This window comes from Salvelinus fontinalis, chromosome 12 (genome assembly GCF_029448725.1).
Source record: "Salvelinus fontinalis isolate EN_2023a chromosome 12, ASM2944872v1, whole genome shotgun sequence".
Lineage (NCBI taxonomy): Eukaryota > Metazoa > Chordata > Actinopteri > Salmoniformes > Salmonidae > Salvelinus > Salvelinus fontinalis.
Window position 1 is genome coordinate 26248498 of NC_074676.1, and position 72089 is coordinate 26320586.

General features: G+C 41.4%; 2 protein-coding genes across 8 annotated transcripts in view; both read left to right on the forward strand.

Moving 5' to 3' along the window:
* The first annotated feature begins 239 nt into the window (after nt 1-239).
* On the forward strand, nt 240-29418 carry st8sia2 (ST8 alpha-N-acetyl-neuraminide alpha-2,8-sialyltransferase 2). The gene is made up of 5 exons (XM_055940204.1): nt 240-649; nt 11766-11909; nt 12005-12262; nt 24504-24797; nt 25766-29418. Exons 1-5 carry the CDS (start codon nt 552-554, stop codon nt 26049-26051), a joined length of 1080 nt encoding a protein of 359 aa, XP_055796179.1. The 5' UTR covers nt 240-551; the 3' UTR covers nt 26052-29418.
* Nucleotides 29419-49475: 20057 nt separating this feature from the next.
* The window catches only part of chd2 (chromodomain helicase DNA binding protein 2), a 48258-nt gene continuing 25644 nt past the window's right edge, over nt 49476-72089 (forward strand). The window contains exons 1-9 of one of the 7 annotated variants that reach the window (XR_008761575.1): nt 49478-49846; nt 51106-51346; nt 52912-53648; nt 55750-55939; nt 56160-65470; nt 66995-67058; nt 67224-67283; nt 68602-68662; nt 71562-71887. The gene's annotated coding sequence lies outside the window, so the exon portion shown is untranslated. The other 6 variants (XR_008761576.1, XM_055940206.1, XM_055940205.1 and 3 more) reach the window with 6 other exon arrangements.

Below are 72089 nucleotides of genomic sequence, written 5' to 3' on the forward strand. Positions count from 1 at the left end.
TGAATGGTTGAATATAGAAGGTGAATATTAATTTGGTGACATATGTTAGCCTACTATTGCCTGATGGTCCTTTGAACCTGGCTATCAAAGTCATGCAGCAATAGTGAGTTCCAATTCAATGATGATCAGACAAAGGTAATGGATAGCATCCAATAGCAGCCTAGCCTAAAGCCTCAAAGAGCAGCCATAGGCTACCCTACTGTAGAAAGCCATAAAGTGCCTGTACCTTTAAGGTTTGTGGTATTTTCCATATTGTTCGTATCTCAATCGCAATGTAGTTTCAAGCACAATCTTTCAAAGTTTGACTGGGGAATTGAAGTGAGGATGAAAACAGTGCCGCTTGGAAAAAGGAAGAGAAAAAAATACCTTATAAAAATATATCAACCTGGGATTTGTTCCGAGACAAATTGTCTTCGTTCAAGATTAGCATTGAAGAATATTGGTGGAGATAATTGAGTAAAATCTATCAATTTCAGCGATTAAAAGGATAATGTATTCAATCGATTTAGATTTTTGTCGCTTGGATTAGTTCTGCAGCCTTCTCCTGAGTCATGCAGTTAGAATTCCGAACATTGATATTTGGAATTGTAACACTGCTGGTCATATTTCTGATCATTGCTGATATTGCTGAAGTCCAGGAAGAAATTGGGTAAGTATAGCGGTGTTTCTGATTCGTTTTGTTCATGATTTCTGTTGCACTATACACGTGTTATATAGATGTGAAAATGCATTATTCAAAGAAATTGAATCTTATGTTCATGTGCAAATTATGTTCGATGCTGCGTTATCTTCACTCATTCATCAGAACTTCAGAAGACATTGAGTGCTCCTCCAACGTTAACATTTCTCCAGTAGGCTGTAGGCTGTTAGGATACATTTGCAGAGTTTCATTCCAAAACGCTATACATTTTCTGAAATGTTAGTAAATTAGCTTTTATTGTTTAAAGATATTATGAAAGAGATGAGTGTGTTTTTTCACTATCTAATCATGGTATGGGGTTGTTCAATGACAGACGTATTTGTTTAAAATCTATTGCTTGATGGTTTATTTTGCAAAATGCTACATATCAGTTTAACGCTCAAATAAATTAGTAGTACTGCTAGGTTTTAATTTTTTTATGAAGAAATGTACCAAATGATCATTTGTGACGTCAATATTATTATTATTTTTTGTAATAATACAGTAATATGAGATCTGTATGTAAAACATTTACATTTGACATTTTAGTAATTTAGCAGATGCTCTTATCCAGAACGTCTTACTGTAAATGGATTCATCTTAAAATAGATAGGTGAGAAAACCACATAAAGTATCACAGTCAAATATACAGGATACAAACATTCTATTTAAAATCAAATCAAATTGTATTTGTCACATGCGCCGAATACAACAGGTAGACCTTACAGTGAAATGCTTACTTACAAGCCCTTAACCAACAATGCAGTTTTAAGAAAATACCCCCCAAAAAGTAAGAGATAAGGAAAAAAAAGAATTAAGGAGCAGCAGTAAATAACAATAGCGGGGCTATATACAGCGGGTACCGGTTCAGTGTCAATGTGCCAATGTGCAGGGGCATCGGTGTCGAGGTAATTGAGGTAATTATGCACATGCAGGTAGGGTTAATAAAGTGGCTATGCATAAATAATAACAGAGTAGCAGCAGCGTGGGGGGGGGGAAATAGTCTGGGTAGCCATTTGATTAGCTGTCCAGGAGTCTTTTGGTTTGGGAGTAGAAGCTGTTTAGAAGCCTCTTGAACCTAGACTTGGCGCTCCGGTGCCGCTTGCCGTGCAGTAGCAGAGAGAACAGTCTATGACTTGGGTTACTGGAGGCTTTGACAATTTTTAGGGCCTTCCTCTGACATCGCCTGGTATAGAAATCCTGGATGGCAGGAAGCTTGGCCCTGGTGATGTACTTGGCCGTGCGCACTACCCTCTGTAGTGCCTTGTGGTCGGAGGCCGAGCAGTTGCCATACCAGGTGTTACATCTTCTCCTGCCACGCCCTCTACTGCTCATCCTGTGTCTCCTTGACTTGCCGCCACTCCCCCAGTGCTCTCTCCCTCTCTCTCTGTGTGAGATTGTGCCTGTTTTCCTTGCCTGACATGGGTTTCCTCTCAGCTGCAGTTCTGCCTGCTCTGACTCTGGTTCCTGTCTCCAGTCCCACGTCTCCTCATCCTGCTACTCTGCCCTGGATTCCCCACTCTACTCTACTGCTCCCTTGGATTCCCCACATGACCTGCTTACCCTGTCCCAACCCCTCTAGCTCCAGCCTCAGCCTCCACATCTGGTTTCCTGCAACCCGTCCGAGCTTCCCCTGCCTGCACTCCATCTTCCCCCTGTGTTTCAATAAATACATTGGTTACTTCATCCCAGTCTCCTCGTCTGAGTCTGCTCTTTGGTTTCCCTGTTCCACTCCGTGTAACACCAGGCAGTGATGCAACCCGTCAGGATGCTCTCGATGGTGCAGCTGTAAAACCTTTTGAGGTCTTGAGGATCTATGCCAAATCTTTTCAGTCTCCTGAGGGGGAATAGGTTTTGTCGTCTTTACGACTGTCTTGGTGTGCTTGGACCATGGTAGCTAAACAATGGATATATATCCTTTTGCAACAACAAAAAATACAATTATACACATTTAAAATCTATGAATAAAAAATCTGAGAACAGTAATATTTTACACACACATGACGGTACCCATAAGCAATAATGTCTGATGAAAAAACACAAATTTGAAGAATTGGGGATATAACGTTTTGGAAATAAACTCTTCATTTGGGTCCATTTCAATGTTACAAACCGCTGTCCATTTGTTGATGCGTTCTACTCCTATTTCTTTACTGTACATCTTGCATTTTTAATCGAACCTTTCACTTTAGCTTTCCCTTTGTGATATCCCAGTATAATAGCCTAATGCAATTGACGACAGATGTTTAACAGACGCTCTATACCTGGATCTACAAAGACCAATTTGTCTGCAGTGTAGCCTCCATGCATTATAGAGTAGGCTCCAGTATCTTGAAGGACTACCTTCAGATCCTGTGTGTGTGTGTGTGTGTGTGTGTGTGTGTGTGTGTGTGTGTGTGTGTGTGTGTGTGTGTGTGTGTGTGTGTGTGTGTGTGTGTGTGTGTGTGTGTGTGTGTGTGTGTGTGTGTGCATGGGTGTGTGCATGGGTGTGTGCGTGTGTAATCTTGGCACTTTACTTATGGGGTGCATGGATGGAATAATTGCTACAAAACTAGGGGAGTCATAACACATGGGATCAAAAGTAGGCTACCTAGTATGGAGAGAATGGACTGGTAATCAGATAGTTTCAGGTGTAACTCTACACTGTTAACTCTCTTCACTGCATAATACTGAACTCTCTAACAGCTGTGTCAACTGGGTTTTGCTCTAATTCTATTGCGCTTTCATAATAAAAACCGTGTATAGTCACTATTTTAGAAGACATATTATCACAATAGACCAGACCATTTTATCAAAAGGAACCAGCCCATTGGAAGCCCATTTTGCTTTCCACATCAAACCTTGAATCAATTGCATCATCAGGCTGAGTTGAGGCTTGAGGTTGACCGATTAATCGGAATGGCAGATTAATTTGAGCCGATTACAAGTTTTCATAACAATCGGAAATCTGTATTTTTGGACGCCGATTTTGCCGATTTTTTAAAATATTTTTTTTACACACACCTTTATTTAACTAGGCAAGTCAGTTAAGAACGCATTCTTATTTTCAATGATGGCCTAGGAACGGTGGGTTAGCTGCCTTGTTCAGGGGCAGAACAACAGATTTTTACCTTGTCAGCTCAGGGATTCAATCTTGCAACCTTACGGTTAACTAGTCCAACGCTCTAACCACCTGCCTCACGAGGAGCTTGCCTGTTACGCGAATGCAGTAAGAAGCCAAGGTAAGTTGCTAGCTAGCGTTAAACTTATCTTATAAAAAACAATCAATCAATCAATCATAATCACTAGTTATAACTACACATGGTTGATGATATTACTAGTTTATCTAGCATGTCCTGCGTTGCATATAATCGATGCAGTGCGCATTCACGAAAAAGGACTGTCCTTGCTCCAACGTGTACCTAACCATAAACATCAATGCCTTTCTTAAAATCAATACACAGAAGTATATACACTGCTCAAAAAAATAAAGGGAACACTTAAACAACACAATGTAACTCCAAGTCAATCACACTTCTGTGAAATCAAACTGTCCACTTAGGAAGCAACACTGATTGACAAAAAATGTCACATGCTGTTGTGCAAATGGAATAGACAAAAGGTGGAAATTATAGGCAATTAGTAAGACACCCCCAAAAAAGGAATGGTTCTGCAGGTGGTGACCACACACCACTTCTCAGTTCCTATGCTTCCTGGCTGATGTTTTGGTCACTTTTGAATGCTGGCGGTGCTTTCACTCTAGTGGTAGCATGAGACGGAGTCTACAACCCACACAAGTGGCTCAGGTAGTGCAGTTCATCCAGGATGGCACATCAATGCGAGTTGTGGCAAAAAGGTTTGTTGTGTCTGTCAGCGTAGTGTCCAGAGCATGGAGGCGCTACCAGGAGACAGGCCAGTACATCAGGAGACGTGGAGGAGGCCGTAGGAGGGCAACAACCCAGCAGCAGGACCGCTACCTCCGCCTTTGTGCAAGGATGTGCACTGCTAGAGCCCTGCAAAATGACCTCCAGCAGGCCACAAATGTGCATGTGTCTGCTCAAACGGTCAGAAACAGACTCCATGAGGGTGGTATGAGGGCCCGACGTCCACAGGTGGGGGTTGTGCTTACAGCCCAACACCGTGCAGGACGTTTGGCATTTGCCAGAGAACACCAAGATTGGCAAATTCGCCACTGGCGCCCTGTGCTCTTCACAGATAAAAGCAGGTTCACACTGAGCACATGAGCACATGTGACAGACGTGACAGAGTCTGGAGACGCCGTGGAGAACGTTCTGCTGCCTGCAACATCCTCCAGCATGACCGGTTTGGCGGTGGGTCAGTCATGGTGTGGGGTGGCATTTCTTTGTGGGGCCGCACAGCCCTCCATGTGCTCGCCAGAGGTAGCCTGACTGCCATTAGGTACCGAGATGAGATCCTCAGACCCCTTGTGAGACCATATGCTGACACATGCACATTTGTGGCCTGCTGGAGGTCATTTTGCAAGGCTTTGGCAGTGCACCTCCTTGCACAAAGGCGGAGGTAGCGGTCCTGCTGCTGGGTTGTTGCCCTCCTACGGCCTCCTCCACGTCTCCTGATGTACTGGCCTGTCTCCTGGTAGCGCCTCCATGCTCTGGACACTACGCTGACAGACACAACAAACCTTTTTGCCACAGCTCGCGTTGATGTGCCATCCTGGATGAACTGCACTACCTGAGCCACTTGTGTGGGTTGTAGACTCCGTCTCATGCTACCACTAGAGTGAAAGCACCGCCAGCATTCAAAAGTGACCAAAACATCAGCCAGGAAGCATAGGAACTGAGAAGTGGTGTGTGGTCACCACCTGCAGAACCATTCCTTTTTTGGGGGTGTCTTACTAATTGCCTATAATTTCCACCTTTTGTCTATTCCATTTGCACAACAGCATGTGAAATTTATTGTCAATCAGTGTTGATTCCTAAGTGGACAGTTTGATTTCACAGAAGTGTGATTGACTTGGAGTTACATTGTGTTGTTTAAGTGTTCCCTTTATTTTTTTGAGCAGTGTATTTTTAAACCTGCATATTTAGCTAAAAGAAATCCAGGTTAGCAGGCAATATTAACCAGGTGAAATTGTGTCACTTCTCTTGCGTTCATTGCACGCAGAGTCAGTGTATATGCAACAGTTTGGGCCGCCTGGCTCATTGCGAACTAATTTGCCAGAATTTTACGTAATAATGACATAACATTGAAGTTTGTGCAATGTAACAGGAATATTTACACTTATGGATGCCACCCGTTAGATAAAATACGTAACGTTTCCTTATTTCACTGAATGAATAAACGTTTTGTTTTCGAGGTGATAGTTTCCGGATTCGAGCATATTAATGACCTAAGGCTCGTATTTCTGTGTGTTATTATGTTATAATTAAGTCTATGATTTGATAGAGCAGTCTGACTGAGCGATGGTAGGCACCAGCAGGCTCGTAAGCATTCATTCAAACAGCACTTTCGTGCGTTTTGTCAGCAGCTCTTCGCAATGCTTCAAGCATATCAACTCCCGAGATTAGGCTGGTGTAACCGATGTGAAATGGCTAGCTAGTTAGCGGGGTGCGCGCTAATAGCGTTTCAAACGTCACTCGCTCTGAGACTTGGAGTAGTTGTTCCACTTGCTCTGCATGGGTAACGCTGCTTCAAGGGTGGCTGTTGTCGTTGTGTTCCTGGTTCGAGCCCAGGTAGCGGCGAGGAGAGGGATGGAAGCTATACTGTTACACTGGCAATACTAAAGTGCCTATAAGAACATCCAATAGTCAAAGGTATATGAAATACAAATCGTATAGAGAGAAATGGTCCTATAATTCCTATAATAACTACAACCTAAAACTTCTTACCTGGGAATATTGAAGACTCATGTTAAAAGGAACCACCAGCTTTCATATGTTCTCTTGTTTTGAGCAAAGGAACTTAAATGTTAGCTTTCTTACATGGCACTTATTGCACTTTTACTTTCTTCTCCAACACTTTGTTTTTGCATTATTTAAACCAAATTGAACATGTTTCATTATTTATTTGAGGCTAAATTGATTTTATTGATGTATTATATTAAGTTAAAATAAGTGTTCATTCAGTATTGTTTTAATTGTCATTATTACAAACAAATTTTAAAAATCGGTCGATTAATCGGTATCGGCTTTTGTGGTCCTCCAATAATCGGTATCGGTATCGGCGTTGAAAAATCATAATCGGTCAGCCTCTAGTTGACGCACCCCAGGGCTTCTTGACAAATGGCATGCGCTTGGTGTTTTTTTCCAACACTTCAGTGTATCCTGTGTGCACTCCAGCTCCAGTGATGTTATGGTATAGAGGGCTGTTTGGTGGGTGGATGTGTGGATAGAATATTACTGTTTGATTTGTTACTGAGAGCAACAGACTGGAGACAAAATGAACAGTTCCCTTTCAAATCAAATCAATTTGTATTTGTCACATGTGCCGAATACAACAGGTGTAGACCTTAACGTGAAATGCTTAACCAACAATGCAGTTCAAGAAATAGAGTTATATTTACTAAATAAACTAAAGTAAAAAAAAAAAAAAAGTAACACAATAAAATGACAATAACGAGGCTATATACAGGGAGCACCGGCACCGAGTCAATGTGCAGGGTCACAGGCCAGTCGAGGCAGTTTGTACATGCAGGTAGGGGCAAAACGACCGTGCATAGACAATAAACAGCCAGTAGCAGCAGTGTGAAAACAATGGGTGGGGGGGATGTCAATGTAAATAGTCCGGGTGGCCATTTGATTAATTGTTCAGCAGTCCTATGGCTTAGTGGTAGAAACTGTTAACCTCTCTGGGATATTCGGGATGCTAGCGTCCCACCTCAACAACAGCCAGTGAAATTGCAGGGCGCCAAATTCAAAACAACAGAAATCTCATAATTAAAATTCCACAAACATACAAGTATTTGACACCATTTTAAAGATAACCTTGTTGTAAATCCAGCCACATTGTCCGATTTCAACAAAAAGGCTTTACGACGAAAGCACACCATCTGATTATGTTAGGTCAGTACCTAGTCACAGAAAAACACAGCCATTTTTCCAGCCAAAGAGAGGAGTCACAAAAAGCAGAAATAGAGATAAAATTAATCACTAACCTTTGATGATCATCATCAGATGACACTCATAGGACTCCTTGTTACACAATACATGTATGTTGTGTTCGATAAAGTTCATATTTATATCAAAAATCTCAGTTTACATTGGCGCGTTATGTTCACTAGTTCCAAAACATCCGGTGATTTTGCAGAGAGCCACATCAATTTACAGAAATACTCATAATAAACATTGCTAAAAGATACAAGTGTTATGCATGGAATTTTAGATCCACTTCTTCTTAATGCAACCGCTGTGTTAGATTTCAAAAAAGCTTTACCGAAAAAGCACACCATGCAATAATCTGAGTACAGCGCTCAGACAACAAAACAAGCCATACAGATATCTGCCATGTTGTGGAGTCAACAGAAGTCAGAAATAGCATTATAAATATTCACTTACCTTTGATGATCTTCATCAGAATGCACTCCCAGGAATCCCAGTTCCACAATAAATGTTTGATTTATTCGATAAAGTTCATAATTTATGTCCAAATACCTCCTTTTTGTTTGCGCGTTTAGTACACAATCCAAACTCACGAGGCGCGGGCAAGTCCAGGCGAAATTTCAGACGAAAGGTCATATTATAGTTTGTAGAAACATGTCAAACGAAGTATAGAATCAATCTTTAGGATGTTTTTAACATAAATCTTCAATAATGTTTCAACCGGAGAATTCCTTTGTCTGTAGAAGTGTGATGGAACGCAGCTAACTCTCACGTGAGCATGCGTGATCAGCTCATGCCAAACCCCTGACTCAATCAGCTCCCATTCCCTCGTCCTTCACAGTAGAAGCATCAAACAAGGTTCTAAAGACTGTTTACATCTAGTGGAAGCCTTAGGAAGTGCAATCGGACCAAATTTACACTGGATAGGCAAAGAGTTGAAAAACTACAAACCTCAGATTTCCCACTTCCTGGTCGGATTTTTTGTCAGGTTTTTGCCTGCCAAATGAGTTCTGTTATACTCACAGACATCATTCAAACAGTTTTAGAAACTTCAGAGTGTTTTCTATCCAAATTATATGCATATTCTAGCTTTTAGGACTGAGTAGCAGGCAGTTTACTCTGGGCACCTTTTTATCCAAGCTACTCAATACTGCCCCCCTGTCCCAAAGAAGTTAAGGAGCCTTTTGGTCATAGACTTGGCACTCCGGTACCGCTTGCCGTGTGGTAGCAGAGAGAACTGTCTATGACTTAGGTGACTGGGGTCTTTGACAATATTTTGGACCTTCCTCTGACACCACCTAGTGGATGGCAGGAAGTTTAGCCCCAGTGATGTACTGGACCATACGCACTACCCTCTGTAGTGTCTTACGGCCGGATGCCGAGCGAGGCAGTGATGCAAACGGTCAGGATGCTCTCGATGGTGCAGATGTAGAACTTTTTGAGGATCTGGGGACCCATGCCAAATCTTTTCAGTCTCCTGAGGGGAAAAGGTGTTGTGGTGCCCTCTTCACAACTGTCTTGGTGTGTTTGCACCATGATAGTTAGTTGGTGATGTGGACACCAAGGAACTTGAAAGTCTTGACCCACTCCACTACAGCCCCGTCGACGTTAATGGGGCCCTGTTCAGCCCGTCTTTTCCTGTAGTCCACAATCATCTCCTTTGTCTTACCTCACTGCCAGGTCTCAGACCTCCTCCCTATAGGCTGTCTCGAAGTTGTTGGTGATCAGGCCTACCACTGTTGTGTTATCAGCAAATTTAATGATTGCGTTTGAGCCGTGTTTGGCCATGCAGTCATGGGTGAACAGGGAGTATAGGAGTGGACTAAGCACGCACCCCTGAGGGGCCCCAGTGTTGAGGATCAGCATGGCAGATGTGATGTTGCCTACCCTTTCCACCTAGGGGCGGCCCGTCAGGATGTCCAGGATCCAGTTTCAGAGGGAGGTGGTTAGTCCCAGGGTCCTTAGCTTAGTGATGAGCTTTGTGGGCACTATGGTGTTGAATGCTGAGCTGTAGTCAATGAACAGCATTGTCACATAGGTGTTCCTTTTGTCCAGATGGGATGGGGCAGTGTGGAGTGTGATTGAGATTGCATCATTTGTGGTTCTGTTGGGGCGGTATGCCAATTGGAGTGGGTCTAGGGTTTCCAGGATGATGGTGTTGCTGTAAGCCATGACTAGCCTTTCAATGCCTTTTGTGGCTACCGATGTGAGTGCTACGGGGCGGTAATCATTTAGGCAGATTACCTTTGCTTTCTTGGGCACAGACATAACTGAGCCCTGCATCAGAAGACTCTTCTATCTTACACAAACACAACTCTTGAAGCTTGGAAGATACAGTTCTGCCTTCTGATAGAACAAGAATCAAGCTTCTTGTGGCTGTAAATGTTAAGTAGCTGGAACAGTTGGTACTGTAGCACTTTATTTTACAGTACAGAGATGACCAGGTATTTATTACAAAATTATGGTGGTAATATCACAATAATAATCATGTGTATGTGTTAATTACAGAGTAATAACCTATTAATTACAACTGTTTGTTTCATGAAGTAGCTTTCCTATATTGGTATATCTCTCCACTCCAAGAACAATGGAGTAGTTGTGTTGCTCCCCAGATAGTACAGCTAGGCCTGTCACCTTCATTTGAGCAGACTGAATGCTCCTGGCTCCTTGTCTGCTGCTTGTCATATTAGTGATTCTCCTTGCCTCTGTAATAACTGACTCAAGATACAATTGTACATACTTAATTGAGACACACTCCATTTGCAACGTCCTTTTGGACATAATGGAGCCGTAGTATTATGGTACTGTGTGCTTGCTCTAATTTAATTTCTGGAGCTTTATGGTTTTATAAACCCCATGAGAGTTGGGACTTTGAAGCAGATATGTTAATCGTCTTTTCTTTAACACATTGATGTTGCTGTCATAAAAGGCAATAATGATCTATGTCTTGAGCAGTAGTCCATGCTGCTCATAGTGTACAGATTGTATATCATTCAGGGTTGATCTATACAAGATATATAGAGGATGTTTAAGCAATGTTGACCAACTACACCTCTTTATCCAGACTCACAAGCACCGGTAACAGTCAGATTGGTAGATCAGTTGGCATGTCCTGTTTTTCCCCTCAGGTGTATACATAAGATACCTGAGACATTGAGGTACATAGCTCTACCAGGGATCATATGACACATTTTGCTCACATGCTTCTTTAACGACATGAATGGCCTTCAGCACTCATGTATCAGTGTTACACCAACAACAGTTCTGTTTCACAGTCTGACTGCGTTTTGATGCGTGCTCTTCTCTTTCACATTCATGTCAATGTGATGAGCCTACTGCTCATCTGAATACACATTAAGAGCATAGCCATGGATATTCTGACAGCCTGAATTATATGTGATGCCTGGAATTTGATTAAACCACCTCTTGCCCCTCACACTTCATGTTCTGCACGATTCCATTCATCTGAAAATAATATGATGAATTATTCTGATAGTGGGTAAAATAACTTTTCGTTGGTCTAGGAATATTGGAGGTTCCAGAACATTGTACTTGCACAGCGTCATCCCCAAACCCAACAGGTTTGTCAGGCTGACCTGCTCCTCCTATTGCCTTCTGGTTTTATAATACTCATCAATTCTGTTATTCTAGCCCTTTATTTGCTTCCCCTTTTGAGCTATTATGCTTGAAGACTTGTAAAATAATTAACAGACTTAATACACATGAACATATCAAGCAGTGGATTACAGAATTGTGTGTATCTAATTTAAATGATTTATAAATCACCCAATTGATGTACAATTGATGTGCAAGTGATAGACACATAGAACTTCCCTGGGGTTTGAAATTAAGTATCACATTTATGAAGACATGCAATTGACTGGCTTTCATTATACATTGGGTGGCTTTACACACATGACATCGTTGTTCATTCACACTGCTTTTTCAAGTGATGATATGCGTTTTTATATCACATGTATCAAAGTCATGTTGCATTCATTTCTAATGGATGCCTCGCTGTCCTGTTGTAGAAATGTAGCAGTGAAAGCCAATCCTACACCTTTAGTCAATGAAGGGGAGGACAAGAGTCCTGCTTCTCCTTCAGGCTCGAAAAAGGCCACCAGGCTCTCTTCAGATAACTGGACCTTCAACAGAACCCTCTCCAGCCTCATCAGGTAGGAATACAATCCTCTTCTGCATTGGTCTCTATTAGGTCTCACACTCCCATAAGCTGGGTATTCCTTCATGGATGACCTTCTTCCTTCAATAGGAAGAACATCCTGAGGTTCTTTGACCCAGAGAGGGACATCTCTATTCTGAAGGGCACATTGAAACCTGGAGATGTCATCCACTACGTCTTTGACCGTCAGAGCACTACCAACATCTCAGAGAACCTGTACCGGTTGCTACCCACTGCATCCCCCATGAAGAACCAGCACCACAGACGCTGTGCCATCGTAGGGAACTCTGGGATCCTACTCAATAGCAGCTGTGGGCCAGAGATAGACTCCCATGACTTTGTTATCAGGTGAGGTTCCCATAACAGCTATTTCATAAATTGAATTGATACAGGTGATTTTCAGTAGTGCGTTAAGGCATCTCCATTTAATTAAGCAATCTTCTTGTATAAAAGGGAATTATGGGTTAATTTATTGCTGCATTTGCAGTGAAATATTCAGGATAGTAATGAGTCTCTCTCTATAAAAGCACTATTCATCTTTATACTCATCTAACTGTTATGTAAGCACAGTCCCTTGGATTGAACAAATACTTCACCTTGAGGAATCAATGCCACTGAGCTAGAATACGCATTGTCCACACCGTTGGAATACCCGATACTTTTTTGACCTTCATGTTTGTTTGATGATTTGCAGACTTTTAGAAATGAGCAGCAATACTTAGAGCAATTAAATTCCTTCTGGGTAAATGTGACATTTTAAAAAGCTACTGCTGTCTACCCAAAATTTAATGAGGTGCTTTAGAGAAGCACTGCCGTTAGTTCCTAGGACTGCTACACTCATGTACCATGGGAGAATGTCTGTCTGAAACCATCCGTCAGTGCTGCTCTGTGCGAGTGTGTCAGCAAATGGCTTTCTGTGAGTAGGTTATTTATTGCTACTCACCGGTTTGTCTGTCAGTAACAACAAAGTACAACTATGCATTGTAATGTTACAGGGGGAAGAAATCCAGTTTGCCTTGCTGTGTTGCCAGTATGGCAAGGCATTGTGATTATGATGAAGAGAGAGGTATCTGAACTAATTAATAGGAATTGGGAAATATGTGAAACCATATCAATAGTACATGGATTGTTTGGATGGAAAATCATAGCATATCTCTGATCTTTTGATTCCTGTACAATAATTGTGACTCATTACATTGGGGTGGGATTTTCCCCCATTCTCCTTGTGTGACTTCAGCTGCAACCCCTGCTGTTATTACAGGGCCTTAGTGTCATTGATCTACCATCGTCTGGATATGCAGAGCCATCAGCAGTGGTGCGTGGGTAATATCACTGGTGAAGCGAGCCAGAAAAAAGCCATATTACAACCTATGTGATGTGATAATTGCTTTGTTTGCTTGATAACCAGTTCATATGCCTTGCCACCATGATTTATAGGCCCAAGGCAGAGACCATAAGAAGACACAGTGGCAGAATAAATTCAACCACCTTTGTTTCATCACAAAACCGGAGAGCAACCTCTGTCCGGTGAAGTGCATAAAGCTTATTGCATGTAACAAACAGTTACATTACCTACAGCGTGGTCAAGTAACTTAATGTTTCCGCAATTTTTGAACCACGAAACAACTATTGATTTAGAACCACAGAGAGTTACAGCAAGTCATAAAGAAAACAGGATCTGCTTCACTATTCCAGTACCATTTCAACATCACCAAATCACCTCTGCTTAGTCTAATACAGTACCAACTAAAATATACCAAAAACAATTGAAAAAAAGGGATTTTTTGATAATTGCTTTGTTTGCTTGATAACCAGTTCATGTGCCTTGCCACCATGATCAACAAAAGCTAAATATGATGTGACTGTCCATGGTTCTGATATCTGTGTGTGTGTGCGCATTCGTGCAAGTAGATAAAACATGTTGACTTGCCCTACTTGTAGAGAAATGCCAATGCTATCCCCCTTTCTTTCATGTTGAAGAAACGTTATACAGTACTGTCATACAGTACACACTTTCATTTTTTGTTGTCTTAGACTACCTGGCTAAAAAGCTTGCTCGCTAGCCTAACTTCCTTTCATGGGCAATGTTAGCTAGTTAATATTAGCTTTCTACATTTAGCTACATATTGAACTTCCACCCTCTCAGGCCAGGGGCTCAATATATGAATTTATGGTTGGATCAGAATCGCCATTATAATCATTGCCCAGTATGCAGAATTAAGTGAAACCACAAGTCCAAATCCCTATCAAGTAAAATAAAATAAAAATGTATTTGTCACGTGCCAAATACAACAGGTGTAGACCTTACAGTGAAATGCTTACTTACAAGCCCTTAACCAACAATGCAGTTTTAAGAAAAATAAGTGTTGAGTAAAAAATAGATAAGTAATAAAAAAAATAAAGGTTACAAATAATTAAAGAGCAGCAGTAAAATAACAATAGCAAGGCTATATACAGGTGGTACCTGTACAGAGTCGATGTGCGGGGGAACCGGTTAGTCGAGGTAATTAATAAACAGAGAGTTACAGCAGCGTAAAAGTGGGTCTGGGAAGCCATTTGAATAGTTGTTTAGGAGTCTTATGGCTTGGGGGTAGAAGCTGTTAAGAAGCCTTTTGGACCTGGACTTGGCGCTCCGGTACCACTTGCCGTGCAGTAGCAGAGAGAACAGTCTATGACTAGTGTTGCTGGAGTCTTTGACAATTTTTAGAGCCTTCCTCTGACACCGCCTGGTATAGAGGTCCTGGATGGCAGGAAGCTTTGCCCCGGTGATGTACTTGGCCGTACGCACAACCCTCTGTAGTGCCTTGCAGTCGGAGGCCGAGCAGTTGCCATACCAGGCAGTGATGCAACCCGTCAGGATGCTCTCGATGGTGCAGCTATAGAACTTGCTGAGGATCTGAGGACCCATGCCAAATCTTTTCAGTCTCCTGAGTTCACGACTGTCTTGGTGTGTTTGGACCATGATAGTTTGTTGGTGATGTGAACACCAAGGAACTTGAAGCTCTCAAACTGCTCCACTACCGCCCCGTCGATGAGAATGGGGGCGTGCTCGGTCCTCCTTTTCCTGTAGTCCACAATCATCTTCTTTGTCTTGATCACGTTGAGGGAGAGGTTGTTGTCCTGGCACCACACAGCCCGGTCTCTGACCTCCTCCCTATAGGCTGTCTCATCGTTTTTGGTGATCAGGCCTACCACTGTTGTGTCATCAGCAAACTTAATGATGGTATTGCGGTCATGCCTGGCCATGCAGTAATTAGTGAACAGGGAATACAGGAGGGGCACCCATGTTGAGGATCAGCGTGGCGGATGTGTTGTTACCTACCCTTACCACCTGGGTTCGGCCCGTCAGGAAGTCCAGGATCCAGTTGCAGAGGGAGGTGTTTAGTCCCTGGGTCCTTAGCTTAGTGATGAGCTTTGTGGGCACTACGGTGTTGAACGCTGAGCTGTAGTCAATTGTCGTGTCTTTGGCTATGCCGGATGACATGCTATTCTATAAAATAATTTCTCTGTAATTAATATTACCTAATTAAGCTAATCAGGTAGATAATTAACTAGAAAGTCGGGGCACCACGAAATAATGTTTATAGAGCTGTTATCTTCCGAATAAGCTCTTAAAGACCTGGTAATCTTTTACATCAATAGCAGTCAATATTTAATCGTCACCTTGTTTAGTCTCATCTGAAAGTTGTAAATTCTTGGTTATCTTCACGAACCCTGACTAATAAGTTGAATCAGCAATACACAATTTGGTTGAATTATTTATTTACTAAATAATCACACAGAATGGATCATACATTGATTACAAATTATGTCATAAAAAAAACGTCCCCTGGTGGACAGAACAGATACGACAGCTGGTTACACAAAGAGAGGGGGTTGGGTTTGAGTGAAAGAGCGGGAAGACTGAGTAACAAAGGGAGAAGCTATGCTATCGTAAATACAGAATCTTATGCATTCTAAATAACCGCCTATTTGAAAAAGGAGAATGCAATAAATATTTACTCTGAGCAGCGCTTCGGTAGATGGGAGGCCGGGTTGTCCAGCATGGATCTCTGGTCCTCTGAAGACTGTCTAGTGGTGAACTGGAGCATGGTAGAATGGATACTCTGTCCGTCCTCTCCTAGCCCACGTTTTGCGACTGCTGTTAACTCAACGGCTAGGAGGTATCACTTCTGGACTGAATAAGTGTTCAAAGTTCATACCAAGTTGCCATACTTTTAAGCTCATGCTATATTCTGGCTGGTATAGTCGAAATTCATCCTTCCAGGGTGTAGGTCGTCACCTTCACATTGAAATTCGATGCTAATTCGATGCTTCCTTAGGTTGTCTAAGGTTGGCTTAGTTCTGTAGGTGGTCTTTGTCCTTTCAACGTGGGGACCTCAAGTCCACACGTCCTTGGAACAGCTTATTATCTGAGCCCTTTTAAACGTAGGACTGTCGCCCTAACGTCCTCGGAACACAAGGTTACATTTTCGTCAAGGGCTTTATATAGGAGGGGATAGAAGGGCGTGTTTCATAGTTTATAACCAATGTCTCTTCAAATGGGCGGGGCCACTGAGTGAGCAGAGCTATAACCTTATGAAAAACCAATTCTCTCATTTGGAAGCTAAAATTACATTTCATTTTTTCACAAATATTTTCATATTTAAACATTTAAATTGCCCAACAATTCCATGTGAATTTGATAACTATAATGTGTAGACTTTCCAAGATACAGTTTATGTCATCCTATCATTAGTAAGAATGTCTCAGACGCTAACTGATCTGGCATCATATTCATTAAGTACCAACGCATATTTTCAACTGGTTGCATTACCGAAATGTGGTTCCTTTCCCCCCAACCTTGTGATGTTCCCAGACTCTATATGTTTAACAAAGGCTTTTCAAGAATCCTTCAAGAGAGAGGAAAGGGAGAAAGGTATTTATGGGGGGGTCAAAACCTCACCCACAAGCCAACATCATGACACAATGAATAGCATTCTCACATTGGTGTTCCTTTTGTCTTGGTGGAAAGGGCAGTATGGAGTGCAATAGAGATTGCATCATCATTGGAGTGGGTCTCGGGTTTCCGGGATAATGGTGTTGTGAGCTATGACCAGCCTTTCGGTAGTCAATTTTCGGTAGTCATTTAGGCAGGTTACCTTAGTGTTCTTGGGCACAGGGACTATGGTGGTCTGCCTGAAACATGTTGGTATTACAGACTCAGTCAGGGACAGGTTGAAAATGTCAGTGAAGACACTTGCCAGTTGGTCAGCGCATGCTCAGAGTACACGTCCTGGTAATCCGTCTGGCCCTGCGGCCTTGTGAATGTTGATCTGTTTTAAGGTCTTACTCACATCGGCTACAGAGAGCGTTGTCACACAGTTGTCAGGAACAGCTGATGCTCTCATGCATGTTTCAGTGTTACTGGCCTGAAGCAAGCATAGAAGTAATTTAGCCTGTCTGGTAGGCTCGTGTCATTGGGCAGCTTGCGGATGTTGCCTGTAATCCATGGCTTCTGGTTGGGGTATGTACATACATCACTGTGGGGATGACGTCATCGATGCACTTATTGATGAAACCGGTGACTGATGTGGTGTACTCCTCAATCCCATCACAAGAATCCCAGAACATATTCCAGTCTGTGCTAGCACAACAGTCCTGTAGTTTAGCATCTGCTTCATCTGACCACTTTTTTGTTGAGGATGTCACTGGTGCTTCCTGATTTAGTTTTTGCTTGGAATCAGGAGGATAGAATTATGGTCAGATTTGCCAAATGGAGGGCGAGGGAGAGCGTCTCTGTGTGTGGAGTAAAGGTTGTTTGGAGTTTTTTTTCCTCTGGTTGCACATTTAACATGCTGGTAGAAATGATGTAAAATGGATTTAAGCTTCTCTGCATTAAGGTCCCCGGCCACTAGGAGCGCCGCCTCTGGATAAGCGTTTTCCTGTTTGTTGTGGTAAATAGACAGCTACGAAGAATATAGATAAAAACTCTCTTGGTAAATAGTGTGGTCTACAGCTTATCATGAGATACTCTACCTCAGGCGAGCAAAACCTCGAAACTTCCTTAGATTTCATGCACCAGCTGTTGTTTACAAATATACACACACCGCCTTGTCCGGCGTCTGAAGTAAATCCTTTTCGTCCGACTCATTAAAGAAAAAATCTGCTTCCAATACGAGGTAAGCAATCGCTGTCCTGATATCTAGAAGCTATTTTCGGTCATAAGAGACGGTGGCAGAAACATTTGACACACAATAGCGCAATTGGTTAGGGGACCGTAAAACGGCAGCCGTCTCCTCCGGCAGCATTGACGTATCTCCATCCATGGCTAATTTAGGAAAGGGCCCATTTTAGCTAGCTAGCTAACCACCAGAGAACAACAACAGAACGAGATGCTCAACACAACGAGTTTCTGTCAGTGAAATATGCTCTCAATGTAATGTGATTGGAGTGAAGCCAAATCCAAACTGGCTTCCCGTGACACTTGTTTTTGGTGCGCCAGGACCATTCACAGTTGAGCTCACTCAGTTCAGCTTAATGCTGATTGGCTATTATTTTTTTGTTTAATTATCAAGGGAGGCCAAATGCTAGCTGGCTTCCCTTGCATTCAATACTATGGATGGCAAACATGTCATACTCTTTTGGACCAGACAGCATGTCAGCCTCTTGCGAAATGAAGATAATTGTTGAAACACAGAGAGACAAAAGATAAATAATTGTATGTTTTTTTCTTGGTAAATTTTTTGGGGAAGCCTAGCTTCCCTTGGCAACCATGAAGGCACGTCACTGAAAGCCATATGCCTCTGGGTCGTTCCACCAATTAGGTGCCTTTTGAGAAGTGTAACTTGTTCAAAAAAGTTCTGTCATAAAGAGAACTTGTTCACCTTAATAAAAAACAAGTTTTCCCATCTCAAGAAGTTGAATTAAAAAAAATATGGCTATAGTAAGCACCTATTAAGTGCCAAATAAAGTAACACGGTTGACTGTAATAGGGTTGACGATTTCATCTTAAATCAGCCATAAATTTCCATTGACAAGGGGAATGGAAGCTTGTTGTGTGCAACAAGGAGTGGAAATTGAATACAAGGTTCACAGAAAAGTACATTTCTAGCCTGTATATCTCTAACAGGGTTGATGTGGGATGCTCTACCCGCTTAGTTTTCACCAAAATACAACAGAAAATGTTTTTTAAAAACATTTGCTTTTACACTATGATTTGACTATTATAGGTTCAATGTTTCTTTTGAATAAAATATTTCAAAAGGAATAGTTTCACCATATTAAAACGTTCAGTTCGCGTAACAGGGTTGACCTTTAAATGAGGGACAGACGTAAATTAATCACTAATCACATTAAATAAATAATACTCTTCAGAACTGACTTTGTCAAAGAAACAAAATAACTAGGGCTTTACAATGATGGTGCAACTTTTTTGTATTAAGTGAGTGGAAATGTTCCTAGGAGTGACAGAGTTGATGGAGGGACATGTCAAAATGCTGAATTTTGGCACTTTAGCAAACCTTTAGTTGTATAAAAATAAATCAGATGTATTGAATTCTCCATGTGATCTATATTAAAGGGCACTTCAATTAATATAACAGGCTTTTAAAATTCTGTATTGGTTCACAATTTCTACTTAAAATATCAAAGGGACGCAAAAGGCACTAATTTCGTGGAACGACCTATACAGTGCCTTATTCAGACCCCTTGACTTTTTCCTAATTTTTTTAGGTTAAAGCCTTATCCATAAAATGGATTAAATAGTTTTTTCCCTCATCAATCTACACACAATACCCCATAATGACAAAGCAAAAACTGTTTATTTTTGATAATTTATTACAAATACGAAACTGACCCTTCACGGAGTACTTTGTTGAAGCACCTTTGGCAGCGATTACAGCCTTGAGTTTTCTTGGGTATGTTGCACAAGCTTGACACACCTGTATTTGGGGAGTTTCTCCCATTCTTCTCTGCAGATTATCTCAAGCTTTGTCAGGTTGGATGGGGGGCGTTGCTGCACAGCTATTTTCAGGTTTCTCCAGAGATGTTCGATCGGGTCAAGTCCGGGCTCTGGCTGGGCCACACAAGGACATTCAGAGACTTGTTCTTAGTGTTCTTGTCCTATTGGAAGGTGAATCTTCACCGTAGTCTGCAGTCCTGAGCACTCTGGAGCAGGTTTTCATTAAGGATCTCTCAGTACTTTTCTCTGTTCATCTTTGCTTCAATCCTGACAAATCTTGTAGTCCCTGCCGCTGAAAAACATCTCCACAGCATGATGCTGCCACCACCATGCTTCACAGAGGAATGGTGCCAGGTTTCCTCCCGATGTGATGCTTGGCATTCAGGCCAAAGAGTTCAATTTTGGTTTCATCAGACCAGAGAATATTGTTTCTCATGGTCTGTGAGTCTTCAGGTGCCTTTTGGCAAACTCCAAGCGGGCTGTCATGTGCCTTTTAGTGAGGAGTGGCTTCCACCTGGCCACTCTACCATAAAGGCCTGATTGGTGGAGTGCTCCAGAGATGGTTGTCCTTCTGGAAGGTTCTCCCATCTTCACAGAGGAACTCTAGAGCTCTGTCAGAGTGACCATCGGGTTCTTAGTCACCTCCCTGACAAAGGCCCTTCTCCCCCTATTGCTTAGTTTGGCCTGGCGGCCAGCTCTAGACAGGGTCTTGGTGGTTCCAAACATCTTCCATTTAAGAAGGCCACTGTTTTCTTGGGGACCTTCAATGCTGCAGAAATGTTTTGGTACCCTTCCCCAGATCTGTGCCTCAACACAATCCTGTCTCGGGAACTCTACGGACAATTCCTTCGACCTCATGGCTTGGTTTTTGATCTGACATGGGGACCTTATATACAGTGGGCCAAAAAAGTATTTAGTCAGCCACCAATTGTGCAAGTTCTCACACTTAAAAAGATGAGAGAGGCCTGTAATTTTCATCATAGGTACACTTCAACTATGACAGACAAAATGAGAAAAAAAATCCAGAAAATCACATTGATTTTTAATGAATTTATTTGCAAATTATGGTGGAAAATAAGTATTTGGTCACCTACAAACAAGCAAGATTTCTGGCTCTCACAGACCTGTAACTTATTCTTTAAGAGGCTCCTCTGTCCTCCACTCGTTACCTGTATTAATGGCACCTGTTTGAACTTGTTATCAGTATAAAATACACCTGTCCACAACCTCAAACGGTCACACTCCAAACTCCACTATGTCCAAGACCAAAGAGCTGTCAAAGGACACCAGAAACAAAATTGTAGACCTGCACCAGGCTGGGAAGACTGAATCTGCAATAGGTAAGCAGCCTGGTTTGAAGAAATCAACTGTGGGAGCAATTATTAGGAAATGGAAGACATACAAGACCACTGATAATCTCCCTCGATCTGGGGCTCCACGCAAGATCTCACCCCGTGGGGTCAAAATGATCACAAGAACGGTGAGCAAAAATCCCAGAACCACACGGGGGGACCTAGTGAATGACCTGCAGAGAGCTGGGGCCAAAGTAACAAAGCCTACCATCAGTAACACACTACGCCGCCAGGGACTCAAATCCTGCAGTGCAGACGTGTCCCCCTGCTTAAGTCAGTACATGTCCAGGCCCGTCTGAAGTTTGCTAGAGAGAATTTGGATGATCCAGAAGAAGATTGGGAGAATGTCATATGGTCAGATGAAACCAAAATATAACTTTTTGGTAAAAACTCAAGTCGCCGTGTTTGGAGGACAAAGAATGCTGAGTTGCATCCAAAGAACACCATACCTATTGTGAAGCATGGGGGTGAAAACATCATGCTTTGGGGCTGTTTTTCTGCAAAGGGACCAGGACGACTGATCCGTGTAAAGGAAAGAATGAATGGGGCCATGTATTGTGAGATTTTGAGTGAAAACCTCCTTCCATCAGCAAGGGCATTGAAGATTAAACGTGGCTGGGTCTTTCAGCATGACAATGATCCCAAACACACCGCCCGGGCAGCAAAGGAGTGGCTTCGTAAGAAGCATTTCAAGATCCTGGAGTGGCCTAGCCAGTCTCCAGATCTCAACCCCATAGAAAATCTTTGGAGGGAGTTGAAAGTCCGTGTTGCCCAGCAACAGCCCCAAAACATCACTGCTCTAGAGGAGATCTGCATGGAGGAATGGGCCAAAATACCAGCAACAGTGTGTGAAAACCTTGTGAAGACTTACAGAAAACGTTTGACCTCTGTCATTGCCAACAAAGGGTATACAACAAAGTATTGAGATAAACTTTTGTTATTGACCAAATACTTATTTTCCACCATAATTTGCAAATAAATTCATAAAAAATCCTACAATGTGATTTTCTGGATTATTTTTTCTAATTTTGTCTGTCATAGTTGAAGTGTACCTATGATGAAAATTACAGGCCTCTCTCATCTTTTTAAGTGGGAGAACTTGCACAATTGGTGGCTGACTAAATACTTTTTTGCCCCACTGTAGACAGGTGTGTGTCGTTCTAGATCATGTCCAATCAATTGAATTTATTGCCGGTGGACTCGAATCAAGTTGTAGAAACATTTCAAGGATGATCGCTGGAAACAGGATGCAAACTAAACACCTTCTTTGCCCGTTTTGAGGATAATACAGTGGCACCGATGTGGCCCGCTACCAATTACTGCGGCTCTCCTTCTCCGTGGCCGACGTAAGTAAGACATTTAAACATGTTAACCCTCCCATGACTGCGTGGCCATGCCCGCCTCCAACTCAATCATGAAGTTTGCAGACGTCACAACAGTAGTGGGCTTGATTACCCACAACGACGAGACAGCCTACAGGGAGGAGGTGAGGGCACTCGGAGTGTGGTGTCAGGAAAACAACCTCTCACTCCATGTCAACAAAACAAAGGAGATGATCGTGGACTTCAGGAAACAGCAGAGGGAGCACCCCCCTATCCACATCAACGGGACAGCAGTGGAGAAGGTGGAAAGTTTTAAGTTCCTCGGCATACACATCACGGACAAACTGAAATGGTCCACCCATACAGACAGTGTAGTGAAGAAAGTGCAACAGCGCTTCGTCAACCTCAGGAGGCTGAAGAAATTTGTCTTGGCCCCTAAAACCCTGACAAACATTTTACAGATGCAAAATTGAGATCATCCTGTTGGGCTGTATCACCGCTTGGTACGGAAACTGCACCGCCCACAACTGGAGGCAAACTACCTGCCCTCCAGGACACCTACAGCACCTGATGTCACAGGAAGGCCAAAAAGATCATCAAGGATATCAACCACCCGAGCCACAGCCTGTTCACCCCGCTACCATCCAGAAGGCGAGGTCAGTACAGGTGCATCAAAGCTGGGACCGAGAGACTGAAAAACAGCTTCAATCTTAAACAGCCATCACTGACACAGAGAGACTGCTGCCTACATACAGACTCGAAATCCTTGGCCACTTTAATAAATGGATCACTAGTCACTTTTATAATTCCACTTTAATAATGTTTACATATCCTGCATTACTCATCTCATTCGTATATACTGTATTCTGTACCATCTATTGCATCTTGCCTATGCTGCTCGGTCATCGCTCATCCATATATTTATATGTATATGTTCTTATTCCATCCCTTTACTTACATATATTTGTGTGTATTAGGTAGTTGTTTTGGAATTGTTAGATTACTTGTTAGATATTAATGCACTGTCGGAACTAGAAGCACAAGCATTTCGCTACACTCGCATTAACATCTGCTAACCACGTTTATGTGACCAATACAATTTATTTGATTTGATTTGACCTGAGCTCAATTTCGAGTCTCATAGCAAAGGGTCTGAATTCTTATGTAAATAAGGTATTTCTGTTTCGTGATTTTTATACATTTGCAAACATTTCTAAAAACCTGTTTTCGCTTTGTCACTATGTCTAGATTTCTGAGTAAATAAAAAAAAAAAATCTATTTTAGAATAAGTAATGTAAAAAATGTAAAAAAAAATATGGAAAAAGTCAAGGGGTCTGAATACTTCCCGAAGGCACTGTATATGGTGGAAGAGTAAATCCCAAAACCCCTTGCTTCAGGAGTGTCAGATCAACAGGGAAATTGCGAGACAGGTCAGAATGAGTTGGCAGAGAAAGACATGGTTTAGCAAGGGCAGTTAGCTGGGAGGGAGTGATGAGGGATTTGTTGAGGTATTCAGGCAGGGAGATAATCCCTCTACTCACAGCAGTGCTCAGCTCCACCCACCTCTGGCTCTCACACAGTAGCCTCACATTCTACTTTCATAGATATAGGACACTTTTTTTCTTCATTTTAGGTCATTATCTCTCTGAGCATTGGCACTGTTTAGTAATCACTTTTACTGAGGTCAGTCAAGTAACTTTCTGTGAACTCCTTACCAAAACACAGCAGCATGACACATGGAATACATTAATTAAGGTTTTCAACCCTGAGCTAGGTGTGTTTGGTATGGGATTATTCTTAGCTGACTGATTATGTGCCTAATTCAGGTTGAACAATGTCTGAGCATCCTAAATGATTGTATGTGGTGTTTGGAGCTTCTGGAGGACAGTAGGATATTGACCTCAATACTTCTGGCAGACTAATCAAAAGGATGAAGGGATAGCATAATAATTTATATGCTTGGCTCTTTGCAGATGTAACCTGGCGCCAGTGGAGGAGTATGCTGGGGATGTGGGGCGGCGCACCAACCTGGTGACCATGAACCCGTCGGTGGTGCAGCGGGCCTTCCATGACCTGGCCAGTGAGCAGTGGAGGGAGCGCTTCCTGCAGCGGCTCCGGGGCCTCAGCGGCAGCGTGCTGTGGATCCCAGCCTTCATGGCCAAGGGAGGAGAGGAGAGGGTGGAGTGGGCCATCCGTCTCATCCTGCTGCACACGGTGGATGTGCACACCGCCTTCCCCTCACTGCGCCTTCTCCATGCTGTCAGAGGGTAAGACAAGGAGGGAACACGTGTGCCCTTTGTGACACTGCAGCATGTAGTCTGTCTGTACACCTGTGAACTCCTCAACCCAGGGCCTGGTAGCCACTAATCTAGCAGCAGTTCACAGGTCCCCTGCTATTTTTCAACACAGCATTACAGCTACTCTAAAGGCCGTTGGTGGCCAACTTACTGCTGCTTACTGCTGCTGGCCTCTCTGTCTGCCGTTGGATTTGCAGAAGGAGGACAGTTAGACAGGGACAGCAGGACTGGTATTTTCTGTAGTATAGTTAGGCAAAAAGCCTGGAATCTTCTCTGAAAGGGCAATAAATGTTTTGAAATGCAGGGAAAACGCTAATGAAATGAAGTGCATGTCTATGACATTTTAGCTATACTGGTTTTTGATAAATGCTCAGTATGCCAAACTGAATACTTTCCCCTGGGCTTCTGCTTCTCTGACTACTAGATGCCCTTTAAATAGATCATCCTTTGGCTTCCCCATTGACCTACTAATCCAGAGAGTCTACTGCTAGGAGAGTATCTATAGGTCCTGGTGGGCCAGACTATGAGTGAGAGGACCAGATGGACCTTGCTTTGTTACTGCGGGCCCCAGATCCCTCTGTCTTATCACAATTCAGCTCCTCTACTCGAGTCGACTGGCTCCTAAGCATGTATCCACCCAGAGATCTGAGTGAAAGCCACTACATAGGGAGGGAATGGCGCTTATTGTTGGGGCTTATTCAATAGGGCTGTGTTTACAAGTGTATGCTAGTTTAATAGATTCTATAGAAAAATGTTCAGATATTAAGGAAAACATTGAACACTCACTGATAAATAGCTCTAGCCTAAAACAAACATTCTTAAGATTTGTATAGATTCTTCTTAAGACATCTGAGATTTCTTTCTCAGATGTCAGGTCTCTTGGGTGCCATGAAAGACCATTTGATTGTTTACTCTCCCTCTTCATTCTTCCTCGTCAGGTATTGGCTGACTAACAATGTCCAGATCAAGAGACCCACTACTGGTCTGTTGATGTACACCATGGCCACTCGCTTCTGTGAGGAGATCCATCTGTACGGCTTCTGGCCTTTCCCTCGGGATTCACAGGGGAAACCAGTCAAGTACCATTACTATGACACTCTGACCTACGAGTACACATCCCATGCCAGTCCACACACTATGCCTTTGGAGTTCAGGACACTGAGTTCACTCCACAGACAGGGGGCGCTGCGACTCAACACTGGCTCTTGTGATGCAGGAATGTAATCTAAAAAAGCAGCATGGAATGTACACTGAGTATACCAAACATTTGGAACACCTTCCTAATATTGAGTCGCCCCCCCACACACACACTTCTGCCCTCAGAACTGCCTAAATTCGTCCGGGCATGGATTCTACAAGGTGTCAAAAGCATTCCACAGGGATGCTGGCCCATGTTGACTCCAATGTTTCCTACAAAGTTGGCTGGATGTCCTTTGGGTGGTGGACCATTCTTGATACACAAGGGAAACTGTTGAGTGTGGAAAACCCAGCAGGGTTGCAGTTCTTGACATAAACCGGTGCCTACTACCATACCCTGTTCAAAGGCCTTCTCTGACTGGCACACATACACAATCCGTGGCTCAATTGTCTCAAGGCTTATAAATCCTTCTTTAACCTGTGTCCTCCCCTTCATCTATACTTATTGAAGTGGATTTACCAAGTGACATCAATAAGGGATCATAGCTTTCACCTGGATTCACCTGGTCAGTCTGTCATGGAAAGAGCAGGTGTTCTTAATGTTTTGTATACTCAGTGTATATCACCATCAAAATGACCTATACACTTTTGGGAAAAGACCTCTCAAAGGAAATAGTTTCATTTTATGAAACTGTTACAGGACACTTTTATGAAGCTATGAATTGAGTTCAATGACAGTATGTAGGATACTGCATGTCTAATTTGGGCTCATATTGTTGCCCTACAAGAGACATGAGCAGTGAATAATTTTGAAAACATGTTTACAGTACCCTGTGAAAATGATCTAAAACAGAAACTTGTTGCTTTGTTCATTTTTAAATCAAACTAATTGGTGTTGGTAGGCAAATTGCTTCTTTGTCAATGAGAAGACTGAAAATGTTATTGCATTTACATGGCATATGTGTCATCTAAAATGAATGTAATTACAAAGTTTATAAATACTTCCTCCAAGGGCATTGTGAATGTGAATTGAACTACTAAGTTATCAATAATTCATCCTGACATTTGGTCATTATTCCTTTGAATTATACGATAAATCTACTTCATCAGTACTGTTGGAGACATCATGTTATATCATATCATATTAGACAGATTGAAGGCAGGAACACCAGTTTGCAGGGCACTGGTTGAACCACAAGATGGAAGCACTTCTTCATAGGGGAGCTATATGTAATATTATTGCATTGTAATACATTTAAAAAATCCTTAATATATCTACAGTAATAGTGAAACGATAGTCTTTAACAATATTTCCCCAAAATGTTTTATTGGGCTCACACAAAATTGCATTCTAATGGTGCAGGCTTCTTATTGATTAGCAAAAGACGGACCGTCTCTTGTTGTCAAATTGACTGGGGCCAGCAAATCTCTTGTCAATTCAACAACAGACCAGTGAATTTGACAAGAGATTTGCTGGCCCCAGTCAATTTGACAAGAGACAGTTCATTGTTGAGTTGTTACATGTAGTACCTTTAATTAGTGAACATGGGTTCAACTACATGCTAATTTTCATATTTGTGATGGTTTGTGAGCTCTCACTTTAAATTCGGAATTTGATCATTGAAGTAGTAGGTGTAGGCCTAGTTTCTTATCTTGCCTTAACTTCCTCATCAGGGAAACTGTGTTTGTGTTACAAGGACTGACAGAATTGCATTTCTTTCCTTCTGTTCTGTTTGGAGGTTGGTGTATAATGAGTCTTTGAATATAGTGTGTTCACTTATGAATGTTTTAATTTAATTTGATTTGGAGATAAGAGGTAACTGCACACAGAAATCCCTGGATAAAGCATGAATGGCTGAAAATACAGAACATTTGTAATCAAAACAAAAACAAGATAGTTTCAGCACCTTCACAGCTTATTAAATTGATCCTACAGATGATCTACAGAGGCCACAGCAAGTGTTGTAGACAACTACCAGTTGCTTTGTGAGAGGACCCCCTTCAAGCCACAGGACTCGTCATCCAGGGCAGACATTGGCTATTATTAGTTTACCTTGGGTGCTCAGTCAAAGGCAGTGTAACGTAGTAATGTTGAAAAGAGGCACTCAACTGGTATGGAAAAAGTTTGAGATAATACAGTCCAACAGGGAACACACCCAGCTGTTTACACTGGAACAGCCAACATCTTCAACATTTTTCCCTGAGGTTTTGACAATGACTTTTTTGGAATGTGCCTCTTAAGACCATTTCCAAATATAGGTGTGTTTAAGACCTTGGGTTGACATTGGCTAATGCTTTGCTGTTATTCAGAAGGTTGTGGTTGTTTTACTAAATGCCCCACTCATCAATAAGTAGGAATCTGTTCCTGTGAAAATGTTTTATGTTGTCAACTGGACATCATAATTGTCAGACAACTTGTTATCAACAAATAATGTGAACATTGTTTCTTAACAAAACTGGGGCTTGAGATGGAATGTGTAAATATTTTGCAGTCTGTTTATATGCACCTCTAGCTCAAGGGAGCTGTGTTAAAGAAAGTTATATTTAACTCTAAAAGTCGTTTCAAAGGTTTGGCAAGATGTTCAGCACTGTAGAAAATGTTTACTTCCACAGTGGGAACATGCCTCTGTTAATAGAAGTTAGTAGAAGTATTTAAAATATTCGTAGTATGGCCTACTCCAGGCGCAGCCTCTCAGCCTCTCACACTCGTGATCTGTCTGCCAAAAAAAGTGTTGTTTTGATATGATCCTTCTGTAGAATTACATGTTGCTCTTATTACACTGACAATTAAGTTAAACATAGATATAGTCTTACTATAGATGTCAGAGGGCCATCCAGAGTAATAGACGCATTTATTCCTAAAATAACTGCTGTATTTTGCAAAAGTAGAAACGGTCTGTGACCAATACAACTAAATGAATTACCCCTAAAACGGCCTTGGGATCACAACTTGTTGGACATACTGAAGAGCTGTTCACATATCCTTCTGTCAAAATGTGATCATTATGATCTTTCTTTTATATTCTATTTTAAGGTTTTCCCTTCTGAAGTCTATATATGTCCTCTGAAACACAGTCAACTTTTTTGTTCAAATTTCTTTGATGCACATTATTGTGTTGGATCTGAAAGTGCTTTTTGTTTTGGAAGGACACCATACTAAAATTCCCTTTGTAAAGCTGTTGAAATAGGCTCATTTCGTCAGGAAGGGTTCTTTCTAATAAAGTTAATCTATAGTATCACAGGAATGGTTTAAATGTTACAGAAAGGAGGAAAAGTTAACGGAAAGGTGTATAACATGGTGACTCCAAGAGAGGGAGGGTAATGGTGACCTCCAAGAGAGGGAGAGTCCCAAGAGAGGGAGGGTATTGTTGATATACAACCCTGACTTCATATGGAACTCCATAAGCCAAAGGCTTAGCAAAGATTTGTACAGACCAAGTACACATTTGTCACATTTCAGTACAATTATTCAATAAAATTAATGACATGTTTCAGCAGACAGACCAAGACAGGAGATGTTGATGGTAGGGGACAATCATTAAATTTGGTTAATGTTTTATATAAATGGAAATCCATGGAGCCAGCCAGTGGGTTGATAACAACTACATTTTCTGTGCCAGAAAAACCAAGCGTAGACATGCTTTCAATCTTTTATAAAAGACGCGTTAAACATTGGTTTTCTTACTTAAGCTTTTTTGGCTTAGAGTTGGGATGAGGGTAATTAGTGAAGGTCTACATATAGCATAGCAGATTTCATTTCATTTACAAGAGGAAAAGCTGCATAAACCAGATGATTAATTTCAAATAAAAGTTCTAATGAACATTGTTACAAGACATAAGCCCAAAAATAAATTACTTGTACATTCAAACACTGCACTGAAGATCAGAAACATTCACACTATTATCCTTTTGGAAAGGATATTGTAGAAGAGATAAATTGCTGAGGAGAGGGACGATGAAGGTGGAAATGTTCTAGCAACAAAATATCTAAAACAAATACATCAAGAATATGATCAAAGGAACAAGACACCAAATGTGCATTACTGAAAACTGAAGCTAACTTAATCACACACAAAATATCTAAATAAAAATACTCTGATGACTGAAATATGAAATAGACTACATTTTTATATATTAGCATACAATGGGAAACTTGAATCTTACTGTCAATCTTCAACAGTAATGTATTTTAACTGCAGGCTAAAATATATCAATCTAGATGTAAAATAAGTAAACAGCTTTAAATCATAATGCGCCGTCTGTCAATGTGGCATAGGAAGAATGAACAGAAAGTGGTAAGTTCCTTAATGGTGTTACTTTTGACCATATAACAGTGAATAGAATCAATAGATTGTATTCTGAAAATATAACATGTGCTTTTTATTCATAATAGAAAATGAACTTGTAATGATTGTATGCAAAATGCTTCAGCTATCCACTATGGGTTAGTACACATTCCCTTGTGAAAAAAGGTAGGAAAGTTTATTATTTGCATACAGGTGTATGACTTATCAGGCAGCTCAAATGGAATTCATTTGAGTTGCCTGAAAACCCCTACATTTATTGTAGTTGATAGTCTAGGGTTCTCTCAGATAACAAAACTGGTTAACCAGACAAGGTCACCTGAGTTCATGGGTAACTTGTGTTCAACAATGGGTTTTAGGTTTGGGCTAGTGTACATTTACTGAGGTATGGTCCAATTAAAAAGCACTGTAAATGCAAAATTACCCTTTATCCATTCCTTGGGGGCTGAAACATGTCTTGCAAGGTCGTATTGATAAAAAAAGATGAGCTACTGTATGTGTGTGTGTATACACACATACATACATACAGTGGGTAGAACAAGTATTTGATACACTGCCGATTTTGCAGGTTTTCCTACTTACAAAGCATGTAGAGGTCTGTAATTTTTATCATAGGTACCCTTCAACTGTGAGAGACGGAATCTAAAACAAAAATCCAGAAAATCACATTGTATGATTTTTAAGTAATTAATTTGCATTTTATTGCATGACATAAGTATTTGATCACCTACCAACCAGTAAGAAGTCCGGCTTTCACAGACCTGTTAGTTTTTCTTTAAGAAGTCCTCCTGTTCTCCACTCATTACCTGTATTAACTGCACCTGTTTGAACTCGTTACCTGTATAAAAGACACCTGTCCACACACTCAATCAAACAGACTCCAACCTCTCCACAGTGGCCAAGACCAGAGAGCTGTGTAAGGACATCAGGGATAAAATTGTAGACCTGCACAAGGCTGGGATGGGCTACAGGACAATAGGCAAGCAGCTTGGTGAGAAGGCAACAACTGTTGGTGCAATTATTAGAAAATGGAAGAAGTTCAAGATGACGGTCAATCACCCTCGGTCTGGGGCTCCAAGCAAGATCTCACCTCGTGGGGCATCAATGATCATGAGGAAGGTGAGGGATCAGCCCAGAATTACACGGCAGGGCCTGGTCAATGACCTGAAGAGAGCTGGGACCACAGTCTCAAAGAAAACCATTAGTAACACACTACGCCGTCATGGATTAAAATCCTGCAGCGCACGCAAGGTCCCCCTGCTCAAGCCAGCGCATGTCCATGCCCGTCTGAAGTTTGCCAATGACCATCTGGATGATCCAGAGGAGGAATGGGAGAAGGTCATGTGGTCTAATGAGACAAAAATAGAGCTTTTTGGTCTAAACTCCACTCGCCGTGTTTGGAGGAAGGAAGAAGGATAAAAACAACCCCAAGAACACCATCCCAACCGTGAAGCATGGAGGTGGAAACATCATTCTTTGGGGATGCTTTTCTGCAAAGGGGACAGGACAACTGCACTGTATTGAGGGGAGGATGGATGGGGGGGGGCCATGTATTCGCAAGATCTTGGCCAACAACCTCCTTCCCTCAGTAAGAGCATTGAAGATGGGTCGTGGCAGGGTCTTCCAGCATGACAACGACCTGAAACACACAGCCAGGGCAACTAAGGAGTGGCTCCGTAAGAAGCATCTCAAGGTCCTGGAGTGTCCTAGCCAGTCTCCAGACCTGAACCCAATAGAAAATCTTTGGAGGGAGCTGAAAGTCCGTATTGCCCAGCGACAGCCCCGAAACCTGAAGGATCTGGAGAAGGTCTGTATGGAGTGGGCCAAAATCCCTGCTGCAGTGTGTGCAAACCTGGTCAAGAACTACAGGAAACGTATGATCTCTGTAATTGCAAACAAAGGTTTCTGTACCAAATATTAAGTTCTGCTTTTCTGATGTATCAAATACTTATGTCATGCAATAAAATGCAAATGAATTACTTAAAAATCATACAATGTCATTTTCTGGATTTTTGTTTTAGATTCCGTCTCTCACAGTTGAAGTGTACCTATGATAAAAATTATAGACCTCTACATGCTTTGTAAGTAGGAAAACCTGCAAAATTGGCAGTGTATCAAATACTTGTTCTCCCACTGTATATACACACACACGAATATATATGTTGTTGTTTTTTTACAATCCAGTTTTTGAGAAGCATTCATTTATTTTAAATACCCTGCAAAGTTTATTCTATGACCCGGTTTTCCACTTTACTTTTATGCACTTAAAACCTTAACCAACCCCCAGTTAGATAGCAGCAAAATGGGAGACTCTCAAACACACACAGTAAAACATATGCACCCAAACCAACCACGAGACAGAGGACAGAAAGCCTCAGACAATATACAGTGTATGCATATTTTAGTGCTTAGCGTAATATTTGGAATAGCCAAATAGTTGACAATTAAAATAATCTTTGCACCAAATTAGTAAATAAGTATTCTTCAGTGTGCAAACCATACATATTAAACTAATAATCTGAGGAATGCCTCTAATATTACAGTGAATAATATACCATAACCATTAGAGGACAGCCAGAGGATTGCCTTTACGCAGAAGCCATCAAATGTTCTCTATGTATTTAGTTTTAGCTTAAAGAAGATATGCATTTACTGAGCTAGCTGGGGGCAGTATCCCTCTGAAGATGAGGCTTCTGCATTAGAAGTGTATGATGTGTACAAAATGATTGTAAATACAGCTTGTTCACAATCAGAATACATTCTAGAAAACAAGACCACCGAGGTACCCTCTTCTGCAAATATTGGGTGAGATGGGTAACTTGACAGAAGTTACCAAACACTGAATACATCAGGAAACAGCTTTAGGAAAGATATCCTTGGGTTGTGTTTCCACTGGAGAAAATTGTGAGTTCAAAATCCAACATCCTCTGTTAAATGCTGGCATTCACCTGAAAAACAATTGAAAATACAGAATAAGGCTACATATAGAGTATCAGTCAAAAGTTTGGACACACCTACTCATTCAAGGGTTTTTCTTTATTTTTATTATTTTCTGCATTGTAGAATATTTCAAGAACTTTGACAGTGCAGTCGTAAAAACCATCAAGCGCTTTGATGAAACTGGCTGAGGACTGCCACAGGAAAGGAAGACCCAGAGTTACTGCAGAGGATAAGTTCATTACAGTTACCAGCCTCAGAAATTGCAGCCCCAAAAAATGCTTCACAGCGTTCAAGTAACAGACACTTCAACATCAACTGTTTAGAGGAGACTGCGTGCATCAGGCCTTCATGGTTGAATTGCTGCAAAGAAACCACCACTAAAGGACAGCAATAAGAAGAAGAGACTTGCTTTGGCCAAGAAACACGAGTAATGGACATTAGACCAGTGGAAATCTGTCCTTTGGTCTAATGAGTCCAATTTGAGATTTTTGTTCCAACCGCAGTGTCTTTGTGAGACGCAGAGTAGGATGATCTCCGCATGTGCTATTCCCACCGTGAAGCATAGAGGAGGAGGTGAGATGGTGCTTTTCTGGTAACACTGTCAGTGATTTATTTTGAATTCAAGGCACACTTGACCAGCATGGCTACCACAGCATTCTGCAGCGATACACCATCCCATCTGGTTTGCGCTTAGTGGGACTATCATTTGTTTTTCAACAGGACAATGACCCAACACACCTCCAGGCTGTGTAAGGGCTATTTGACAAAGAAGGAGAGTGATGGAGTGCTGCATCAGATGACCTAGCCTCCACAATCACCTGACCTCAACACTTTTTTGGTTACTACACGATACTATATGTGTCATTTCATAGTTTTGATGTCTTCACTATTATTCTACAATGTAGAAAATAGTAAAAATAAAGACAAAACCTTGAATGAGTAGGTGTGTCCACATTTGTGACTGGTACTGTATAGTTTCTTGTGAAATGATTCCAAGTTGTGAATACTGTACAATCGGACAGACCTGGCTTCCTATTCAATCAACATGAGCTATCAGGAGACTGAATATATTTGGCATGGGTTCCCAGATCCTCAAAAAGTTCTACAGCTGCACCATCAAGAGCATCCTGACCGGTTGCATCACCGCCTGGTATGGCAACTGCTCGGTATCCGACAGTAAGGCGCTACAGAGGGTAGTGCGTATGTCCCAGGACATCACTGGGGCAAGCTTCCTGCCATCCAGGACCTATATACTAAATATGCAGTGTCAGAGGAAGTCCCAAAAAATTGTCAAAGACTCCAGTCACCTAAGTCATAGACCGTTCTCTCTGCTACCGCACGGCAAGCGGTACCGGAGCACCAAGTCCAGGTCCAAAAGGCTCCTACACAGCTTCTACCCCCAACCAGTCTTTTAATCAAATGGCCACTCGGACTATCTACATTGTTTTTACACTTCTGCTACTCGCTGTTTATTATCTATGCATAGTCACTTCACCCCTACCTACATGTACAAATTACCTTGACTAACCTGTACCCCCACACATTGACTCGGTACCGGTACCCCCTGTATATCGCCTCATTACTGTTATTTTATTGTGTTACTTTATATTTTATTTTTTACATTAGTTCATTTTATAAATATTTTATTAACTCTCTTGAACTGCATTGCTGGTTAAAGGCTTGTAAGTAAGCATTTCAAGGTAAGATTTACACCTGTTGTATTCGGCGCATGTGACAATATAAATTTTATTTGAAACCCCACATCTTACAGAAGAACAATGTTGAGAAATACTACCTAATGATTTACTACTGATCTGTTTGCATTTGTAAGTCTACTGTCCACTGGGTGTGGGAGGAAATAGCCTTGCTGAGCTGAGTTTGACTTACGAATACGAATACTGTAGAATATAAGGTAAACAGGAGGCCATATCTTTCTCACAGGAAATTGGGACTGTGTCAAAGAACAATTGAAAGGACGGATGGGAGAAGCCAAATATCAACACTTGAAATTTTGCTACACATGAAAGCATATGTGACGTAAAGCTGTGCAGAGACCAGAAGCACTTTATTTTACAGTACTTGTTTCCATTTTCCCTGGTATTTTAGTAGCAATGGATACATTCTTGAAGGCTACTTCAAAATTTTTAACACCAGTAACATTGGAACTAGGCTACCTGGTACCAAATGTTACATGGTGGTGTTTGTTTTATGGAATCACAATGAAACATATGTTATCTATGTTATTACTATGTAATTAACATTTTCGCATGTCATTTCTTAGATAATAGTTATTAATTACTTTACCGTGAAATAAAGTGCAACCATAGGTTCAGTTAACTCCAAGAACTTCCCGAACCATGTGAGATGGATGATATTGAATGTATTGGGTTGAGCTCAAACAGTGCCCACTTTCATGGTTATTGTTATTTAGTGTTTATTAAGCAGACAGTCTCCAATCTAAATATCCTACTTTCAAACATTTCCCAAATTTGCAATTATGGCAAGGGAAATGTGTGTGGCAGCTCCACACAGAAAACCTTTCATGATTAAACATCTAAGGGAAGAACATTATTGTTACCTTGTAAAATGTTTAATTTTGCTTAAGCACTGGCAATGAAAGCAGTGGAGATTAAACAAAAAAGCCAATATGACGCATTTCCGTATGCTCTAATTTTGTCCTTATGGTTTTAAACGGAGATAGTATGAAGAAGGGCTCAGGGCACATGCGTTTTGCATTACGAACTGAACATATCACAGAGAAAGTTACCCATTCACGGATGTGACAAAAACATATCTATAACATTCATCTAATGAGTTAATCAATGACACTGAAATATTTTGAAGACTTCGGAAACAGGAGTAATCAGTGAGCTATAAATAAAGGTAAAAAATAGAAAGCATCCTCATAAACAGGAATGTCTGAAAAGAAAAGGCTGAACGGCTGTGCCACTCTTGTGGATTTGGGAAAGGTTTTGGTGCTCCCTCACTTCAAGTTCGGACCGCCTTGAGAGTAGGCCTACCTGTACTTGACATCAAAGAGGGTGGAGTCCTCTTCATCATCATTCTCCTCATTCAAAGGAGCCATCTCTACTCGCTCTGCTGGTGTCGTGATTATGTCATACTTTCGTGTTTTCCTGATTCTCCGTCCAGATCTATGACAAAACAGAGAAGGGTTGTGATAATGACATTTCAAGAGGGCTGCATTTACACAGGCAGCCCAATTCTGATATTTTGCCTAATTATTGGAAAAATTGCTGATCTGATTAGTTAAAAGACCAATTAGTGAAAAAAAAGATCAGAATTGGGCTGCCTGTGGAAACGCAGCTGAGGTGTGCAGTAGTTTCTCACTTGGAACAAAGTAGAATCTGATATGGCTGCTTTGCCATATGGACAGGATTAAAGTAGTCTATTGTGGTTGCAGTTTAGCGTTTTTCGTCATTAATCTTGTTCTGTAGGCAGCTCTGCAGAGTGGTCACTAGCTGGTACAGCCACAAAGACATAAAATCTGATTTTAAACCTAACCACACTACTAACCCTAATGCCCAACCTTAAATTAACACCAAAAAGCTTGTTTTCATGAATTTTTACAATATAGCCCATTTTGACTTTGCAGCTGGCCCATCTAGAGAAATCGCTCCTTTGTGCCTCTAGGGTAAGATTCATGACAGTAAATGTCAACCTGCATTGTGGTTAAGGCCTACTGCCCACCTGGTGTGGGGAATGATTATGTCATCGCTGATGTAGCCTAATGTAGCGGTGTTTAACATATTTAGATATTAAATTACTGACACAATATGATAGTTGCTGCAATATAATGAACACCAAGACCCATCCCCTGTTTGCCAACTCTCCTACTACATACTGTCTGATCGAAATCAATAATGACGCACATGCTACGTTATTTAAGTAAGATCTTTATGAATGCTTCAATTCGATTTCATAGAAGAATAGTATAGTATATTACAGTTGTAAAATATATAATGTTAATTAGGATAATACAGTTGCCTATAGAGTTTTTGGTTGCCTACTGGTGTAAACATAAATCAGCCTACCTGATCACTTTGATTACCAAGCACGTGATGAGAACAGCTGTTAGCGCGCAAATAATAATTACAATATTTTTAAGAGTAGGAAGATATTGTAACATTGAAGACATTTTTGATTCGGTCTCATCTGTGCCATTATTTGACAAATCCCCTCCATGAATGGATGATGTTGAATTTAGCTGCGTTGAGGGTGAAGGTAGAGTTTGTGGTTCACCGATAACTTCCCATGCCACAGCAATAACCAAAGTGAATATGAAACTGTATGACACCATCCTGCTTGAAGGAATAAGAGCAAATTTCTTCTGAAAATGATCGTCTGTTCTTTCTATCTAAATTCCTTTCACGAAGCCAAGGAAGATATGTGATTGAAGATATGCAGTGACATGCTGTGACATTTCATGAAAGGTGTTTAAAATTGCGCCTCCGCTCGCCAAACGAAATTGAAACGATTCCATAAAACGGTGTAAATATCCCATCTGTATAACCCAACAATAATATCTCCTGAATGGTTGCGGACTGCTTCTTTCGCTCCTCACTGCTTCTCCTAACTGCTGTCAAAGCAAAAGGTGCCAGGCTTCCGGTCTGGACAGCCTGGTCTCATAGACTAGACGTAACATAGTAAACGTAAATCCGGGAAACTCATTTCTATGATATGTTACGTTTGGTATTGTTACAAAAGACATATGGTTACTGAAGGCAAAAACGAAAGTAGGGTTGTTGGTTGGGTTGGGTTGGGTTGGGTTGGGCGTATAATGTGAACGTCGAGCAGCACAAAGGTGAGTTTCAATCTCATCACTGACAATTTTAGCAACTTTTCAACTACTTAGCATGTTAGCTAACCCATACCTAACCATAACCTTAACCTTTTTAGCTAACCCTTCCATAGCCACGTGAAGTAGGGGTGCTTAGGGTGCTACAGTATCCCCTGAAAAATTGGAATAATAATATTAGATTTTTTATTTTATTTCACCTTTATTTAACCAGGTAGGCTAGTTGAGAACAAGTTCTCATTTGCAACTGTGACCTGGCCAAGATAAAGCAAAGCAGTTCGACACATACAACAACACAGAGTTACACATGGAATAAACAAACATACAATCAATAATACAGTAGAAAAATCTATATACAGCATGTGCAAATGAGGTAGGATAAGAGAGGTAAGGCAATAAATAGGCCATGGTGGCAAGTAATTACAATATAGCAATTAAACACTGGAATGGTAGATGTGCAGAAGATGAATGTGCAAGTAGAGTTACTGGGGTGCAAAGGAGCAAGATAAATAAATAAATACAGTATGGGGATGAGGTAGATTGGATGGGCTATTTACAGATGAGCTATGTACAGGTGCAGTGATATGTGAGCTGCTCTGACAGCTGGTGCTTAAAGCTAGTGAGGGAGGTAAGAGTCTCCAGCTTCAGAGATTTTTGCAGTACCAGTCAAAAGTCTAGACACACCTACTTATTCAAGGGTTTTTCTTTATTTTGACTATTTTCTACATTGTAGAATAATAGTGAAGACATCATAACTACAAAATACCATATATGGAATCATGTAGTAACCAAAAAAGTGTTGAACAAATCAAAATATAATTTATATTTGAGATTCTTCAAAGTTTCCACCCTTTGCCTTGATGACAGCTTTGCACACTCTTGGTATTCTCTCAACCAGCTTCATGAGCAATGCTTTTCCAACAGTCTTATTTCATGGTTTTGATGTGTTCACTATTATTCTATAATAAAATAATAACCCTGCAATGAGAAGGTGTGTCCAAACTTTTGACTGGTACTGTATAGTTTCTTATGAAATAAGTTGTGAATACTGTACAATTGGACAGACATGGCTTCCTATTCAATCAATATATATATATATTATTTTTCAGATTTATATATGTAATACAGTGGCGATTTTAGAATGTAAATCTTGGTGGGACCAACAACAAAAAAAGGGATATATGCCAGCAAAGCCACTACACAACACAACACAACACTAAACAATACATTAATTGCACTATAATGGTGACAAATGGTGCCCACAAACTGTTAGGGCCTACATAAAGCTGTCCCAACAACAGAGTCCCAACAACAGTCCCAACACCTTACGACTGCTTCACCTGGCTATCAGCGGAGCCCTGTCTGGCAGCAAAACAGTTAAATCAGCCTCATTTACTGCCTTTATAAAAAACATAGCTGATATGGCTGACTTGCTTAAACAAATGTGGTTTCTAATGACAATTGAGATGTACGAACTATGGCATATTTTATTTCTTTATTTATTTCACCTTTATTTAACCAGGTAAGCTAGTTGAGAACAAGTTCTCATTTACAACTGCGACCTGGCCAAGATAAAGCAAAGCAGTGCGATAGAAACAACAACACAGAGTAACATGGAATTAACAAGCGTACAGTCAATAACACAATAGGGGAAAAAAGAACGTCTATATACAGTGTGTGCAAATGGCATGAGGAGGTATGTTAATAAATAGCCCATAGTAGCAAAGTAATTACAATTTAGCAGATTAACACTGGAGTGATAGATGAGCAGATGATGATGATCAGATGATGGTGTGTAAGTAGCGATATTGGTATGCAAAAGAGCAGCAAAGTAAATAGATATGGGGACGCATAAGGGGACGACAAGTGGATAGGAGGCAATCCGTAACTTCGATTAAGACATTAATGAGCGAACTTGGACGGACGAAGTCATTATATCTATTTGTTCAGCACTTTTGAAATGTACAGCAATAGAATTCAGAACCTGTACACTAAGTCAAAACCATAGGATAAATAAAGAGGACATATAAGCAGACAATGAAAGCTCTTACAATATTTGATGATAACATTTCTCAAAAACGGTTTATAGGCTACATGTGCACCACCAAGTCAGAACAGTAGGCGAAATTAAGAGACCAAATTATTAGGGTGAGGCACATGGGCTACTAACAGTATTACTTTCTTAGCTACAGTATACATATCTCCCTGGCATATTATATAATTTATGCAGCAGCATACAAGACATTTTTGGACTCACCTTGTTGTGCTGTGCTCACTTGAACAGGAAGGTGGCACGGCGGTCCTTCGTGGGCACATTTTGTTATCAAAGTCTGGCATTCTCTGGATTTATGGTGCTTTTAAGACAATTGGGTATTCGGAAAAAATCAAGGTCGAATCATGATGACGTCAGTGATCTTCAGTTTGTAGCTGTAGAAAAAGGCCCGAGTTCCGAATGTACAATTCTGAGTTGGATGAAAGTTCAAAACATATTTTCCCAGTCGTAGCTCCTTTTTCCAGACTTTCCAGTTGTCTTGAACTCACTAAAGTCAGATTTTGCCGTTCAGAGTTAACATTTGTTTTGAGCGCGGTACAAATCTTACTTTTTTGACAGCATGGCCAATGTTGAATGTTTATCCTTTTAAAGTAGGAAAAGAGACCATTCATCTCAGACTTTGGACCACACAGCCACTCCGCTGAATAGCAGGCTAATGATTGCTTTGCAATGCTTGCAGTTAGCCACACTGAAATCACTCATTGTTGAATTTGCGATTTCCAACTTGTTGTGTAACGTTTATGTCCAATGGCCGATGAGCACCTATATGTTTTATCTATAATTTCTCTTCATATGACAAGGATTACATAGGATTTGCCAGTAGATTGTCGACTTGACTCATGATGATGACTGCTAGCTCAGACTTTGAAAGTATGATGTTGACATCAGTCCAATCAAAGCTACTGTAGATATGTGATTTGACGTCATTTTATCTGTGGCCAATGACCTTAAGCCTTCTTGGTTGGGCACTTCTAATGTAACTCAGTGGCAGCACCCAAGGGGCTTGAATTTTCTATCTCTACCTTTAGACTTGGCGGTGATGTAGTGTCCCCATGAGTGACAGAACACTGAGCCAATTACGGCGCAACGCTCCGTATTTTCTGCTGGCTTGCCCCACCTCCACAGAATGCACTGAGCAAGGCTGAAACACCTGCATTTTGGAGCTGCCTTACTCAAGAAAACTAAAAAGAGACCATGTTTGTATGCAGCTTTATTAACTCAATGATATATATTTTTTCTGTAGTGTAGGCTGAAGTGTAGGCAAAAATATTTTTTCAGCATCTGTGCTTTAGCAAAAATAAAAATGTGTTGTATAGATGGGAAGGGTTGAGTGGAGCTGAAGGGTGGGACTAATAACAAGATAAACAATGTAGGGCATACGGGATCTGTGAAATGTGTATAGGTGCGGAGCTTTTGTGAAATAGCACAGTTACAAGTGGAAATCAAACTGGATGGACAACAGAAATAGAGGAAGGACTAAGAACAAACAAGAGAGAACTATTATAAAGTAGACTGTGTCTGTAAAATGTGTATAAGATGTATAAATTGAAGGTAAAAACAGAAATGTTTATCAGTTTACTCCAATTGGGGGATCGGTGGTAGGGTTTGCGGGGAATAATAATAAAGGTATATTCGTTAAAAAAGTATGTATGTCTATATAGGTATGTGTATGTATATATGTGTATATGTATGCATACGTGTATGGATATATATATTTACCCCAAAAAATATGGGGGATTGGAAATGATGCAGACAATTACATTGGAAGCAATATTCTTTCCACAATATTAAGCTGATCAACCCCTAACCCCTTTTTGTTCGGTATCAATTTACCATCCTTACAAACCACTGAATGTAAATGTACATTAACATATCTAGGTTTGTACATGTTGACTCAATGAGCACATTGAGACAGCAAGTGGTTTGTGAGGATGTAATGAGATGATGTGGCTAAGTTGGTAGAGCATGGTGCTTGCAACACAAGGGTTGTTGGTTCAACTCCCATGTGGGACCAGCATGGGGATTTAAAAAAAAAATGTATCCACTCACTACTGTAAATTGATCTGAATAAGAGTGTCTAGTAAAAAGAATGAATAGACCATTTCAGTTTTAACATAAGTAAGTTGCATTTGCAAAGTATACTGAAGAAATACATAAACACAACATTCAACAATTTTACTAAGTTACAGTTCATATAAGGAAATCAGTCAATTTAAATAAATTCATTAGACCCTAATCTATGGATTTCACATGACTGGGCAGTCGTGGGTGGGCCTGGGAGGGCATAGGCCCACTGACTTGAGAGCCAGGCCCACCCTCTGGGGAGCAAGGCCCAGCCAATCAGAATGAGTTTTTCCCCACATAAGGGTTTTATTACAGACAGAAATACTCCTCTGTTTCATCAGCTGTCTGGCTGGTCTCAGACAACCCCACAGGTGAAGAAGCCAGATGCAGAGGTCCTGGGATGGCGTGGTTACGCATGGTCTGCAGTTGTGAGGCCAGTTGGACGTACTCTCTAAAACGATGTTGGAGGCAGTTTATGGTAGAGAAATTAACATTAAATTCTCTGGCAACAGCTGTGGTGGACATTCCTGCAGTCAGCATGCCAATTGCACACTCCCTCCAATTTGAGACATCTGTGGCATCGTGTTGTGTGACAAAACTGCACATTTTAGAGTGGCCATTTATTGTCCCTAGCACAAGGTGCACCTGTGTAATGATCATGCTGTTTAATCAGCTTCTTGATATGCCACATCTGTCTGGTGGATGGATTATCTTTGCAAAAGAGAAATTCTCACTAACAGGAATGTAAACAATTTCGTGCACAACAGTTAAGAGAAATAAGCTTTTTGTGCGAATGGAACATTTCTGGGATCTTTTATTTCAGCTCATGAAACACGGGGCTAACACTTTACATGTTGCGTTTATATTTTTGTTCAGTATATTTAAAGAAACTGGAAAACATTTGTTTTTCTGCATCGCAGCCCATCGTGCTGTGATGTGGGCGAGCTAATGTCACATGCACACACTGAAGGGCAAACTAGCCAGCTCCTGACCGGGACCTGCTCGTGCGTAATGTAGGTCAAGGAGCCAGTGGCGTGTATTCATGGCTGCCAAGGGAAGACAGTCTTCTCCAAATGGGGTCCCCTGAGAAGATCTGTAATCTTATCAAACTAATTATTAAAAATGTATTATCTTCAAATGTGTATGGAATACAACTTTTTAGTGTCAATTAAGGATCGCTTACACTTTTAGAATGTGCTTCCATGTCACGCCTACTCCTGATCACCGGTCCTGACAACCCACATTGCGTACACCTGCAACCATCATTGAGCGTACCTGCGCCCCATCGTTAAAAACACCTGGACTTCATCAACACCCTGATTACTCTCCCTTCATATTGCCCTCACCAACCTCAGTCATCAGGCAGAGTTTGTGGCCATTTACACAGATGGTTAAAAAGAGTCAGGGATTGGATTGGATTGGATTGGATTGGATTGGATTCGATTGGATTCGATTGGACGGGACTAGACGGGATTAGACTGGACTGGACTGTGTCGGCACTTGTAGTGCAGGAATGTGGGGTGGAAGTCAGAAAATGTATTACGGATCATCTGGCTGTTTGAAAATGGCACTGAAGAACATGGCTGACGTTTTACATTCTCCCAACCAATTGTGCTATTTGGTTTTTTTTTTTGCGTTTTGAGTAACTTATTGTGTACATACTGTTGCTGCTACCGTCTCCTATGACCGAAAATAACTTCTGGACATCAAAAAAGCGATTACTCACCGTGGACTGGAAGAAACTTTTTTCTTTAACGATTCTGGCAAGAAGGATATCCTGCTTTCACTGGAACAAGCCCAGATCCACGCCCTTTGCGTAAAGAAAAGACGCCGGAAAAGGGTCCACAGATTGGGCATCCTTCTGAAAATACGGAGGTGAGCGAGTAAACTCGCACTGCCTTCCATTCTTCTCACTAGCGTGCAATCATTGGACAATAAAATGGATGACCTACGATTAAGATTATCCTACCAACGGGACATTAAAAACTGTAACATCTTATGTTTCACCAAGATGTGGCTGAACGAAGATACGGACAACATAGAGCTAGCGCGATTTTCCATGCACAGGCAGAACAGAGACCCTACCTCTGGTAAGACGAGGGGTGGGGGTGTGTGTCTTTTTGTCAATAACAGCTGGTGTGCAATGTCTAATATTAAAGAAGTCTTGAGGTATTGCTCGCCTGACGTAGTGCGGTCTACATCTTATTATCAGGTACTCTATCTACCAAGAGTTCTCATCTGTGTTATTCATAGCCGTCTATTTACCACCACAAAATGAAGCTAGCACCAAGACCGCTCTCAACCAACTCTATAAGGCCATAAGCAATGAAAAAAATGCTCACCCAAAAGCGGTGCTCCTAGTGGCCGGGGACTTTAATGCAGGCAAACTTAAATCAGTTTTACCAAATTTTTACCACCAAACACTAAAGCAGGAAGTACCAGTGACTCGCTCAATACGGAAGTGGTCAGATGATGCAGATGCTACACTACAGGACTGTTTTGCTAGCACAGACTGGAATATGTTCCGGGATTCATCTAATGGCATTAAGGAATACACCACCTCAGTCATTGGCTTCATCAATAAGTGCATCGACGACGTCGTCCCCACAGTGACTGCACGTACATATCCCAACCAGAAGCCATGGATTACAGGCAACATCCGCATCGAGCTAAAGGCAAGAGCTGCCACTTTCAAGGAGCGGGACACTAATCCGGACGCTTATAAAAAATCCCACTATATACCCTCAGACGAACCATCAAACAAGCAAATCGTCAATACAGGATTAAGATTGAATCCAACTACACTCGCTCCGACACTCGTCGGATGTGGCAGGGCTTGAAAACTATTACGGACTACAAAGGGTAACCCAGACGCATGCTACCCAGTGACGCGAGCCTACCAGATTAGCTAAATGCCTTTTATGCTCGCTTCGAGGCAAGCAACACTGAAGCATGCACGAGAGCACCAGCTGTTCTGGATGACTGTGTGATCATGCTCTCGGTAGCCGATGTGAACAAAACCTTTAAACAGGTCAACATTCATAAAGCCGCTGGGCCAGACGGATTACCAGGATGTGTACTCGAAGCATGCGTGGACCAACTGTCAAGTGTCTTCACTGACATTTTCAACCTCTCCCTGACCAAGTCTGTAATACCTACATGTTTCAAGCAGACCGCCATAGCCCCTGTGCCCAAGGAAGCGAAGGTAATCTGCCTAAATTATTACTGCCCTGTGGCACTCACGTTGGTAGCCATGAAGTGCATTGAAAGGCTGGTCATCGCTCACATCAACCCCCTAGACCCACTCCAATTCACATACCCCCCAACAGTTCCACAGATGACGCAATCTCAATCACACTCCACACTGCCCTTTCTCACCTGGACAAAAGGAACACCTATGTGAGGATGCTGTTCATTGACTACAGCTCAGCGTTCAACACCATAGTGCCCACGAAGCTCAACACTAAGCTAAGGACTCTGGAACTAAATTCTCCCTCTGCAACTGGATCCTGGACTTCCTGAAGGGCCGCCCCCAGGTGGTAAGAGTAGGCAACAACACGTCTGCCACGCTGATCCTTAACACTGGGGCTCCTCAGGGGTGTGTACTTAGTCCCCTCCTGTATTCCCTGTTCACCCACGACTGCGTGGTCAAACACGACTCCAACACCATCATTAAGTTTGCTGACGACACAACAGCCTGATCACCGACAACAGTGAGACGGCCAATAGGGAGGAGGTCAGAGAACTGGCAGTGTGGTGCCAGGACAACAACCTCTCCCTCAATATGAGCAAGTCTAAGGAGCTGATCGTGGTCTACAGGAAAAGGCAGGCCGAACAGGCCCCCATTAACATCGTCGGAGCTGTAGTGGAGTGGGTCGAGAGTTTCAAGTTTCTTGGTGTCCACATCACCAACTAACTATCATGGTCCAAACATACCAAGACGGGAGACTGATAATATTTGGAATGGGTCCCCAGATCCTCAAAAGGTTCTACAGCTGCACCATCGAGAGCATCTTGACCGGTTGTATCACCGCCTGGTATGACAACTGCTCAGCATCTGACCGTAAGGCTCTACAGAGGGTAGTGCGAATGGCCCAGTAAATCACTTGGACCAAGCTTCCTGCCATCCAGGACCTATTTACTAGGTGGTGTCAGAGGAAAGCCCATAAAATTGTCAGACTCTCTTCTCTGCTAACGCATGGCAAGCGGTACTGGAGTGCCAAGTCTAGGACCAAAAGGCTCTTCAACAGCTTCTACCCCCAAGCCAGAAGACTGCTGAACAATTCATAAAATCGCCACCGGACAATTTACATTGACACCCCCCTCCCTCCCTTTTGTACACTCGCTGTTTGTTTGTTAGCTATGCATAGCCACTTCTCCCCCACCTACATGTACAGATTACCTCAACTAGCCTGTACCCCCGGACACTGACTCGGTACCGGTGCCCCCTGTGTATAGCCTCGTTATTCTTATTGTGTTACTTTTATTTTAGTCTACTTGGTAAATATTTTCTTCTTCTTGAACTGCACTGTTGGTTAAGGGCTTGTAAGTAAGCATTTTACGGTAAAGTTTACACTTGTTGAATTCGGCGCATGTGACCAATACAATTTGATTTGTATATATGGCAGAGCTGATGGCCATACTGTTGGCCTTGCAGTGGGTGGAGGAAGTTAATACAGATTAGTTACAGTATATCACAAAAGTGAGTACACCCCTCACATTTTTGTAAATATTTGAGTATATATTTTCATGTGACATCACTGAAGAAATGACACTTTGCTACAATGTAAAGTAGTGAGTGTACAGCTTGTATAACAGTGTAAATTTGCTGTCCCCTCAAAATAACTCAACACACAGCCATTAATGTCTAAACTGCTGGCAACAAAAGTGAGTACACCCCTAAGTGAAAATGTCCAAATTGGGCCCAAAGTGTCAATATTTTGTGTGGCCACCATCATTTTCCAGCACTGCCTTAACCCTCTTGGGCATGGAGTTCACCAGAGCTTCACAGGTTGCCACTGGAGTCCTCTTCCACTCCTCCATGACAACATCACGGAGCTGGTGGATGTTAGAGACCTTGCACTCCTCCACCTTCCATTTGAGGATGCCTCACAGATGCTCAATAGGGTTTAGGTCTGGAGACATGCTTGGCCAGTCCATCACCTTTACCCTCAGCTTCTTTAGCAAGGCAGTGGTCGTCTTGGAGGTGTGTTTGGGGTCGTTATCATGTTGGAATACTGCCCTGCGGCCCAGTCTCCGAAGGGAGGGGATCATGCTCTGCTTCAGTATGTCACAGTACATGTTGGCATTCATGGTTCCCTCAATGAACTGTAGCTCCCCAGTGCCGGCAGCACTCATGCAGCCCCAGACCATGACACTCCCACCACCATGCTTGACTGTAGGCAAGACACACTTTTCTTTGTACTCCTCACCTGGTTGCCGCCACACACGCTTGACACCATCTGAACCAAATAAGTTTATCTTGGTCTCATCAGACCACAGGACATGGTTCCAGTAATCTAGGTCCTTAGTCTGTTTGTCTTCAGCAAACTGTTTGCGGGATTTCTTTGCATCATCTTTAGAAGAGGCTTCCTTCTGGGACGACAGCCATGCAGACCAATTTGATGCAGTGTACGGCGTATGGTCTGAGCACTGACAGGCTGACCCCCCACCCCTTCAACCTCTGCAGCAATGCTGGCAGCACTCATTTGTCTATTCCCCAAAGACAACCTCTGGATATGACGCTGAGCACGTGCACTCAACTTCTTTGGTCGACCATGGCGAGGCCTGTTCTGAGTGGAACCTGTCCAGTTAAACCGCTGTATGGTCTTGGCCACCGTGCTGCAGCTCAGTTTCAGGGTCTTGGCAATCTTCTTATAGCCCAGGCCATCTTTATGTAGAGCAACAATTATTTTTTTCAGATCCTCAGAGAGTTCTTTGCCATGAGGTGCCATGTTGAACTTCCAGTGACCAGTCAGTATGAGGGAGTGTGAGAGCGATGAAACCAAATTTAACATACCTGCTCCCCATTCACACCTGAGACCTTGTAACACTAACGAGTCACATGACACCGGGGAGGGAAAATGGCTAATTGGGCCCAATTTGGACATTTTCACTTAGGGGTGTACTCACTTTTGTTGCCAGCAGTTTAGACATTAATGGCTGTGTGTTGAGTTATTTTGAGGGGACAGCAAATTTACACTGTTATACAAGCTGTACACTCACTACTTTACATTGTAGCAAAGTGTCATTTCTTCAGTGTTGTCACATGAAAAGATATACTCAAATATTTACAAAAATGTGAGGGGTGTACTCACTTTTGTGATATACTGTATTTGCTCTGATTCGTGGGCAGTGTTAATGAGTCTCCAGTCCTTTGGGTCATGTAACAGACAAGCTCTGCTTTATGAAGTGCATGTAGCCTAGTGGTTAGAGCATTGGGCCAGTAACCGAAAGGCTGCTGGATCGAATCCCTGAACTGACAAGGTAAAAATCGGTTGTTCTGCCCCTGTTCCCCGGACACCGAAGATGTGGATGTTGATTATCGCAGCCCCCTGCACCTCTCTGATTCAGAGGGGTTGTGTTAAATGTGGAAGACAGATTTCAGTTGAATGCATTCAGTTGTACAACTGATTAGGTATCCGCCTTCCCTACAAACCCATGGCAGGATTAGATAGATGATTAGAGATAAGATTTACTTGGGTCCCAGCACATGTGGGGGTAGAGGGGAACGAGGCAGTTGATTTACTGGCTAAACAAGCTCTTAGAAGTGGGAATGTTGATGTAATTTCAATGAGCAAGGCAGAGGCAGAAAGCCTGATATGGACAGTCATGGTGCAGAGATGGTAGGAGCAGTGGAATAGAGATACTAAGGGCAGGCATTTATTTTAAGTACAGAGGAAAGTCAGGGAGGATGGAAGGGACACGAAGGGAGGCTATTTTTACAAGATTAAGGGTGGGGCACAGCCAGTTGAATAAGTCCTTAAATGTGATAGGGAAGCATCCAATGGGAAAGTGTGATTTTTGCCAGGAGACAGTGGTGCGTGTATTGCTACAGTGAGGGCAGTATCAGAGGGAAAGAGAGGGGCTGAGATCTAGTATGAGGGAGAAGGGGATACAAGAAATTAGTTTGAAGAGTATATTGAGTAGAATGTCATTAGATATAGTCTCAAATATGTTATCTTTATTAAGAGCAACGGGGCCGGCAGGTAGGATTTAGTTTCTCCCTGTCTCTGGCCCACACTCCAGTACAGTTGGTGGCGGTAATGCACCATAACGTTGGATGCCAACTGCCGATAAACCCCACCGATGAAGTCATCAGGCAGAGGCAATGGGTTTGGACGTTGAAGGGGCACGTTAGAGAAGGAAGACGGAGAGCGCGCTTGTTTGAAATTGAAAGGTGTCGCGGTAGTTGTTGGTAAAGAATATCATCAAGACGAAGCAACTGCATTATAAGTGGGATGGACTGTTGACCGATACATCCCGAGGCGTTCGTGCTGATTGTACGGAGATTGTGACAGCCGGTTAAATGGCGTCCCTTGAGAAAGCAAGAACAAGATATGTCAGGCGAAGTGCAGTATTACATAAGGAGATGTATACTTGGAAAAGGGGATATGTTTTGTTAAAGAAGAATGGTAGAAAGCGTAAACTGAGTGAGCTGAAGACCGGTGGAGAAATGGAAGTGAATGAGGGCGAAGTATCGGAGGTAGGTGTGGTGAAGTTCTCAGAGCCCGAGGCTTGCATTGCGGGTCAGGATAAAGATGAGTCTGTGACAGTAGGAGTGAAGTTTTTGGAAAAAGTGAACCCTTGCCTTTTGGCTGATCCATTTGTGGTTTCAGGGTGGGTGAAAACAGAATTGGGTACTGTGGAATGGTGAGGGTAACCAGAAGTGGTCTTGTGATAATTGTTTGTGTTTCTGCTGGTCAGATGGAGGTGCTCGGTGTTAAACGAATGGGGACAAGAGATGTAAAAATGTTTACTCTCAAGAAAAGGGTGCCATTGAAAGGAGTGATTACTGGGGTAGCAGTAAATGGAAAAGTTGACAAACTAAAGGGGAACATTCCCGGTGTTTGTAATGCTCGTCGCTGGGTGTGATGCAGAAAGGGTTGCGAGAGTGGTGAAACAGAAGTCATTGTCTGTTTTAAGTTTTTATGTTGTTTTTGCCCGACAAAGTGATGTTAGGATATATAAGTTATTCTGTACGAGCTTTTGTACCGAATACATGACATTGTTACAGGTGTCAAGCTTATGGGCATGTGGTAGCAGTGTGTAGGAGGGGGTTCCAAGGTGTGCAGAAGGGCATGAGACAAAGGAATGTGTAGCATTGAGGAAAGTAGTGGTATGTGTTAATTTTGGGGGTGCCCGTGGGGCTGGGGATCAGAAATGTCCCTTGCGTTGAGGTTTCCAGGGTTCGAGTAGTGCAGGAGTTGTCATATGCTGATGCAGTGAAGAAAGTGGAGGGATCCTAAGAGGAGTGGTGTGAGTAGTAGATCTGTACCATTACAGAAGGGTAGGCCAACAAGTGATATGTTTCAGTAATATAGATTTTTTTGCATTTATAGCAATGCTTATCAACTGTACTGCAGGGATGGAACATAAGTCACAGTGCGTATGAACATACAGCGTTAACTAGGGAGTATCATTTCTCCAAGTCGGGACCACTGCATTTTCTAGTGTAATTTGGAGTCGTGTGCAAGAAATGTTTAAGAACCCCTGAATTAGGCCATCTATTGGAAGTGTAATGGTTTCTTCATTGGTCTCTAATCTCTTTTAATGGTTTTAATATTTAAATGTACAAAGACACATTATTGAACTTTTACTGGAAACCATTTCACTGTGTTTAATTTGTCACTCAGGGTGTTGGCTTACTTTATTTGTGCAACGTTTAACAACTGATTAGTATATTTGTCATTTCCACTTGACTAAGACTGAGCCTACTATTAAATGGATGACCTTTTTCCACAGGTTCCATTTCATGACAAGCCCAGGCTACAGGAGTGGGTAGCAAGGGACAGGAGGATGAATTGGAAACCAACCCAACACTCTTGTCTCTGCCCATCACTTTGAAGATGAGTGTTTTTGGGATGATGACAAGGGAAAGGTCAGCCTCACTGCTTCTGCTGTGCCCAGTAATTTCTCCCCTGATTGTTTTCAAAAGTGGTCACAATGCCCCAGGGAAAGATCAAGGAATAAAGTAGGTACAGAGGTAAGTGGCAATGCTGATAATGTGAAAGCATCTGTGGCATGATCACACTTAATGTGTACGTAACATCGTTGAGGTACTTGTTGATGATGATGTTGGTCACAACAATATCAATGTGTTGTGTCTTTAGTATCATTAAAGGTGAAGACTGTTATTTTATCAAATCAATTCTCTGTAATTATTATTATGTGATTAAACTAATCCTGTAAATGTAATTAACTAGGAAGTTGGGGCACCACGGAAAATCTTCAGATTACAAAAATTCTAATTTTCCAAATATAACTCTCCAGATATTTTAATATCTGATCAATTAGTCTTCTATTAATGAATTATTCTTTACCTTACGTTAGTCTCATTTCAAACGTCGTAGAATTCTTGGTTATCTGCACAAACCCAGCCTAAACTATGAATCATCCATACACCGATTGGCTTAATCATTTATTTACTAACTAACTAAATAATCACAGAAATGCATAACAAACAGTAGATATTGGTAGTTATTGTAGATATTGGTAGTATTAGTAGTTACTAACAATGATAGGGAAGATCCCCTAGTGGGCTAAACCGATATGACAGCTTGGTATACAAAGAAAAGGGGGTGTGGACTGATAAAGGAGCGGGAAAGACAAAATGGATCACGACACACAGTGGGTAATTATATTCATTGAAATGCTAATCCTTTGCAGATGAACGCTCGCTCATTCGGGAATAATTGCAATCAATATATTTACGCTCTTATGTCGTTGTCTTCTCTGTTGGAATCGTCAGTCCGTCTGCAGGAGAGTCAGTTCATCAGAGAGTCTCTGGTTACTTATGGTGTTAGCTCTATCGGCAGCTCCTGATAGTGTCTATTGTAATGGGTACGTCAGGCGTCCATTGTTCTTAGAGTAGATGTTTCGGCGGTTGTCGGTATTCGCATCCCAGGTTTACATAATTTCTAGCTGCAGGCTAGTAATTAATATCTAAGATTTGCTCTTATTCTGTAGGGATCGATAGTCTCAGAGTTTAACCAGTTCCAGCCGTGTAGCCAATGCGCCACGTGGTATGGTTTTGTAGTCTTGGTACTCAACCATTGCAACCACAGCTCACGCTAGGGGTTTGCTTAGTCTGAAGAGGATTTCCTCAGGAGGGTTTTTTATTCGTAACAATAGAAAAGGGCGGTTCCATGATCATGTCTGTGCTCACAGGGGCGTGGCCAATGACTTAGTTAAACTTTACAGGGAAAACAATTCTCTCATTCTAAAGGTTAACATCACATTACATCATTTAACAAATAGTTTCAACTTTACTCATTCATTTTATACAAGAATTAGATGCAAACCCCATAATTGAGAAATGTACACATTCAGGCATATAGTTGTGTGTTTCCTGTCCTCCATGAGGTCACCAAATGAAACACACTCGTCATACCCGTCCCTTAAGTGTCCATGGACCCTTTCCACATTCTCACAAGTGGACATATAGTTTAATTCTCCCATTTTGGGGATTTAGGAGTTCGGCCAAGTGAAATCCCTTGTTCTCTCTCTGTATTCTCTTGTTCTCTCTCTGTTCTCTCTCTGTATGCTCAGTCCCCTCCTGTACTCCCTGTTCACCCATGACTGCATAGCCAGGCACGACTCCAACACCATCATTAAGTTTGCAGACGACACAACAGTGGTAGGCCTGATCACCGACAACGACGAGACAGCCTATAGGGAGATCAGAGACTGGGCTGGGTGGTGCCAGAATAACAACCTATCCCTCAACGTAACCAAGACAAAGGAGATGATTGTGGACTACAGGAAAAGGAGGACTGAGCACGCCCCCATTCTCATCGACGGTGCTGTAGTGGAGCAGGTTGAGAGCTTCAAGTTACTTGGTGTCCACATCAACAACAAACTAGAATGGTCCAAACACACCAAGACAGTCGTGAAGAGGGCACGACAAAGCCTATTCCCCCTCAGGAAACTAAAAAGATTTGGCATGGGTCCTGAGATCCTCAACAGGTTCTACAGCTGCAACATCGAGAGCATCCTGACTGGTTGCATCACTGCCTGGTACGGCAATTGCTCAGCCTCTGACCGCAAGGCACTACAGAGGGTAGTGCGTACAGCCCAGTACATCACTGGGGCTAAGCTGCTTGCCATCCAGGACCTCTACACCAGGCGGTGTCAGAGGAAGGCCCTAAAATTTGTCAAAGACCCCGCCACCCCAGTCATAGACTGTTCTCTCTACTACCGCATGGCAAGCGGTACCGGAGTGCCAAGTCTAGGACAAAAAGGCTTCTCAACAGTTGTTACCCCAAAGCCATAAGACTCCTGAACAGGTAATCAAATGTCTACCCAGACTATTTGCATTGTGTGCCCCCCCCCCAACCCCTCTTTTTACGCTGCTGCTACTCTCTGTTCATCATATATGCATAGTCACTTTAACTATACATTCATGTACATACTACCTCAATTGGGTCAACCAACCAGTGCTCCCACACATTGGCTAACCAGGCTATCTGCATTGTCACCCACCACCCGCCAACCCCTCTTTTACGCTAGTGCTACTCTCTGTTCATCATATATGCATAGTCACTTTAACCATATCTACATGTACATAGTACTACCTCAATCAGCCTGACTAACCGATGTCTGTATGTAGCCTCGCTACGTTTACAGCCTCGCTACTGTATATATAGTGGGGCAAAAAAGTATTTAATCAGCCACCAATTGTGCAAGTTCTCCCACTTAAAAAGATGAGAGGCCTGTAATTTTCATCATAGGTACACTTCAACTATGACAGACAAAATGAGTGAAAAAAAATCCAGAAAATCGCATTGTAGTATTTGTAATGAATTTATTTGCAAATTATGGTGGAAAATAAGTATTTGGTCAATAACAAAAGTTTATCTCAATACTGTGTTATATAACCTTTGTTGGCAATGACAGAGGTCAAACGTTTTCTGTAAGTCTTCACAAGGTTTTCACACACTGTTGCTGGTATTTTGGCCCATTCCTCCATGCAGATCTCCTCTAGAGCAGTGATATTTTGGGGCTGTTGCTGGGCAGCACGGACTTTCAACTCCCTCCAAAGATTTTCTATGGGGTTGAGATCTGGAGACTGGCTAGGCCACTCCAGGACCTTGAAATGCTTCTTACGAAGCCACTCCTTCGTTGCCCGGGCGGTGTGTTTGGGATCATTGTCATGCTGAAAGACCCAGCCACGTTTCATCTTCAATGCCCTTGATGATGGAAGGAGGTTTTCACTCAAAATCTCACGATACATGGCCCCATTCATTCTTTCCTTTACACGGATCAGTCGTCCTGGTCCCTTTGCAGAAAAACAGCCTCAAAGCATGCTGTTTCCACCCCCATGCTTCACAGTAGGTAGCATGGGGGTGCATTCTTTGGATGCAAATCAGCATTCTTTGTCCTCCAAACACGACGAGTTGAGTTTTTACCAAAAAGTTATATTTTGGTTTCATCTGACCATATGACATTCTCCCAATCTTCTTCTGGATCATCCAAATGCTCTCTAGCAAACTTCAGACGGGCCTGGACATGTACTGGCTTAAGCAGGGGGACACGTCTGGCACTGCAGGATTTGAGTCCCTGGCGGCGTAGTGTGTTACTGATGGTAGGCTTTGTTACTTTGGTCCCAGCTCTCTGCAGGTCATTCACTAGGTCCCCCCCATGTGGTTCTGGGATTTTTGCTCACCGTTCTTGTGATCATTTTGACCCCACGGGGTGAAATCTTGCGTGGAGCCCCAGATCGAGGGAGATTATCAGTGGTCTTGTATGTCTTCCATTTCTTAATAATTGCTCCCACAGTTGATTTCATCAAACCAAGCTGCTTACCTATTGCAGATTCAGTCTTCCCAGCCTGGTGCAGGTCTACAATTTTGTTTCTGGTGTCCTTTGACAGCTCTTTGGTCTTGGCCATAGTGGAGTTTGGAGTGTGACTGTTTGAGGTTGTGGACAGGTGTCTTTTATACTGATAACAAGATCAAACAGGTGCCATTAATACAAGCCTCTTAAAGAAGAAGTTACAGAGCTGTGAGAGCCAGAAATCTTGCTTGTTTGTAGGTGACCAAATACTTATTTTCCACCATAATTTGCAAATAAATTCATAAAAAATCCTACAATGTGATTTTCTGGATTTTTTTTTCTTCTCATTTTGTCTGTCATAGTTGAAGTGTACCTATGGTGAAAATTGGAGAACTTGCACAATTGGTGGCTGACTAAAAAATACTTTTTTGCCCCACTGTAGCCTGTCTTTTTTACTGTTTTATTTCTTTACTTACCTATTGTTCACTTAACACCTTTTTTGCACTATTGGTTAGAGCCTGTAAGTAAGCATTTCACTGTAAGGTCTACACCTGTTGTATTCGGCGCACGTGACAAACTTTGATTTGATATTCTCTCTTTCTGCATGGCCAGGGGGAGAGTCTCCGCCAAGAATTTACGACCTGAGATAACAGCACCTGGGTGTAGGAGTCAGAGGGGGAAGCCATGATCTACACCCAGAAAAGGCCACGTCATGACAACTGTGATGCTGGATGTGCATGATGACACCAGTGGTGTGTCAGATGTAGGCCTACATCACAATGACATAGCTGTAATAGTGGATGTGAGTTAAATGTGGTGTCAGATTAGCAGAGGATCTAAACCCAATACAGACAAACCCATGCGCTCTATCCCAGTTTGCCTGCAATTTTTTTCCATACTTTATTGACATGAGTGTCATTTACCGTTTGTTTTCACATGACACTTACCTAAGGTCCTCCTGTGTATTCCAGCTAACTTTGTTAATCACATGCTAGTTATCAAATTTCACTTGTGTGTTCCAGGCCGGCCGCTGCTGATTCCTTGCTTCTCACTAGGCGATGTTGCCACACCTCAGCTGAGAAGAGGATCCAATATGACAAACCATGCAGCAATTTCTCAATGGTACAGCTTCTTGGTTAAATACAAAGGTTCTCTTTCATTTTCTCCTCTACATTTGGATTGACAATGGTGCTTGTGTGCATCTAATGTAGTTTATGAGCTTTGATTTCAAGCATAACCATGCGGCTTTATAAGTATAACACAGAAACTATAGATAACGCTATCCAGAAATCTTACATACTGTTTTCTGAAAGTTATTTTAAAACTGTAAATCCTAAAGAAAATTATCCAACTTGTAACTCTGATTTGGACTATCGGTTTCTGTCAAAACTCCCACACTGATGAAAGTGATATTGTGGAAAGCCTAGATATGGAACAGCTTGGATGTCATCAGTCTTTGGGCAAGTCATCATGAGGTTAAATCACGTCCTCTGCCTCTCTCACTCCTCTCTGTCACTTCTCTCCTCTACACGTGGTCATTGCTTCAACATTGCTTCAGCACGTGGACATTGCGGCCCTCCTGATCAAGTTCAAATGAAGTGTTCAGTATTCTCTGATTCTCAACACAAGCAAGAGAGCTCTCATACACTGAGTATACCAAGCATTAGGAACAACTTCCTAATATTGAGTTGCACCCCCTTTTGCCCTCAGAACAGCCTCAATTCATCGGGGCATGGGCTCTACAAGGTGTCAAGCGTTCCACAGGAAAGCTGGCCCATGTTGATGCCAATGCTTCCCACAATCCTTGTTTACCCTGTCTCCCCCTTCATCTACACTGATTGAAGTGGATTTAACAAGTGACATCAATAACGGATCATAGCATTCACCTGGTCGGTCAGTCTGTAATGGAAAGAGCAAATCAAATTTGATTTGTCACATGCGCCGAATACAAAATGTGTAGACGTTACCGTGAAATGCTTACTTACAAGCCCTTAACCAACAATGCAGTTCAAGAAAGAGTTCATAAAATATTTACTAAATAAAGTAAAAATGATTAAATCAATCAAAAAGTAACACAACAAATGTGTATAACAATAACGAGGCTATATACAGGGGGTACCGGTACAGAGTCAATGTGCCGGGATACAGGTTGGGTGTTCTTAATGTTTTGTATACTCAGTGTTTTAAATTTGTTTTGCTCATAATGGTAGATGTATGCATGTGTGCAACTAGAAAGATATAACAACTACGTTTCTGACTTCCAATGACAGCCTGCTCACTATAATTCCCATCCAATATATTTTTACATGCATGCCTGGGGAAACCCCTTATCACCCAGTAACTCCTCCTTCAGGTTGATGATATCCATGCCCTGTTGGACACTTATGTAACCAGATGCAGAGAAGAGGGATCACCAGCTCAGCTCATCACTGTCCAATTTCTGGTTGGGACAACAGACATTGCTCGACCTGCGCTTGATTTGTCCCATTTGCTACCCAGCCAAACAGATTAACATTTTAATGCATAAATCCTTTAGCTTTTGCATTTTAAATTTGTGTGTCTCTTAAAAGCTGGCTGGTTATTAAACAGTTTAATATCTTCTCAATTAGTTAAGTTATTACATATTAAAAGATTAGCTGTGGATTTTTCCACTATATATGATTGGTTTGTGACTCTCCGACCAATCTCTAATCATATCCTGTAGTGCTGTAAAGTGGAGTTCCCCTCCACCAATCCCTCAGGGCTGCAATGTAAAGTCAAACTCCATTCTCTTATAAACTATGGTGAACTGATACAGTGAACCAGCTAAAGTCGGTATGTAAACTGACACCACTGGAGGTCTTGCGGTATTTGTGTAGAACAAGAAAGAAAACAAGTAGGTGGACAGTACAAGTAAACTTTATTGAACTATTTACAAAACATGTAAGTAGGAGCAGATTAGAATATCGTTTACATCAGGATGCACAACCTTCCACTTCTGTAAGGAGTTCTTTATTTTGCCATTCTTGCTAGGTTGAAGCACTTGTTGATTGTTTTTTGAATAGCAGGACAGAAATAAAGTACCTCATGCTGAAAAGAGAAGTCAAAGAGATCTCTTGGCAGGGGTTAGAAAGGATAGACCCAGCAAAATGTATATCTGTCATAACTCACACTGTCAGTGGCTCTGTAAATACATAATGTTGTGAGCGTCTTGTAGAATCCTGGAGTTGGAATATTATATTACTTGTAGATAACGCTGCTTTCATCATTTCTAAAATGATGCAGAAAAATTAATCCATGCATTTGTTACTTCTAGGCTAGACTACTGCAATGCTCTACTTTCCGGCTACCCGGATAAAGCACTAAATAAACTTCAGTTAGTGCTAAATACGGCTGCTAGAATCCTGACTTGAACCAAGAAATTTGATCATATTACTCCAGTGCTAGTTTCCCTACACTGGCTTCCTGTTAAGGCAAGGGCTGATTTCAAGGTTTTACTGTTAACCTATAAAGCGTTACATGGGCTTGCTCCTACCTATCTTTCCGAGTTGGTCCTGCCGTACATACCTACACGTACGCTACGGTCACAAGACGCAGGCCTCCTAATTGTCCCTAGAATTTCTAAGCAAACAGCTGGAGGCAGGGCTTTCTCCTATAGATCTCAATTTTTATGGAACGGTCTGCCTACCCATGTGAGAGACGCAGACTCGGTCTCAACCTTTAAGTCTTTACTGAAGACTTATCTCTTCAGTAGGTCATATGATTGAGTGTAGTCTGAACCAGGAGTGTGAAGGTGAATGGAAAGGCTCTGGAGCAACGAACCGCCCTTGCTGTCTCTGCCTGGCCGGTTCCCCTCTCTCCACTGGGATTCTCTGCCTCTAACCCTATTACAGGAGCTGAGTCACTGGCTTACTGGTGCTCTTTCATGCCATCCCTAGGAGGGGTGCGTCACTTGAGTGGGTTGAGTTACTGGCGTGATCTTCCTTTCTGGGTTGGCGCCCCCCCTTGGTTTGTGCTGTGGTGGAGATCTTTGTGGGCTATACTCGGCCTTGTCTCAGGATTGTAATTTGGTGGTTGAAGATATCCCTCTAGTGGTGCGGGGGCTGTGCTTTGGCAAAGTGGGTGGGGTTATATCCTTCCTGTTTGGCCCTGTCTGGGGGAATCATCGGATGGGGCCACAGTGTCTCCTGACCCCTCCTGTCTCAGCCTCCAGTATTTATGCTGTAGTAGTTTGTGTCGGGGGGCTAGGGCCAGTTGGTTTGAGTAGAGTGTGTGAGGTAAGGCAATAAATAGGACCCTTGGCCATGTTCTGTTATCTCCACCTGGCACAGCCAGAAGAGGACTGGCCACCCCTCATAGCCTGGTTCCTCTCTAGGTTTCTTCCTAGGTTTTGGCCTTCTAGGGAGTTTTTCCTAGCCAATGTGCTTCTACACCTGCATTGCTTGCTGTTTGGGGTTTTAGGCTGGGTTTCTGTACAGCACTTTGATATATCAGCTGATGTAAGAAGGGCTATATAAATAAATTTGATTTGATCTCAGTGAGTAAGTTGTACACCTGAGCCCAATTTAGTTTCTTCCCCTTTTCCCACAGTACACTCTTAAAATCAAATTGTATTGGTCACATGCACATGAATAACAGATGTTATTACGAGTGTAGCGAAATGCTTGTGCTTCTAGTTCCGACAGTGCAGCAATATCTAACAAGTAATATCTAACAATTCCACAACAAAAACCTAATACACACACATCTAAGTAAAGGAATAAGAATGTGTATAAATGTATGGATGAGTAATGTCAGAGCGGCATAGGCGAAGATGCAATAGATAGTATAGAATGCATTTATACATATGAGATGAGTAGTGCAAGATGTGTAAACATTGTTTAAAGCGACATTATTAAAGTGACTAGTTTTCAATTTATTAAAGTGGCCAATGATTTCAAGTCTGCATATAGGCAGCAGCCTCTCTGTGCTAGTGATGGCTTTTTAACAGTCTGATGGCCTTGCGATAGAAGCTGTTTTACAGTCTCTCGGTCCCAGCTTTGATGCACCTGTACTGACCACGCCTCCTGGATGGTAGCGGGGTGAACGGGCAGTGGCTCGGGTGGTTGTTGTCCTTGATCTTTTTGGCTTTCCTGTGACATCGGGTGCTGTAGGTGTCTTGGAGGGCAGGTAGTTTGCCCCCTGATGATGCAATGTGCAGACCGCACCACCCTCTGGAGAGTCCTGCGGTTGTGGGCGGTGCATTTGCCATACCAGGAAGTGATACAGCCCGACAGCATGCTCTCAATTGTGCATCTGTAAAAGGATGTGAACGTTTTCGGTGACGACAAATTTCTTTAGCCTCCTGAGGTTGAAGTGGCGCTGTTTCGCCTTCTTCACCACGCTGTCTGTGTGGGTGGACCATTTCGGTTTGTCTGTGATGTGTACGCCGAGGAACTTAAAACTTTCCACCTTCTCCACTGTTGTCCATCGATGTGGATAGGGGTTGCTCCCTCTGCTGTTTCCTGAAGTCCACGATCATCTCCTTTGTTTTTGACGTTGAGTGAGAGGTTATTTTCCTGACACAACACTCCGAGAGCCCTCACCTCCCTGTAGGCTTTTTCGTTGTTGTTGGTGATCAAGCCTACTACAGTTGTCGTCTGCAAACTTGATGATTGAGTTGGAGGCATGCATGGCCACGCTGTCATGGGTGAACAGTGAGTACAGGAGGGGGCTGAGCACGCACCCATGTGGGGCCCCAGTGTTGAGGATCAGCGAAGTGGAGATGTTGTTTCCTACTTTCACCATCTGAGGGTGGCCCGTCAGAACGTCCAAGACCCAATTGCACAGGGCGGGGTTGAGACGCAGGGCCTAAAGCTTAATGATGAGCTTGGAGGGTACTATGGCGTTGAATGCTGAGCTGTAGTCGATGAACAGCATTCTTACATAGGTATTCCTCTTGTCCAGATGGGATAGGGCAGTGTGATGATGACTGCATCGTCTGTGGACCTATTGGGGCGGTCAGCAAATTTAAGTGGGTCTAGGGTGACCGGTAAGGTGGAGGTGAAATGATCCTTGACTAGTCTCTCAAAGTACTTCATGATGACACAAGTAGTCATTTAGTTCAGTTACCTTTGCATTCTTGGGTACAGGAACAATGGTGGCCATCTTGAAACATGTGGGGACAGCAGACTGGGATAGGGAGAGATTGAATATGTCCGTAAACACACCAGCTAGCTGGTCTGGGCGTGCTCTGTGGACGTGGCTAGGTATGCTGTCTGGGCCGGCAGCCTTGCGAGGGTTAACACGTTTAAAAGTCTTATTCAAGTCTGCCCCGGAGAAGGAGAGCCCACAGTCCTTGGTAGCTGGCCGCGTTGGTGGCACTGTGTTATCCTCAAAGTGGGCAAAGAACGTGTTTAGCTTGTCTGGCAGCAAGACGTCGGTGTCCCCGACGTGGCTAGTTTGCCTTTTGTAGTCCATGATTGTCTGTAAACCCTGCCACATACGTCTTGTGTCTGAGCCGTTGAATTGTGATTCCACTTTGTCTCGATATTGAAGTTTTGCCTGTTTGATTGCCTTGCTGAGGGAAAGACTGCTCTGTTTGTATTCTGCCATATTCCCCGTCACTTTGCCATGGTTAACATATTCCAGTCTGTGCTAGCAAAATAGTCCTGTAGTTTAGCATCTGCTTCATCTGACCACTTTTTTTATAGACCGAGTCACTGGTGCTTCCTGCTTTAATTTTTGCTTTTAAGCAGGAATCAGCAGGATAGATTTATGGTCAGATTTGCCAAATGGAGGGCGAGCGAGAGCTTTGTAAACATCTTTGTGTGAGGAGGAAAGGTGGTCTATAATTTGTTTCCCTCTGGTTGCACGTTTAACATGCTGATAGAAATTAGGTGAAACTAATTTAAATTTCCCTGCATTTAAGTCCAACTAGGAGCGCTGCCTCTGGATGAGCGTTTTCCTGTTTGGTTATGGCGGAATACAGCTCATTGAGTGTGGTTGTAGTGCCAGCTTCGGTCTCTGGTGGTATGTAGACAGCTACGGAAAATACAGATAAACTCTCTAGGTAGATAGTGTGGTCTACAGCTTATGAGATACTCTACCTCAGGTTAGCAAAACCCTGACACTTCCTTAGATATCGTGCACCAGATATTGTTAACAAATATGCATAGGCCCCCGCCCTGTCTCTTACCAGAGGCTGGTATTCTGTCCTGCCGATAGTGTATAACCTGCCAACTGTATGTTCTTAATGTCGTTGTTCAGCCACAACTTGGTGAAACAAGATATTACAGTTTTAAATGTCCTGTTGGTAGGATATACGTGCTTTCAGTTCGTTCAATTTATTTTCCAGCGATTGAACGTTAGCTAGCAGAACGGATGGCAAGGGCAGATTAGCTACTTGTCGCCTGATCCTCACAAGGCATCCTGATCTCTTTCCGCGAAACCTAAGTTTCCTTTTCCAGTGAATCACGGGGATCTGGGCCTAGTTGGGTGTCCGTAGTGTATCCCTCGCGTCCGACTCATTGAAGAAGAACTCCTCATCCAACTTGAAGTAAGTAATCCTAGTAGTGGAGGCTCCTAGGTTTTGTATTGAAGTCAATGTACCAAGAGGACGGAAGCTATCTGTACTCGGGCTACACCATGGTGCTACCCTACAGAATGCTGTTGAAGCTACTTTAGACCTTCATTGCAAAACAGTGTGTTTTAATCAATTATTTGGTGACAAACATATTTTGTATAGTTTTATCTTAAAAGGATAACTTTTTCTGTTTTACAAAAAAAAGAAAAAGGAAATTCACTGAGGAGGATGGTCCTCCCCTTGCTCCTCTGAGGAGCCTCCACTGTTGTAAACAAGCTGATGCATTGTTTTCTACAAAAATATGAAGGTTATTGACCACACATAATTAAATGAGAGCATCTACAACCAATTGCGCTCTAATATACACTAGATGGCGGCATTTAATCACCATGACACTGGGATCAGCATAGCCCTTAGCTTCCCGACTGTTCGTAAGCAGGGTTAGGGTTCCCACACTGCCATATTTCCACGTTACAGCGCTTGTTTACGGAAAACAGACGGAAGACCGAGTGGACTACCTGTGCTAATTAGCTATCTGCGTCTCCGAACACCTGTGTGTAAACGGTAGACAGACGCCACAAAGGTGTTGTCACTGAAAAATACTGCCTGCTGAAACTGTTAAAACAGTGTACGGTAGTGGAGGCTTGTTGATGAGCTATAGGAGGACGGGCTCATTGTAATGGATGGAGTCAAACATGTGGTTTCCTTATATTTGATGTGTTTGATATCGTTCAATTTATTCCATTCCAGTCATTGCAATGAGCCTGTCCTCCTGTTGCTCCTCCACCCAGCCTCCTCTGTTGTACAGTGTGTGTATTTTGCATTTGTGAAATTAGTTTTATGTTATATGAAAGTAGAGGGATTTATGTTTCTAGAACCTTACTGCAATTGAGAATCGATTCACGTTTAGCTGCAGTATTTGGCAGCTTTGGCTTCCAGAGCCAAATCACCCTTTAAACAGACATGTAAGGTCCTTGGACTAAGGAGTAACGTTAGCCCAATATTGGACTAAAGGAGCCTAACTATTGAGTATGAGCTGTCAAATGCTGATTTTTAATGTATTCATTTTACAACAACAATTACTCTTTGTCTGACACACTACTGGTTTTACCAAAATAATACAACTCTATTTGTTAAAAAAAAATCAGATCTGTTGTCTGTTCGGCAGGAATTGTAAGTCGGACGCCAACACAGAAAATTAGTAGATCTGGTTACTGTTGCTTGGATACCTGTTATTCAAACCAGTGAATAAGGGCTACAGCAAAATTCTACTGACGGGAATTGGTGGTCTACTCTTTCAGTCTAATACAATACAAACGTTGCAGTTAAAATGACCATGAACTTCATAAATGGGCATATCAACTGGCACTACTTTAGTTCTAGAGCATGTGTAAGCAAGCACGTGTAACCAATTACGACCTTTATGATTTTATGGGCTGTTAAAAGAAGAAAAGCAATATTTGGTCATGTTCAACAATGACAAGTTTGATCAATGTTGCATTAATATATCCTCTTTTCGCCCATCACAAATCACAATGTGTCTTTCTGCATTTTAGCAGGAGGTGGAACTTGCCCCTAACTACTGATACAGGATAAGATATCCCCCCCCCCCCCAGTTTGGGTAGGGTAATCTGATCCCAGGTCTATAGTGAAGGGTAACTTCTAGTTCGACTGGCACCATTTTGTTTTTCCTGTGCAAATAAGTTTCTGTGATCTGTCCAATGAGGGAACGAAGGGTGCCGTTTTTCATGGGAATGGGGGTTTACAACTCTTGTTGCTAGGCTGTGGATATTTTTCTAGGAAATCTTCCACTGCAAAACAGCCGAAGCTGTTCCGCTCACATCTTATTGGTTGGTGATGGGGTGGAGTACTGAGAACTGAACAGTACATTCAAAATGGCGTATGTGTTTTTGCTGCTTCCCACAAAGCAACGCCATTATGGTCTCTCACTGACATTCTTCAATTGTATCTGTATACAATTGGTTCTTACATGGACAATGCATATTATTTGTAATATTAAGACAAATTATTATCAATTCAAGCAATTACATCAACATATTATAGGCAAACAATTACAAGTGTGGTAGTCTATATTAGTTTGACACTGGTAGATTTTGACATATCTACTGTGTTCTATAACTATTTAATTGAATAGCCTTTAGCTATGCAACACGTGATGAAATAAGTGTACTGAAATTTAATGAAATACCGGACAGGAGGTAGTAAAACACAACTTCAGCATTGTTTAATGTTCATAACTAAACTATTTCACCAATGAAGTTGGTTTATACATCTTGCCTCAACACAAAACATTTCTTAAGAAGGACAAACATTAAATGCAAAACAGACAGTAAACCTTTGAGCATAGATCTTTGGACAATACAAGGGAAATGTTGCCGCAATGTATCTCCTAGTTTTAACATTTGATACATTTCAGAAAAGTGTATAAAATAAATGTAGAGCCACAATGTTGCATATTTTCCTCAAATCGCTTTATAGTAATTATCTAAACCATTAGAGTAGAGGCTCTGCTTGCTACCCAGGATGCTGGTGTGTTTCAGAGGAAGTTGTGTGCGCTTACGTTGAAAAAGAGGGGGCAGAGCTATTGAATAGGATAACAGTTCTTGCAGACCCAGTGAGAAGGACAGACGGAAGAGACCAGCATCCAGCACAGAATGGCAGAGACGCACAACTGTCAGGGTGAAGATCCCGATAAAATGACGAAAATCTGCAAGAAATGCGGCGGTCGCGCGGGTAGAAGACGGGGGATAGCGCCCTTCTCACATGTGGGTAAGAAACTAAAAAACAGAATCAGTTTTCCCCTATAAATGCGCGTTTAGAAGATGTGGCAATATGGTGGAAAGAGCGAGGGTTCTACGGTCTGTTGTAAAAATGGCCATGGTGTGTTCCCGGTTAAGAATTATACAAATAAAATATTCGGACCTAATGTTCGTGTGGTTGAAATTCTAGTTCGTGGGATGAATAGGAGAAAGAAAAAATGTTGCGTTAATTTAAGTCAAATACAAAGTAACATTATTATTCGGTACACTTTCGAGTTCTAGAACCTACGCATTTAAAATGTGCTTTGTCCTTGAAAGGGCAAATGCCCTTGTCTGAAATTGACAGATAATTAACTAAATTGAGTAACGTTACACCTTAACAATAAATGTTGATTTAAGTGGGTTGAGAGTAAGATGAAAGTATGAAGCTTTATATTGTGATTTCAAGGGATGTTCTATTATATAGTGCATTTCGATGTTTTTCCATACAAATAAATATATCTGTTAGAAAAGGCTTTATTGCCAGGTTTAGGTGTTACATGCTGGAAAACATTCCAGACAGGTATAGTTATGGCTAACTTAATATTTCAGCTCATTTTAACAGTAGTTAAAATTATTAAGATAAATTTGAAGTTAAACAATATGTTCGATAATGTTGCTCTTTCTATACACATAACACAAGTTTTATGTTTAAATTTAACTGCAACGTCTTGAGCATATATAAGCTATTTTTCAAAAAATTGTAAATAGGGTGTTGGCTTTTAACTCTTTGTGTTACAGAATGGAAATAAAAGTCTCTGAAATTATTCCATAAATATTTTTGGGGTTATTATTTTAGTAGTTATGGGAGTAGGATTTTCACACTTCACAAATACAGAACGATTCACTCGATCAGATTTCATAGAGGAATTATTAAGAAATACACCCTTTTCCAAGACACAAAAGCTACTTAATGCTATCCTGACCAGGCTATTGAAATATGTCCATACAGTGAGGATGAGATTTGTTTCATGGATATTTAATGTAATCAAGTTGATGCTCTGTTATCATCTTTATTAAAGCTTAATATAAAGGTCCCTGATGCTGAGATATTGATTCAGGCAAGTCTCAAGATTTCCATGTTTAGGGACACTATATTTAAATAAGGTATCATTGATCGGCTGCTATATTGTGGTCATAAATTGGTTGCTGGTTTAATCTTTGTGTTCCATGAACAATTCTTACTCATTTTGATACAAAAATCGTTGGATAAATGGCCACAACGCATATTTCAAGTTGAAAGTATAGTATTTTAGGACAAGCATGTATTCGTAAAATGTAAATGGTTATAAGTTGCCTTCTGCAAATGAGTTAAGATCACAAATGAATTATTAGTTGCTCGAGTATATGGTTGCCTCTGTAGTATTTGTAGTAACATTTAGAATATGAAAGTCTGTACAGATGTATAGAATCTCTTGTATCAGACAATGTATGGCATTCTGCCAGATTTTGTGACATAATCATTGTAATCTAACATGTATATTTCTTTTTTCAGGAAACATTGAAGTTTGAAAAATGGGGGTTAAGAAGAATACCGAAGTCTTGATACTCGAAAAATGGTAGGTTTGTGTAATAAACTGAGCTTGTGATGGCATTTTATGACTATTAATTATTAACAGTGCGTATGTTTAATTTAGCAAGTACGTTTCTCCTGACTGCTATATTAGACTAACCAATAGGTTGTGCTGTTGGCCTGTTTTCACTTTTGTATTTGTACTTTTAAGGTTTGTCATCCGGATGGCCCACCAAATCGATGACTAGGGGGATCGGAATGATCAAGACTTGTAAGTATGAAGTGTTCGCTTTTAATTAAAGACTGAGAAGAAGATATAACCTGAAAACAACACATTTTGAATAACATCTCTTCCATGTAAAATATTATATGGGTGTGTGTTATAGTGTATCCTAACACTACATTGTAACATTTGCATTTTGTACTCACTTGGCATTTATTTAGTCTGTGCCCATTCAATAGTTGAAAAGAAGAGGAAATAGCAAAATTTCTTAAAATGAATAAATACGTTTAAAAAATCGCTGAACACACTTGTGAGCAGTGTTATGATTAAGACCACAAGAGGGCAATATTATTCACTATAAAAGTTAGCTCTTATTGCTACCATGACGCTGCTTCAAATCTTCGCAGATGATGTTACGTTCACATTTTGTGCTTTGACTTATTTTTGGAATTTGATTCTCTGCTAAGGTCTCTGTTAAGTGCTTGTAAAAAATGCTATTTATCCTTTTTGGGAGAACTAACTGACATTCATACATCAGTACGAAAAAAATGGCTAGCTAGCCAATGGGTAAGTAAAGAAATGATCTCAGACAAGTAAAGAACATCGGGAATTAAAGGGCTTTTAATAATATGCCTATTAATTTGGATCAACTCAATCTAGCCTAGGCCTAAAATGTATGATCGTTATCCTAAAAGTAGTATTATCCTTGTGTTCAAGTGCTCCTTGGAAGCTACTATTTACCAGTTAAATTGCTATATGGCTTAAGTCTGTTCAGGTTCTTTATCAGTTAGAAGGTTTCTGGTTGAATGAGATGAGTTAATGTAGTAAGTAATACTAATAAGCTAACTAAAGTTGTTATTAAGTTAGCTAGCTAGCTTGCTAAATTGGTCACATTGGCTATATTACCAATCAAGAAGATGCCATGTTGTATTCTGTTAATATGAAGCATGGTTATCATAATAATTGATAATACACACACATGTTTGATGAAAATCTGTAAATGATTTGTTTGGTTGAAAAGGTGAAAGGTGTAATATAATGTCCCAACTCGTAGACTAGGGTCGCAGAATTTTGTAATGGCATCTTGGGGTCATAGATTTTTTTTAAAGTCAGGAACCCATTATTTTTTAATAATTCTTCACTACTTGAACTGAGCATAATGCATAGTACTAGGAAACCTGATCACATTTCGGGGAATTTGTATTTTGGTTTGCAAAAATGGTATTCAAGTAAAAGCCTAGATGAGGAACTCCATCCCGAGAGACCACATTTTCGAATATTTGGTCAGTATGAGTGAGTATTCATGAAACAACTCGTGGTCTGGTGTATTTGATGGTCACCTAATTTCTCATCTTATCCCTTACAGAATCAAGACATAGACTGACTGACTGTTCCATTCCCTCCCCATGAAGTAAGAAGACAGCTATGTAAGTCTAGTCTGTGTTGTGTGCTGTAACAAATGGAATGTTTCTTCAAATGTCTGCCGTATATGTAATGTCAATACTCTGTACTAAATCGATTTCTTAGAAAAACATTAAGTTATGTTTAATAACATTGAAGTAACAACTTTACATAACATTCCAAATCCAGGCATGTCATGTTTGCCCAAAACACAGGGCCTTAAACATAGCACTTGATCTTTAACATCCATAACAATCCAAAGCTAGGCCTATTTATTGGTAATGGGGAGTAGGATTCCCAGTGATGTGGTATAATTTGGAAAACTGATTTTAACCAATTGAGATCTACCACCATGACATTCTACCTCTTCTTGCAGTGTTATTAAAATATGTATATTCCAGTGAAAGTTTACCCCTTTGTTGTTTTTTGCTGCATGGCGAAAGCTATAATTGTATCACTCATTGTTACATGCCACTGAACAGACACTTCAAATTAAGCTGAATCAGTTTAAAGTTACTAATCTCTTAATTTGGTATATGAAGCCCTGTTACAAGGGCATCCTATTTTATCACAATGATTTAAAGGGATACTGCGAGATTCTGTTTTCTACTTACCCAGCGTCCAATGAACTTGTGGATACCATTTTTATGTCTCTGTATGAAGGAATTTGGAGCTAGTTTCGCCAGCCAATGCTAACAAAAGTAAGCTCAATGACGAAGTCTTCAGGTACGCTAGCGTATGATGCGTAAAGGACTCACCCTTTAAAGATTTACTTCAAATATGCTCATACTTCCCCTAGAAGCTGGAGGTTGCCATACATTGTTGATAACTCCTGATGCTTAAAGAAGCTTTCTTCCAACTTTCAAATATTCCCTTACTCTTCTCTTGCCTGTGGACTATGCCAGGTCAACATGTACTATAATTATTCACAACTGCCCAAATTTATCCTCCAGTATTTTTTGTTTGTTTGTTTTTTCATTACCAGCTTTAATTTTAAACATAATAGATTGAAGCTCCTTTTTTCACTTGGTGAGTGTATTCTGACATGATACATAGACTACTGCATTATGCTATTCTACCTATTTCCTATCTGGGATAATAAAGTAACCTACCTACTACTACCATTATGATTCCGTATTTTCTGACTTATTCGGGAGGAATTTCACTTTTCTAAACGTCAAATAATCACACTTAGGCCATGCTGTCTTTTTTTCTTCAGTAAAAAGGTGAGATGTGAAATAATCCTGTATTAATTAGACCCAACCCACCTCTACTAATGGATTTCTTTGCATGTCCACTAAATTAGAACTTCAAACTAAAGGTCCGATGGATATTTCCTTGTACTTTGAATATGAGATGGTTTCTCGTAATAATTCAGTTGTTTTCTTGGCAAGATCCTCCAAAAATCCTCACTTTATTTTCACTTGTTGGTCATGAACTGACATCTTGGGTCGGAACCTGCCTCTATTTTTTCTTGGCTCATGTGAATGCGTAATAGATTGAGAACTCTTTTTATTATTCTCGTTCTTATTAAAATTATTATTCTCATTTTTGTGATTTCCTCTCTTCCTTGGTGAATCTCTGCTGGTCATGTGTGGAAGTTTGAGGCAGGGTGCATGCAGAGGAAGCACATTTAGCATATTTTGTGCAGTTTAACTCCATGCATGATTACTATTGTTGGAGTTTTGTGTTTCGTTACAAATAAAGCAGCAGTAGTTTAGATACAACTCTAATAGTTCATCAATGTCAATTGGCCAAAAGTAGATTATGAGATTAACTCATGCCAGCGTGTGCTCAATTTGATTCCTGTGAACCCCCTAGTGGGCAGTTTAAGTAGTTTCGCCTAGCTTGACAGTAAAATAATAATAAATCCTATCAAATTAATGTCACCGCCTTATTGTATATCTATTCTAATAAACATAGTGTGATCTCAAAAGTAGATCACAAGCCATGGGTTGTATGAACGATTTTGATTTGTCAGATATAAATAACTACTTTACGTTATCCATGCTAAAATTATAAGTTATACTGATCTGTAATATGTTTTGATTAACAGACATCTTGTAACATTCCATTTGCTTAGCTTTCACCTGTATTTCCTGTTTTTGTCTTGTTTTCAAATTATTCAGCTGTAAAATTTGTTGAATGCTTGCTATTAAATTGCATAATGCTGCGTTCGTGTGCTCTCGGAATCATCGGAAATTTGGGACTGGGATACCTCTGGAAAGCTCCCAGAATTTACGTAATTGCGAGTTTCCGACATCCAAAACCAACCATAACGAGCACCCAAGTATGAAATAGTCGTTGTACTCCTAATGTTTCCCCGTTCGGGTAGTTTTGAGTTTCCTACTTCCTGGGAACAGGTGAACAAAGCATAATAATATTTGACTTTAGATTTATTGTTAAAACACTTGTGAGAATCATAGATTTCCAAAGGTTTTAAATGATTGCTTTTGTGGAAATTTGAACTGCTGACTTGCATTACCTTTAGTATTCCATCCCCCCCCCAAAAAATATTCACTTAATTGTTTAACGTTCATATTTGAAAATCATGGGCACAAGGTCATTTGGGGCGAATAGCGCTGAATCTTCAAATTCACATTTTGTCCAATCTGTCTGCATATTACACATTTGTAAGGATTCAGCCCTTAATGCTCTTAGATAAACATTCTGGATTTTGGGGGGTTTATTTGAATTGCGATATTTGTCACTGCATACTGCTATGATACAGACATTTTAACTTTGGGTTTTATTACCAACTCAACTTTCAGCTAGCTATTGAGCATTGGAATCGGAATCTTTTGTGGTGGTGTTGAAGCTATTTTCGCAGGCAAATTCCAACTGATGGGTTAGGACAAAAGTGAAGTATTAATTAAATGTAATTGGGGTTTTCGACTCATTTCCTTTTTCTTAATTCCATTAAAGACCCCGTTCTACTGGACATTGAAGTGGAGACAACTGCTTTGTCATCAAGATGGCGACGTTGATTTGGGAGCTAATTGGATTTTTGAAAAGCTGACTGGATTTTTCAAGATTTTATTTTACTGGATAAGATGGCTCATTTGGAATAACTTTGAAAACTTTGACATGGACTCTTGTGCTTTGGATGGATGTGCTGGCAATTCTTTGGAATCAATTGTTTGAATATTGTAATGGTTTCCTTTACTGAATTCAGTTACACTACTTTTCTACTTCTGTGATTTCCTAATAGGATGTTATTTATGTTAAATAAAACATTGCAATTTTCTCTATTCTGACTTTCTTTCATTGATCAATATGCTACCCAAGAATGTTACAAGACTACTGTCTTTTCGCTAAATGTGAAAATTCTGTCCAACTGAATCAATTTTACTCAAATGTAATCAAGTTTCTGGTATTTTCTGGGGCTTCCGATTTATTCCTGTTTCCTGGAAGGTATGATACGTTTGCCTTGTACATTTTCCTTGTACAATC

Bases quoted from the DNA above. Each gene is read 5' to 3' on its own strand.
- st8sia2 (XM_055940204.1), top strand. From the start codon at position 552: ATGCAGTTAGAATTCCGAACATTGATATTTGGAATTGTAACACTGCTG. The intron at 11,910-12,004 runs GTAGGAATACAA...TTCCTTCAATAG, and splicing joins ACCCTCTCCAGCCTCATCAG to GAAGAACATCCTGAGGTTCT. The intron at 24,798-25,765 runs GTAAGACAAGGA...CTTCCTCGTCAG, and splicing joins CTTCTCCATGCTGTCAGAGG to GTATTGGCTGACTAACAATG.